At 44.2% G+C, this 72,089-nt stretch overlaps 2 long non-coding RNA genes across 2 annotated transcripts; one reads left to right on the top strand and one right to left on the bottom strand.

Moving 5' to 3' along the window:
- Positions 1–29,831: 29,831 nt before the first annotated feature.
- On the bottom strand, positions 29,832–32,309 carry LOC136351337 (uncharacterized). Its single transcript, XR_010734348.1, has 3 exons — positions 31,718–32,309; positions 31,309–31,388; positions 29,832–30,175 (listed from the first exon to the last, which is right to left on the bottom strand). It is a non-coding gene; the product is annotated as an uncharacterized lncRNA (long non-coding RNA).
- Positions 32,310–42,155: 9,846 nt separating this feature from the next.
- LOC136351628 (uncharacterized) lies at positions 42,156–45,319 on the top strand. The gene is made up of 2 exons (XR_010734776.1): positions 42,156–42,316; positions 44,830–45,319. It is a non-coding gene; the product is annotated as an uncharacterized lncRNA (long non-coding RNA).
- Positions 45,320–72,089: the final 26,770 nt, after the last annotated feature.

Here is a 72,089-nt window from a genome sequence, read left to right as displayed (position 1 = left end):
ATTCACATTTACAAATGGATAGAAGTTGGATGTATGGAGTTGACTGATGTATTAATGATTATATAAGTGGCGTTGCAGATTTCATTGAGAAAGAGTGATAAATACAATAGGTATATGTGTTTAGTGTTTATTCTTCAACCTATGTGCTTGTTAAGATGTTGCATTATAAATCGTATGAAATCATGAATTTTAATTGTTGATTCAAGCTTAATTGTAAAATCTTTGGTTCATGGTTATACTTTTATGTATGCTTGTTATGTTATAGATGGATTCGTCTTCTTTTTATTGCAACACATGACTTAATATGCTATATGTATGCTAAGCTCTTGAATATTAATGAACATAATTCTTATGCTTGATGAAATCATTGTCAAAAGGGGGAGAAGTAATGTGAGAATTTTTGGGAGGGAATTTCTTTCTTTTAAAAAGGGGGAGAAGTTTTCTTTTGGATTTTTGAGCACGATGTGTACGTTTGTACGAAGTGTTTTTTTTTACCACTTTTGTTTTTATTTTTCCAAACACCAAAACATTTTTAAAGAGTTTGCCAATGTGTTCATCAAGGGGGAGATTGTGAAATCATTGTCATGATTAATATTTGTGATGAACAATTTGCTATGCAAATGATTTAATCAAAGAATTGGTTTGAGAGTATGTGTGAATGTTGGTGTGAGTGCGTGTGACTAATGTGGGTCAGGTTGTGATATCTGTGCCCAGGAACGGTTGTTTTGTCTGATTGTATACAGGTGACTTGAGGTCAGCCTTAGTCAATGGTGAGGACCGGGACTATACTCAGGGAGGAGCAGAGGTCTAGTGCGGTCGGGATACCATGTGAGAAGGTGACTAGAGTCAGAATTCTTAGAGGTCAACTTCGGTCAACGGTGGGGATCGGGACTAAACTCGGGGAGGAGTTGAGGTCCAGACGGTCAAGGATACCGGGTGACGAAGTTGAATACGAGATGACACACGGTGGATGGATACTGTGTGGGTGAGATCTTCGCAACGGGCTTCACGAGGTGTGCGTGCAAGCATCGGTGTTCACGAATGAGATTGGAAGAATTTGGAGTTGAGTATATGGCGCTACAGTACGGCGAGGTACTGTAGCAATATATATGGGTGTGGTATATATGCAGGTACAGTGCTGTGCATGTGTGGCTGCAGCTCGTGTATATGCATGTGTACAGCATGTGGTGGCTCGGCTTGGTGAACAGGCCATTGGCCCACGTGCGAACGGTTCAGCAGGATGAACAGGCCTGTTGGATCAATGACGTGTGCATGAGGATACCGAACGGGAGTAGGAGACCGAGTGCACACTGACAACAGCGGAAAGGAATCCGTTTCGATGTGGTTTTTCTGCAGCCGGTACTGCTGATTTGGAATATGAGGGTTTGAATCCTATCGTGAATAGGAGTTCTACACCTACTTTGAGTAGGGGGATTTTGTGGTATAAATAGAGAGGGAGCGTGAGATTTCCCGGTATCGCTTTTGAGAGCAATTGAGTTGAGTTTTGAGTTAGGATTTCAAGTTTAGTCAAAATTTTTGTAAGGAGTACTGTTGGTGCACTTTGTAAACACAGAGAGAAGTAATAAAGTCGTCATCCACTTTAAGAGTTCTTTGATTTATGTTTCACCGGGTTTCGGCGATCCAACCGGTGACTTACCGGCGGCATCCACTTGGTCAGACCGGCAGATCAATCTCGGTCAGACCGATCTCCGTTGAATTCAAGGGTAACTTTTATTTCCGCTAAAAGTTTTAGGTTTTTACCCCCCCTTTGGTTGGCTTAGTTATTGCTATTCGATCCTACAAGTGGTATCAGAGCCTTGTTTTCTTCTTTGTATTTTTATCGATCTAGAGTTTTTGCCATGGCTACTCCTGTTAGGTTTTCAACTAAGCCTCATGTTTTCGATGGAACGGATTTTTCTCATTGGTGTAGTAGGATGCAATCTTATATTATGGCTGAAGATTATGATATTTGGAGAAAAGTTTCTCATCCTTATGTTATTCCTGAAGCTATTAATACAGCTGCTGAAAAAACTGCTTTTGAACAAAATTGCAAAGCTCGCAACATTCTTTTGAGCGGTATTTCTCGTTCGGATTATGATCGTGTTGCACATCTTCAAACTGCTCATGAAATTTGGAATGCTTTGAGTAACTTTCATCAAGGAACAAATAACATAAAAGAACTTCGTCGTGATATTTTCAAAAAGGAGTATATTAAATTTGAGATGAAACCTGGAGAAGCTTTGGATGACTATCTTTCTAGGTTTAATAAAATTTTGAGTGATCTTAGATCTGTTGATTCTTCTTATGATGCTAATTATCCACAATCTGAGATTTCTCGTCACTTTTTGAATGGTCTTAATATGTCTATTTGGAAGATGAAAGTTACATCTATTCAGGAGTTTGTTGACATGTCTACTTTGACTTTGGATTCACTTTACACAAAATTGAAAACACATGAGATGAATGTTCTTTCTCGAAAAGTTGATTCTAAGTCGACTGCTTTGGTTTCTTCTACTTCCTCTTTGGATGTTGATGCTTCTTCATCTAAACCTTCTTTTCTTGCTGTTTTTAATGCCACATCCGATGATCAACTCGAACAAATCGAGGAGGAGGATTTGGCTTTGTTTGCTAACCATATTGCTCGAGCTATGAATAATGCTAGGAACAGGAAAAGAGGTGGTCCAAATCGGTGCTTTGAATGTGGTTCAATTGATCATCTCCGTTCGCATTGTCCTAATCTTAGGAGAGGCAAAAGAGAAGACAAAGATGTTGAGAGGACAAGCAACAACAAGCCCAACAACAACAAGCCGCAAGGTTCATCTCAAGCGAGGAAGTTCAAGGAGAATCTTAGAAGAGCTTTTGATCAAGTCTATGCTGCTTTTGAGCCATCAAGTGATGTAGATGGTGAGAGTGGAGATGATGGTAAGGGAAAGAACATCTCCGGTGTTTGCTTCATGGCGCGTGGTGAATCGGATATTGAGTATGAAGATCATGAGGTAAGTGCTTTTGAAGAAGCTATTAATATTTTGAGTGCAAAAAATATGAAGTGTGAGAAGATGTATAGAAAACAGGAATTTATCATTGAATCTCTTAAATCTGAAATTGATAGATTAAAATCTCTTATTCCTAATGATGATGATTGCTCAAATTGTGAGGTTTTAATGAATGAGATTTCAAAAATTAGAGATATTAATGCTGCACATGATTTGAAAAATAGATCTTCTCTTGCTTGTAGTTTTGCTTTGCATACACGCACTTTGGATGAGTTGTTTTTAACTAAAAAGTTGTTGCAAAAATATCAAATTGCTTTTCATGCTAGTTTGATGTTTAACATGATTTCTGCTAAAAAGTTTAAACAACCTCATGATGTTTTGGATTGCTTAACATGTAATTTGAATAGGATGAAACTAAAAGATGCTTTAGGTCGTGTTGAGTACATGGAAGATGTTGTGAAAAACAATGAAGTGCTTTCTTGTCACGCCCTGAAGTTCCCCTCCCTTGCTCTAAATTCATAAAATAAATCGTCCGAAGAAATTGCCCCAAGTGTCGTAAAAGCAAATGTGTCATGGTAGATTGTGAAAATTGTGCTAATTTGGAAAAAGAGGTTTCTTATTTGAAAAATTCTTTGCAAAGATTTTCTGATGGTAAAAAGAACCTCAACATGATTTTGAATCAATCTAAGGTTAGTACACATAACCGTGGTTTAGGTTTTAATCCTTATGCTCATAATTCTAGACATCCTCCTGTTGTGTTAGGTGTTGGTGCTAGAAGTGGTGAGATTTTGGTTAAACCTGATACTAATAAAATTGTGTTTAAATCTGCTGGTATCATGTCTACTATGAATGCATCTTCTTCAAAATCCAATGTTGTGCATGCAAAACCTCCTGTTGCTGCTTGTGTTGCTAAGTCTTCTAATTCTAATAATGTGTCTAATCATTGTGAAAAATATACTTATTCTTTTTGTGGTAAAGATGGACATATTGTTGGTTTTTGTTTCAGATTAGCTCATAAACAGAAAAAGAAGAGAGAGATTGCTTTTGCAAAATCAAAGTGGCAAAAATCTGGTTTTCCCTCGAGGAAACCGGTCAGACCGCAGTGGGTCCCGCGGTCGGACCGGCGACCGGTCAGACCGGCTTCTGTGCCTGGGTCAGACTGGCCTCGGAGGAATTTTTCTGAAAATTCTAAAATTGATTTTGCACGTGGATATATGCCTATTGGATCTTCTGGTCGTGTGTCTCAGTACTGGATTCCTAAATTTTTATTATCATCTAACCCCAGTACTGAGGCTTCGACTACTTCTGCTTGTGTGTAGGTTTTGGTGGCAAGGAAGGAGAACGTGTGGATCGTGGATTCCGGATGTTCGCGGCACATGACCGGTGATAAAAATTGGTTCTCCTCCCTCAAAAAGGCATCCAAGACTGAATCGATTATCTTTGGTGATGCTTCTACAAGTGCCGTTCTCGCTACAGGTTTGGTAAAGGTAAATGAAAAATTTGAATTGAAGAATGTAGCTTTGGTTGAGAACTTAAAGTACAATTTGTTTTCTGTTTCACAAATTGTTGATGAAGAGTTTGAGGTTCACTTTAAGAAAACTGGAAGTAAAGTTTTTGATTCTCGTGGTGATTCTGTGCTGAATATTTCTCGCTATGGAAGAGTGTTTAAAGCTGATTTTGAAAATCCTGTTTCACCTGTGATAACATGTTTGGTTGCTAAGTTTGATAAAGATGTGATGTTTTGGCATCGTAGACTTGGACATGTTGGTTTTGATCATCTCACTAGGTTAAGTGGTTTGGATCTTGTTCGTGGTTTGCCTAAACTTAAGAAAGATCTTGATTTGGTTTGTACACCGTGTCGTCATGCTAAGATGGTTTCTACTTCACATGCTCCTATTGTTTCTATGATGACGGATGCACCGGGACAACTATTACATAAGGACACCATTGGTCCGGCTAGAGTGCAATCTGTTGGAGGAAAGTGGTATGTGTTTGTTATTGTTGATGATTTCTCTATATATTCTTGCGTTTTCTTTATGGCAACTAAGGATGAAGCTTTTCAACACTTTCGTGGTTTGTTTCTTCGACTGAATCTTGAATTTCCTGGTTCTTTGAAAAGAATTCGAAGTGATAATGGTGGTGAGTTTAAAAATGCTTCTTTTGAACAATTTTGCAATGAAAGAGGTCTTGAACATGAATTTTCTTCTCCTCGTGTTCCTCAACAAAACGGTGTTGTTGAAAGGAAAAACCGTGTTTTGGCTGAGATGACTAGAACGATGTTGGATGAATATAAAACTCCTAGAAAATTTTGGGCTGAGGCTATTAACACTGCTTTCTATATTTCAAATCGAGTTTTCTTGCGTTCTAAACTTGGAAAAACGTCTTATGAACTTCGATTTGGTCATCAACCCAAAGTTTCACATTTGCGTGTTTTTGGTTGCAAATGCTTTGTCTTGAAATCTGGAAATTTGGACAAGTTTGAGGCACGTTCTACTGATGGATTGTTTCTTGGTTACCCCGCACATACTCGTGGCTATCGTGTACTTATTTTAGGGACTAACAATATTGTTGAGACTTGCGAAGTTTCTTTTGATGAGGCTAGTCCAGGAACTAGACCAGAAATTGCAGGTACACTGTCACAGGTTCAGGGGGAGGATGGTCGTATTTTTGAAGACGAGAGCGACTACGACGACGACGACGAGGTCAGCTCGGCCTGTTAGACCGGGCGCCAGGCTGGTCAGACCGCCGGCACACCTCCGGTCAGACCGGCGTAGGATGTGTGGTCAGACCGGCCAGGGTCGTCGGCTGAGGGTTCTGTTGATGCTGATCGAGATGGTCCTCCAGAAATTACTACTTCGACCAGTACTGATACAGAACATGGATCAACTTCAGAAGTCACCGCTCCTTTGCACATTCAACGACGACATCCGCCGGAACAAATTATTGGTAATATAGGTGAGCGGACTACAAGGTCTAAGGTAACGACTCATGATGTTTGTACAAATTCTGCATTTGTTGCTTCTTTTGAACCCAAAGATGTGTCACATGCATTAACTGATGAATCGTGGATTAACGCCATGCATGAAGAACTTGAAAATTTTGAGAGAAACAAAGTTTGGACTTTAGTTGAACCACCTTCTGGACATAATATTATTGGAACCAAGTGGGTTTTCAAAAATAAACAAAATGAGGATGGTTTGATTGTGAGAAACAAAGCTAGACTTATTGCTCAAGGTTTTACCCAGGTGGAGGGTTTGGATTTTGATGAAACTTTTGCTCCTGTTGCTAGAATTGAGGCAATTAGACTTTTGTTGGCTTTTGCTGCTTCAAAAGGTTTTAAATTGTATCAAATGGATGTTAAAAGTGCTTTTCTAAATGGTTTTATACAGGAGGAAGTTTATGTCAAACAACCACCAGGTTTTGAAAATCCTTATTTTCCCAACCATGTTTTTAAATTGTCTAAAGCTTTGTATGGTTTGAAACAAGCTCCTAGGGCATGGTATGATAGACTTAAGAACTTTTTGCTTGCAAAAGGTTTTACAATGGGAAAGGTTGACAAAACGCTTTTTGTTCTTAAGCATGGTGATAATCAACTGTTCGTTCAGATTTATGTGGATGATATCATCTTTGGTTGTTCAACTCACGCTTTGGTTGTAGATTTTGCTGAGACTATGAGCAGGGAATTTGAGATGAGCATGATGGGTGAGTTATCGTACTTTTTGGGATTGCAAATTAAGCAAACACCTCAAGGTACTTTTGTGCATCAAACGAAGTATACGAAGGATCTTTTGAGACGGTTCAAGATGGAGAATAGCAAGCCAATTTCAACACCAATTGGTTCTACAGCTGCGTTGGATCCTGATGAAGATGGTGAAGCTGTTGATCAAAAGGAGTATAGAAGTATGATTGGATTTTTGTTGTATCTAACTGCTTCTAGGCCAGACATACAATTTGCTGTGTGTTTGTGTGCGTGCTTTCAAGCTTCTCCTCGTGCTTCACATCGTCAAGCGGTCAAGCGAATAATGAGGTATTTGAATCATACACTTGAGTTTGGAATTTGGTATTCTACTTCATCTTCTATATGCTTAAGTGGATATTTCGATGCTGATTTTGGTGGTTGTAGAATTGATAGGAAAAGTACTAGTGGAACATGTCATTTTCCTGGTACATCATTGATTGCATGGTCTTCTAGGAAACAATCTAGTGTTGCTCAATCAACTGCTGAATCTGAATATGTTGCTGCTGCTATTTGTTGTTCACAGATTCTTTGACTTTTATCTGCTTTGAAAGATTATGGTCTTACTTTTGAGAAAGTACCTCTCTTTTGTGACAACACAATGCTATTAACATTGCTATGAATCCTGTTCAACACTCACGCACAAAGTACATTGATATTCGCTTTCACTTTCTGAGGGATCATGTTGAAAAGGGAGATGTTGAATTGCAGTTTTTGGACACAAAGTTGCAAATTGCTGATATTTTCACTAAACCTTTGGATTCTAATCGCTTTACTTTTCTTTGTGGTGAATTGGGCATAATTCATCCTTTTGGCATGGTTTGAGGGGGAGTTTGTACCTCATGGTTTTATCAAGCAATAATATGACAATGAGAAAAATTGATAAAAGAGAGCTTTGATTATGCATATGGTATTTTCTTGTGCATGCTAGCAATACTTTGAAGGTTTATTTATCTCTAGCATAGCTTGTATGTATTCTAGTCTTTTCATGAGATTTAGATTTTGCTTTTAAGGGAGATGATGCATGACACTTAAATTCTACTTGAATTAAGTAAATATGCAACGTTAATGCTAGCATATGGTTTGATTTCTAAATGCTCTATATATATATTGAATTGTTATTCCTCAAATAACTTTAATTGCTCATTGTGAAAAAGAGAATAAAAATATGAAAAAAATGAATACCGAATCCTTGGAAACAGTCTTGACGACAAGGACGTATTCGATGTGAGCAAAATAATGGGTGCCGAATCCCTGGAAATAGTCTTGACGACAGAGACGTACCCGGAATAAAAAAGGAGAAAAATGAGCAAAAAGGCTCAAGAAAAGAAAAAGTAAAAATTCTCTTTGTTATTTTGTGCTAAAGGTTATTTGAAAAAGAGTGATAAATACAATAGGTATCTGTGTTTAGTGTTTATTCTTCAACCTATGTGCTTGTTAAGATGTTGCATTATAAATCGTATGAAATCATGAATTTTGATTGTTGATTCGAGCTTAATTATAAAATCTTTGGTTCATGGTTATACTTTTATGTATGCTTGTTATGTTATAGATGGATTCATCTTCTTTTTATTGCAACACATGACTTGATATGCTATATGTATGCTAAGCTCTTGAATATTAATGAAAATAATTCTTATGCTTGATGAAATCATTGTTAAAAGGGGGAGAAGTAATGTGAGAATTTTTGGATTTTTGGGAGAATCAATTGTTGGGGGAATCAAGATGAATTTTTGGGCGGGAATTTCTTTCTTTTAAAAAGGGGGAGAAGTTTTCTTTTGGATTTTTGAGCACGATGTGTACGTTTGTACGAAGTGTGTTTTTTTTTACCACTTTTGTTTTTATTTTTTCAACATCCAAAGAGGAAGTAGAAGAAACCAAAGCAGTCGACTTAGAATCAACTTTTCGAGAAAGAATATTCATCTCATGTGTTTTCAATTTTGTGTAAAGTGAATCTAAAGTCAAAGTAGACATGTCAACAGACTCCTGAATAGATGTAACTTTCATCTCCCAAATAGACATATTAAGACCATTCAAAAAGTGACGAGAAATCTCAGATTGTGGATAATTAGCATCATAAGAAGAATCAACAGATCTAAGATCACTCAAAATTTTATTAAACCTAGAAAGATAGTCATCCAAAGCTTCTCCAGGTTTCATCTCAAATTTAATATACTCCTTTTTGAAAATATCACGATGAAGTTCTTTTATGTTATTTGTTCCTTGATGAAAGTTACTCAAAGCATTCTAAATTTCATGAGCAGTTCGAAGATGTGCAACACGATCATAATCCGAACGAGAAATACCACTCAAAAGAATGTTGCGAGCTTTGCAATTTTGTTCAAAAGCAGTTTTTTCAGCAGCAGTATTAATAGCTTCAGGAATCACATAAGGATGAGAAACTTTTCTCCAAATATCATAATCTTCAGCCATAATGTAAGATTGCATCCTACTACACCAATGAGAAAAATCTGTTCCATCGAAAACATGAGGCTTAGTTGAAAACCTAACAGGAGTAGCCATGGCAAAAACTCTAGATTGATAAAAATCCAAAGAAGAAAACAAGACTCTGATACCACTTGTAGGATCGAATAGCATTAACTAAGCCAACCAGAAGGGGGGTGAATGGTTGGTTTACCCAAAAGTCTAAAACTTTTAGCGGAAATAAAAGTTACCCTTGAATTTGACGGAGATCGGTCTGACCGAGATTGATCTGCCGGTCTGACCGAGTGGATGCCGCCGGTAAGTCACCGGTTGGATCGCCGAAACCCGGTGAAACACAAATCGAAGAACTCTTAAAGTGGATGACGACTTTATTACTTCTCTCTGTGTTTACAAAGTGCACCAACAGTACTCCTTACAAAAATTTTGACTAAACTTAAAATCCTAACTCAAAACTCAACTCAATTGCTCTCAAAAGCGATACCGGGAAATCTCACGCTCCCTCTCTATTTATATCACAAAATCCCCCTACTCAAAGTAGGTGTAGAACTCCTATTCACAGTAGGATTCAAACCCTCATATTCCAAATCAGCAGTACCGGCTGCAGAAAAACCACATCGAAACGGATTCCTTTTCGCTGTTGTCAGTGTGCACTCGGTCTCCTACTCCCGTTCGGTATCCTCATGCACACGTCATTGATCCAACAGGCCATCGCAACCTGTTCATCCTGCTGGACCGTTCGCACGTGGGCCAACGGCCTGTTCACCAAGCCGAGCCACCACATGCTGTACACATGCATATACACGAGCTGCAGCCACACATGCACAGCACTGTACCTGCATATATACCACACCCATAGATATTGCTACAGTACGTCGCCGTACTGTAGCGCCATATACTCAACTCCAAATTCTTCCAATCTCATTCGCGAACACCGATGCTTGCACCCACACCTCGTGAAGCTCGTTGCGAAGATCTCACCCACACAGTATCCATTCACCGTGTGTCATCTCGTATTCAACTTCGTCACCCGGTATCCTTGACCGTCTGGACCACAACTCCTCCCCGAGTTTAGTCCTGATCCCCACCGTTGACCGAAGTTGACCTCCAAGAATTCTGACTCTAGTCACCTTCTCACATGGTATCCCGACCGCACTAGACCTCTGCTCCTCCCTGAGCATAGTCCCGGTCCTCACCATTGACCAAGGCTGACCTCAAGTCACCTGTATACAATCAGACAAAACAACCGTTCCTGGGCACAGATATCACAACCTGACCCACATTAGTCACACGCACTCACACCAACATTCACATATACTCTCAAACCAATTCTTTGATTAAATCATTTGCATAGCCAATTGTTCATCACAAATATTAATCATGACACCACAATAAGCGCCGTGGAGGAGAAAAAAAGAAGGAACAAATGATTATATGACTTGTCCACGTGTTGATTGCAAAAATGAGAAAATGTTTTCCAGAAGAGTACAAATACACTCTCATCTGATATGTCGAGGATTCATGAAGTGTTACACATGTCGGACCAGATGGTGAGAGCAAGAGCCGCTCAATATTGCAAATGAAGAGAGCGGTGGACCGAATGAGGAACAATATGAAGATGACATCTTTGTTCCTTCTCCATTAGGCGGCGAAATGGTTGATGTAAGCAATGATACTCTGAAAGCAATGCTGCATGATGTTTAGGAGCAAGCTTACATTGAGAGAGATTATGTGAAGCTCACCAGGTTGGTGAGTGATTTGGAGACTCCTTTGTATGTCAGATGCAAGGCAAAACACAAGAACTTATCTGTTACCTTAGATCTTATGAAGCTATAGGCAAGTAGTGGATAGACATATAAGAGTTTCACAAAACTGTTGGATCTACTGGGACTTGCTTTCAAAGGAGAACATATTGCCCAAGACGAAATGTGAAGCAAAACAGGTTTTGTGCCCTTTAGGGTTGGAGGTTCTTTTCACGCATGTCCAAATGACTACATATTGTACTACAAGAAATACGCTGACTACAAGAATATGGCCGGGAGAATCAATCTACATACCCAATTATTTTCTGCACCATTATCGACTACCTAACACTTGGTAGCCTTTCGGGATAAACTGTAAAAGGAATGAAGGTTTGGTCGGACTGTAAGGAAAATACATATAAGTGGCTAAAGAACTCACAAAAGATGGTTTATATGTGTCATAGGAGATTGCTCCCCCTTGATGACCTATATAGAATATTGAAGAAAAGTTTCAATAGTAAGAGAGATCTTCTCCCTGCTCCAGCAAATTTAACTAGAGAGGGGGTGAATGACATGGTGAAGGACATATGCAATGAGTTTGGAAAGAGAACATGTGAAATCATTGTCATGATTAAGATTTGTGATGAACAATTGGTTTTGTAAATGATTTAATCAATGAAAAGATGTGTGGATGTTGGTGTGAGTGCGTGTAAATAATGTAGGTCAAGTTGTGATATCTGTGCCCAGAAACGATTGTTTTGTCTGATTGTGTGCATGTGACTTGAGGTCAGCCTTGGTCAATGGTGAGGACCGGAACTATGCTCAGAGAGGAGCAGAGGTCTAGTGCGGTCGGGATACCATGTGAGAAGGTGACTAGAGTTAGGATTCTTGGAGATCAACTTCGGTCAACGGTGAGATCGGGACTAGACTCAGGGAGGAGTTGAGGTCCAGACGATTAAGGATACCAGGTGACGAAGTTGGATACGAGATGGCATACGGTGGATGGACACCGTGTGGGAGAGATCTTCGTAACGGGCTTCACAAGGTGTGTGTGCAAGTGCCGGTGTTCGCGAAAGAGATTGGGGTGAGAAATTGACGAAGGGTATATGGTATATGTGTGCCAACTATGTTGTGGCTGGCAGGGGCGGAGGCAGGCCTAGGGTAGCTAGGGCTTGGGCCCTAGGCCTGCCTCCAAAATCATGGACAAATTATGTTAAATCACCATGTAAATTTAGGAAAAAATAAATAACTCACTAGTTAAACCCTACTTTAGCCCTACTCTTTAGTAACTTCTGGCTCCGCCACTGGTGGCTGGCATGCATGTATGTGTGGTGCATGCGTGTATGCATGTGTGCAGGACTCGGGCAGCAGCAAGGCTGTTGGCCTGTTTGGTATTGATGCAGAACGGCTCGGTGTCAGGTCGGCTGGGAGAGGCAGTCGGAGCTGGAGACGATTTGCTTGCGTCGGATGGAGTCTGCTGAGATTAGGATTCCAGTTTAGTTGGCTTTGAAAATTGTAATTGATTTGAAAATTATGGATAGAATCCTAGTGTGACTAGGAGAGTAGGAGTTATACTCCTACTTTGAGTAGGAGATTTTCGGTATAAATAGAGAGAGAGGCTATGCTTTGAGGGTAAGCCAGATTTAAGAGATTAGAGAGGGTTTCGTAAGAAACTTGTAAAGGGTGTTGTGGCTGCACCTTGTGAACGATATACTTAAGCAATAAAGATCATGTTCAATCATCAACGCATCGACGATCTATTCCGGTTTCATAAGTTTTATGATTATGTTTAGTTTTAGCTTTAACTTATGATTGTTCGTTTTACTATGATTTTGTTCAAGTTAATACATCCAAAACCTTTCTAATACTTCATAGATCGAATTTGCTTAAGTTTTAGGTTTAGTTCAGATTTGCTGAAATTCTGAGACAGCTGAATTTCAAGGGTGTTTTCTTTTAAACCGTTTATTATTTTGCAAATCCCTCCGGTGGAGTTGTTCCTTTTTTTTGTCTAGTTTATTTTGTCAAGTTTGCAACTCGATCCAATAGTTGGTTTAAGAGAAATCGTGTTTTTATAGAAGCTTTGTCAAGCTGTTTTTAGGGCTGACGGTCAGACTGCCGAGTGACCTGCAGTTAGACCGGCCAGGCTTCGGTCAGACCGACCCTAGTAGATCGGATAGACCGTCGGACGTCTGTTCTATTTGTTTTTTTGAGGTTCGGGTGCGTTTTGATCTATGAAGATTCGATTTTTTGATTTCCGCTGACGTAATGTACCATTCACCCCCTCTCTGGTAGGCTTGGTTACTTGTGTTCGATCCTACAAAACATACTAAGATAAAGGACAATAGTATGTCGAAGAAAAAAAATTCTATATTCTGGCGACTACTATACTGGTAGAATCTTGAGGTCCATCATGCATTCATCTGATGAATGTAGAGCAGAACATATGTGGGGGTTTGACCAGATTACTGCTAAATATTCCTAGGAAGACAATGGATGGATTGAATTTACATCAAGATTTACATGTGTTAACAGTGAAATTTGTTAAACACCAAAGTTATCATCAACCTAGAGTCAGTATCAGCTTCAGAGTCCTAAAATCGGCCGATGGGAATTATCAAGTCGCCAATTGTAGGATTCCTAGTAGATTCGGTTAAAGAAATTAATCTACTAAAGGAAGTTTATCCAAAAGTGACCGAGTTCAAGGAGGTTGCGGCATGGTAGTTTATCTATTAATTAGGAATAGTCTGTTAGTTCCCTTTTATTTTTAGGAAAGTGTGTTTAGTGTCCGATAAGGATTTGTTAACATCGGAATTTGGTATCATATTCGGAAAAGGAGGAAGAAGATCGAAGCAGATTTGGTGTGTAATCGAGTTGATCTGCAAGTCGGACTGCGCATCGGCTGGATGTCGTATCGGCTGAAAACAGAGTATGAGTTGATCAAGGTTGATAAGGCTGATGGCCGATACAACCGATATAACATGATTTGGGCTCGGCGTGGGCCTAGATTGGGATAACCGTCATTGCCAATTAGAGATAGAGCTCGATTAAGACAATTGTATCTATTAATTAGGATATTGAGTCGGTTTGTTTGAGATTTGGCAAGTGACCACCGTATATGGTCTTGTTTGTATCTTAACTTTAGAAAGGTTCGAGTCGTGTCCATAATGGACTAAGTTTGTACTCGGGGTATAAATATGAACCCCATAGCATTGTAATACGAGAGCAAATCCAACACAACTTCAGCACATTGCTACCCTTTTACTTTTCTCGTTTTCCGGTGAGTTCTTCGCAAGAGGTAACCCATCTCAATGGCCCGCGCTATTGGGGCTAACATGTTGCTTTAGACGTGTTAGGCTCGATATCGCGAGTCATTGCTATCATATGTCTTAGTTAATTTATTCTTAGCTTCTCAATTTAGCTTTATCGGCTGCTACTCGCTTTAGGGTTTATGCTGGTTTCGGTTAAATTGTCTTGCTAGATTAGATTAGCTAAGGCATCTACCATCCTAAAAAGTGTCTTATTGCTTGATTGTCTAGATATTATTTTTCTTTTCATACTTTGAGATGCATCATCCCTGGTCGTGCATAGAACCATGCAAACTAGCCTGCAATTAGGCATAATAAGGATAGTATCGTGGTTTCAGCCGATCTTACCTAATATGCATGTTTCACCCCCCATTTCATGTATATTCGCCAATTATATAGATAGATCGTTCTATCGAAGCATATCAAACTTTAGTCAGTATCGACTAGATCCCTATACCTTCATACTTGATTTCTGTTTGATATGTTTATATGGATTAATCTGTTTATATAAGTTTGTACTGGAGTATTAGCTAGTACATTATCTTCCTTACTCTAAATACGGTCATATCGGCTACTTTTATAATGTTGTCTTAAATCAATCTATTAAAACTCCATAGACAGTATTTGTTGGACCCCCGTTTTTATAACAGGAATCAATCATGTAAACAGTACCATTTCCCTGGATCAAGTAGTCTGGTACACACGAACTCATAGCTGAAATATCAAGTGCACATACACGAGAGTCTAGTACGAATTATTACATCATAAGCCCGCAGGCACAGTCTTAAATCATCGGACCGAGCGGTCCGGAATACATCCAAAAGCAGAAATAGATAAGGCAGCGGAATTCAGGCAGCGGCATGCCATTGCCACAGGCAACGACCGTACTAAGACCTACTGAGCGCCATCGTCTTCATCTCCCTCCTGGTAGTAGGCATAGGGATCCTCCGAGGCTTCATCTCCCGCTTCTGATTAATTTTATATTTGCAAGGGTGAGTACCAACCGTACTCAGCAAGCCACCACAGCAATGATGCACATGACAGAGGAATTCAAAGGATGGCTATGGTTCTTTTGCGCAAAGCAAGTTTTGTAATTCTTTTCACAAGCCTAAGACCTAGCATAGACTGATCAAGTTTTAATACCAGTGTTCATATTAAACAATGACGGTTCTGTCCACCATCCATTGTGATCCCAAGGATAGCTTCCCGCCATTGAGTCGTTATGGTTTTCTGAGGACGTCCACATTCCCGCCTCTCAGGAAGTGGCTCCATCAGCATAAAAATTATCATGCAATATCCCATCCCATACAAGTTAAAGAATTTAGAGTCTAGCCAAGTGTAATACATGTCCCGGTGCTCAATAACCACGAGCACGGCTATTCGAATAGATTTGGTTTACTCACACTGCAGTGGATGTACACTTTACCCGCACTCCACGACTGCCCAACACATGAGCCTCGTCCCAACACATGAGACGCGTCACGGCAAAGCTTTTCGATAACCTTGCATTGGCAGTATCCGCTCCATGAACTTAAATCCTCATGCATTCTAGGCGTCCATGTTTCTAGCAGTGAGAGGAGTTCTGGCGCTCCCGGGACAGAGAAGTCTCACACACATATTAAATTATGGTTCAAGTTAAGTTCTCTCTCTCACACACTCATGGCAGTCCTACCAATGGTGACACCGATGTAGGGCACGCCTCTCGGCCCTACCTCAATGGCTGTCCCACCGTAGCGCACCTGCCTCACTCAGGGGTGAACCATCTATGCAGGGATACTGCCTCTGCTCGGCTATCTAATCCGCTAGGTCTATACCCATTCGAGAAGTACGGTGGTACGGGGGTCGTTTCATGCTTAACTTCATGGCTCGGTCCTTAATTGACCGGGGACGGTACTAGCCTTTTCCAGATACCACCCAAATCCTCCGTCCGCCCCAGTCGAAAACAGTTGTTTAAATTTTATTTCTCCTCTCACAAATCATGTCATCAACATCATGGCAATGTGGCGCTCATGTCTCCACATGCCGCATCTCAATTACCTTCCCAAAGGTAATTGCCCAAGCATATAGCATTTGATAAATATGAGTATGCATGATTCTAGAATGGCATTTCTAAGCAAATGTCATAATTGACTAGGGACTCATACGTAATCATGGTTATAAGGATTTTAAGGGTAAACAATAATCAAGGCATGGCATAATCACAAGTAGGATGTTCATCATTGCATGCAATTTTATTTGTAAACAAAACAATTTCGCAATTAGGATCAACATGTTCAAGGAATAGTGATGACTTGCCTTGCTCAAAGTCTTGCGGGTCTTGGCCTTCGCTTGGATCCGCAACTCCCTCGGGCTCTATAGTTACGTGCGAAAATTGATTTGAATTCGGTTAGAATTCAAATAAAAATCCAAATAAATCCAAATGAAAGTCGAATGCGAAAGTCGATTCCTTTTTATTAACTTTACTATCTGCGAACTACGGCAAACCCAATTTCGATTTAAACTATTTTGCGGGTATAAATATTTTGTTGTCATAAGTTTTTAATTTACTCTTCCCGAGCATTATATCCATATAATAGGTTAGAAATTTCTATTACGAGCTAAATATCGGACGAAATCCTAGAAATATTATACAATTTAATTTAGTCTATGACTAAACGATTAAATATAATACACGGCTAAGATTCCTAGTAATTAAATCCGAATTTCTACCATGAACCGATGACTTATAGAGATTACCAAAAATAATCTATAATAATCTATAAGAATTCATCTAATTGTTTAGTTATTAATTATATCTAAATTACTACCAATTTTAATCTAATCTGATCAAGAAACATATTTTTTATAATTAACTCGGAATTTCGATCGAAATACTATTACGCTCGAGGAATTTCCAAAAATAATCTATGATTAACCCCGACCATTTTTATTTCCTAAATCCTCCTAATTTCTCCCCCAATTTCCCTTCTATTTTCTCCTTTTCTTCTTTTCTATTTTCCCTCTTTTTCTCTCCTCTCTTTCTTTTTCTCTCTTTTCTCTCCCTCTCTTTCTTTTTCTCTCCTTTTTTTCTCTCCTCTCTCCTTTTTTTCTCTGCCGGCCTCTCTTTTCCTCTCCCTCTCTCTCTCGGCTCTCTCCTACCCGAGCAGCAGCGGTGGACGCAAGGGGGAAGGAGGGCTGCTCACCGGCGGCGGCAGCGGCGACGACGGCGGCGGCGACGGTGGCGCACGGCGGCGCGGGAACGGCGGCGCGGCGGCACGGGAACGACAGCGCGGCAGCACGGGAACGGCGGCGCGGCGGCACGAGAGCGACGGCGCGGCGGCACGGGAACGGCGGCTCGGTGGCACGAGAGCGGCGGCGCAGTGGAGAGGGAAGAGGGGAGGAAGGGTGAGATGGGGTGGGGGAAAATGGAGAGAGGGGGGGTATTTGTAGAGAGGGGGGAAGGAAAGGGGGAGGGGCGGCGGCGTAATGGCGACGCGACGGCGGCGCTCGGGGTGGGACGACGGCGACACGCGGGCGGCGACGCTATGGCGGCGCGGGGCTCGGAGCGGCGATGCGACGGGCGGCGGTGCGGGGCTCGAGACGGGCGACGCGACGGGTGGCGTGGGAGCGGCGTGACAGGCGGGGCGACAACGGGACGGCGCGGCGCGGCGCGGGGCTTGGCGCGCGGCGACGGCGACACGACGGCGACGGGCGACGTGAGAGCGACGGGGCGGCGCGGGGCTCGAGGGCGACGGCGACGGCGCGGGCTCGAGGCGCGGGCGACGGCGCGCGGCGCGGGGCTCAAGGGCGACAGGACGCGACGGCGACGCGGTGCGGAAGCGGCAATGGGACGGCGGCGCACGGCGGCAAGCGACGATGGCGACGGCGCGCGGCGGCTCGGGGTGCGAGGCGGCGATGGGACACGCGAGCGGCTACAGGATGTCGACGGCGACGGCGACAGCGGCGACGTGACGGGTGGTGACGGCGTGCGGCGCAGCGGCGGCGGCAGAGGGGAGGCGGAGCGGCGCACGGCGCGCGGGGCGCGAGGCAGCGTGGCAGAGGAGGGGCTTGGGCTAGGGTAACCACGTCGAGCACCTAGAGTGCAATGAACAGTGCACTTTCCTATTTTTCTCATTTTAGTCTATTTCTTTTATAAATTTGATTCCACAATTCCTAATTTTTGCATAAATGAAGTTTACTCCATATTTGTGTTATCCTAACTTAAAAATTCACCCTAATTTAATATCACTCGTATTTTGTTTATACAATTTATTTGAATTTTTAATTAGGGTTAATTCTCATTCCATCGTACTAAAATTTAATTATTGCTAATATGGTTGCGATAATATTTTATTTATTTCCAATCCCACCTAATCTTTATTTTAATTTATATTTTAATTATTTATTTAGCCAACTTGATTTTTAGTGTTTATTCCTAGTTAGTTATTCATTATTCGCGATTAATAAATTCCGAGATCAAAATCCAATGAAACAGGCGAATAAAATCGGCATGATGCAATTTATTACTTAAAAAGTTTTTGAAAATCCGTATTTTTGGTGTTTTGATTTCGTTGGTCGAATTTTCAGGGTGTTACAGTATTACAGTCGATTGGGCCTATTTAGGGTTTATTATTCTTTGATATATCCAGTCCATAGCCGATTTGGTCTAACTCCATCGGTTGTGACCATCAACGATATACTATCGGCCGATCGGCTATCGGTTAACTGATTCTGCTTTTATTCAAACCTTACTGATTGCATGATCAAATCAGCTAGCACTCGCTTGACACACTCAAGGCTAGCCTTGGACCTACACTAGAGTTAAGCAGATCTCCCAGGCCGTCGTGTTTTCACATCAACAGGACTTTATGTTTTCCTTTTATCCTTAGGAAAGTTTCTTTCTTGTCTAACAAGGACTAGTATCTACCCATGGGTATAAATGTGTATACCCAGGGTCATTGTAATCTATCTCACGATCAATACATATTCGGCGCATCGCCACCCTTTTTACTTTTCTACTTTTTCGATGAGTTTATACTTGTCATGGCTGTTTGCATCAGCGGGGCTAGAGTTTCGACACTCTGATCTTGTCAATGTAAGCACTTCTCTATCATATATCTTAGTTAATCTAGTTTGGTAATTCAATCTACTTGTATCGGCTAAGATCCATTTTAGGGTTTATGCTGGTATCGACTAAATTGCTTTACCAGATTAGATTAGCTAAGGTATCTACCACCCTGAAAATCAGTCAAAGGCTTGATTATCTAGATATTATGTTTCATTTCATATTTTGCGATGCATCAGCCCTAGTCGTGCTTAGAACCATAACCTCTAGCCTGCTTTTTGATTGCCAATAAGGGTTTCATCGGGGTTTCAGCCGATGAGTTATCTAGACGTTGCATCGGCTTATAAGGATTACGTACAAGTTGTATTTAGCCAATCGCAACAAAGGTTTCACTGTTTATCTAATCTTATGGATTTAATGACATCGGACCATCAGCCGATGCTTTAACCTTCGGATTAATGCTTATTCTATCATATTGTTAGTCGATTGGTTTCTACTAGTTTTACTGTTGTTTTGTTATATTATCATTAGCCGATTGTCTTTATTTACATCAAGTGTCAGATTCTAGATCAACCATATAGCCGATAGCTCAAAATCCTATCGTTATCGGCTGGTATCTGCATCATCTGGAATTACTCCATCGGCTTGTCAGCCGATCGGCTCATTGATCTGCTATTTGTATATCTTGTCAGTTGCAGGATCAAACTGACTGGCACGCCCGCGTCTCATCAACCTTTGGACCTGCACTAGAGCTAAGCATATCTCTGTTGGTATTTATTAACAGCATTACAAGAAATATAATTCCTAGCAATGGCGCAGAAATACTCCTGGTATATTATGGTTACAGAGTTCATCCACAAGCGCATGGATATACCATTGTAGCATTTCATCTGAGAGTATTCCAAGGGTATCATATTTATTTAATCCCATGGGAAGATCATAGTAGAGAGAACCGTACTAATAATTTATATGTTACTTGTAATAATCATAGTGTAAGCAGGGGTTAATATAATCCAAAGGGTAGAGTGACACATAAGCATGGAGCTACTCATTCTCATACTAAATTATCTAAACTAAGTGGAAAGAAAATAGAAAATAATCTGTTCCTATACTTCTAGTATACATAGTATACATACATTTTAGTTATATGATTAACTAGCTAATACCCTCTATCCGATGCCCTCATGGTACTTCGAGAAGCCACCCCTGACTGCCGAGTCCCTTACGACAGCCCGTCATAATCATAAAACTGGGGCTAAATACGGAGTACCCTCCCCAGGAAATTAACTTAAAGACTATATACACGCGCGGAGGAATACCCATACTGAGCTGTCACCATCAGCGGCCCACCTCTCATCCGCAGCATATAACCTCAAATAATGATATCCCGTAATCTAGACACCACGCCTAAACTACCAGATACTACTCTAATATCATCGTCATGACATAGAGTAATTGCATAAGCAAACATTATACCCGTACCTATGCATCTCCTAGATAAGCTAGTAGTATAATCAGTATAACATGAACATAGAGTAAAGTTGGTATTCATATACTCAGAAAGTATTTCAATATCAGAAATGTATAAAGAAGAGTATTCTAAGTAAAGTACAAAGTTTACAAAAGAGGAAAGGAGAGCTACTAGAGCCATACCCAAACTCTTCCGGACTCCGATTTCTATTCTTTTCCTACTCCACTAGCTTAAGACTACTAAACTAAACTTGAGAGAATATGAGAGAGCTTTGCTTGGAGTGTGTGTGAGAATGAATGAAGTGAAGCTCTTAAATAGGCAGGTATGACGGTTGTAACTGCTGCGAAATGTCTGAAGTACCCTGCAATCGTCATCAGGAGAGGATCTGGAGCGTCCCTGCCAAACCCCACATCCAATGATGGAGAGGTGGGCCGGCCCAATGTGCACCCCCGTTTTTATAACAGGAATCAATCGTGTAAACAGTACCATTTCCCTGGATCAAGTAGTCTGGTACACACGAATTCATAGCTAAAATACCAAGTGCACATACACGAGAGTCTAATACGAGTTATTACATCATAAGCCCGCAGGCATAGTCTTAAATCATCGGACCGAGCGGTCCGGAATACATCCAAAAGCAGAAATAGATAAAGCAGCGGCATGCCATTGCCACAGGCAACGACCGTACTAAGACCTACTGAGCGCCATCGTCTTCATCTCCCTCCTGGTAGTAGGCATAGGGATCCTCCGAGGCTTCATCTCCCGCTTCTGATTAATTTTATATTTGCAAGGGTGAGTACCAACCGTACTCAGCAAGTCACCACAGTAATGATGCATATGACAGAGGAATTCAAAGGATGGCTATGGTTCTTTTGCGCAAAGCAAGTTTTGTAATTCTTTTCACAAGCCTAAGACCTAGCATAGACTGTTAAAGTTTTAATACCAGTGTTCATATTAAACAATGACGGTTCTGTCCACCATCCATTGTGATCCCAAGGATAGCTTCCCGCCATTGAGTCGTTATGGTTTTCTGAGGACGTCCACCTTCCCTCCTCTCAGGAAGTGACTCCATCAGCATAAAAATCATCATGCAATATCCCATCCCACACAGGTTAAGAATTTAGAGTCTAGCCAAGTGTAATACATGTCCCGGTGCTCAATAACCGCGAGCATGGCTATTCGAATAGATTTGGTTTACTCACACTGCAGTGGATGTACACTTTACCCGCACTCCGCGACTGCCCAACATATGAGCCTCGTCCCAACACATGAGACGCGTCACGGCAAAGCTTTTCGATAACCTCGCATTGGCAGTACCCGCTCCATGAACTTCAATCCTCATGCACTCTAGGCGTCCATGGCTCGGTCCTTAATTGACCGGGGACGGTACTAGCCTTTTCCAGATACCACCCAAATCCTCCGTCCTCCCCAGTCGAAAATAGTTGTTTAGTTTTATTTCTCCTTTCACAAATCATGTCATCAATATCATGGCAATGTGGTGCTCATGTCTCCACATGCCGCATCTCAATTACCTTCCCAAAGGTTATTGCCCAAGCATATAGCATTTGATAAATGAGTATGCATGATTCTAAAATAGCATTTCTAAGCATTTGTCATAGTTGACTAGGGACTCATACGTAAACATGGTTACGAAGGAATAAGGGGTAAACAATAATCAAGGCATGGCATAATCGCAAGTGGGATGTTCATCATTGCATGCAATTTTATTTGTAAACAAAATAATTTCGCAATTGGGATCAACATGTTCAAGGAATAGTGATGACTTGCCTTGCTCAAAGTCTTGCGGGTCTTGGCCTTCACTTGGATCCGCAACTCCCTCGGGCTCTATAGTTACGTGCGAAAATTGATTTGAATTCGGTTAGAATTCAAATAAAAATCCAAATAAATCCAAATGGAAGTCGAACGCGAAAGTCGATTCTTTTATATTAACTTTACTATTCGCGAACTAGGGCAAACCCAATTTCGATTTATATATCCTCAACTATTTTGCGGGTATAAATATTTTGTTATCATAAATTTTTAATTTAATCTACCCGAGCATTATATCCATATAATAGGTTGGAAATTTCTATCGCAAGCTAAATATCGAACGGAATCCTAAAATTATCTTATAATATTATATGATTTAATTTTAGTCTAGGACTAAATGACTAAATATAATATACGTCTAAAATTCCTAGTGATTAAATCCGAATTTCTACCGTGAATCGATTACTTATAGAGATTACCCAACATAATCTATAATAGTCTATAAGAATTCATCTAATCATTTAGTTCTTAATTACATTTAAACTACTACCGCGAATTGATTTCTTGTAGAAATTACCAAGAATAATCCATAATTTATATTAAATTTCGCAATTCTACGACTATAACTAATCTATAACTAAATTCTAATTATTTTAAATTTTCTAAACTTCCCTAATCTCCCTCTAATTTCCTATTTATTTCCCTTTTCTTTTTCTTTCCTTCTTTTTCTTTTTCCTTCCTTTCTTTTTCTTTTCTTTTTTTCCTTCTCTCTCTCCTTTCTTTTCTTTTTCCTTCTCTCTCTCCCTCGGCTTCTCCCTTCCTCTCTCTCTCGGCTCTCTCTCTCCCTACCCGAGGCGGTGGTGGCGACAACACGCACGGAGGGGGGGTGGCGGCTTACCGACGGCGGCGGCGGCGACGGCGGCGCAAGGCGACGGCGGCGGAAGGGGGCGACGCACGGCGCGGCGGCTCCGGGGCGACGGCGCGGCGCACGAAGGCGGCGACGCGGCGGCACGATGGCGGCGGTGCGTGGAGAAGGAGGAGAGGGAGGGGAAATGGAGGGGATGGGTGTGGGATGGAGAAGGGAAGGGCCGGGTTTTATAAGGGCACGGGGAAGGGGCGGGCGGCCTAATGGCGACGCGATGGGCGGCGCGGCTGGCGGTGATGGCGACGGGCGAGCGGCGCGGCGCTGGGCTCGGCGTGGCTCGGCACGGGGCTCGGCGCGACGACGACGGCGACGCGACGGGCGAGCGGCGTGGCAGTAGCGTGGGGCGCGAGGCGGCGACGCGATGGGCGAGCGGCACGCGGGGCGAGCGACGCTACGGCGGGACGGGGCTTGAGGTGACGGTGGCTCGCGCGGCGCGGCAGCGGGGCTCGGCGCGACGACGATGGCGACGCGACGGGCGACAACGCAACGGTAGCGCGGCGCGACGGCGACGGGGCGAGACGACGGGCGAGCGGCGATGGGACGGGCGGCTCGGGGCGCGAGGCAGCGCGGGGCTCGGCGCACGGTGATGGCGACGGGCAACGCAACGGCGATGGTTGACGCGACGGCGACGGCGGAGCGGCGGAGATGACGACGGTGCGGCGCGGCTCGGGGCGCAAGGCGGCGCGGCACGTGGCAGCGGCGCGGGGCGCGAGGCAGCGGGCGTGCGGCGCGAGGCGACGGGACGGCGCGCGGCGCGGCAGCGGCACGGCTCGAGGCGGCGATGGAACGCGCACGCGGCGACGGGATGGCGACGGCGACGGCGCGGCTGTGGTGGCGCGCGGCGCGAGGCGGCGATGGGACGCACGCGTGGCGGGAGGCGGGACGCGACGGTGACGGCGCGGCCGCGGCGATGAGATGGCGACGGCGACAGGCGGCGATGGCAACGGCGCGCGGTGGCTGGTGACGATGGTGACGACGCGCGGCGGCTGGCGACGATCGCGACAGAGAGAGGGGGAAAGAGGAGGAGCTGGGTTAGGGGACCACGTCGAACACCTTAGGTGCAATGAACAGTGCCGTTTTCTAATTAACCCGATTTTGGCCCATTTATTATTTAAATTTGATTCTTTAATTCCCAAATTTTGCATAAATGAAGTATACTCAATATTTGTGCCATTCCAATCCATGGATTCATTCTAGATTAATTTATTCCTTGTTTTATATATTATTATTGTAATTTACTTGAACTTAATTAGAGTTAATTCTCATTCCATTGCTTTTAAATTTGATGGATATAAATATGGTCGTAATAATATTTTACTCATTTCTATCCTCACCAAATCTTATTTTAAGTTGCACTTTAATTATTTACTTTGTCCATTTACTTTTTAGGGTTTATTCCTAACCAATTATCCATTATTCACGATTTATAAACTCCGAACCCAAACTCCAATAAAATAATTGAATAAAATCGGCATGATGCAATTTATTTAAAAAGTTTTTTGAAAATCCGTATTTTTAGAGTTTAGATTTTTTTTTTGTCGTCGAATTTTCAGGGTGTTACACCCAACTAGCCCATAATTTGGCTGGTAGCCTTCTGGACTTCTCCTCTCCGCAGACTTCTGAACTTTGGCCCAATTAGTCGTGTCATTTTCTGAGTTCACGGCCCGTTCATTGATAAGTCTGATTCTCGACATTGTCCGATTGATCGATCGTCTGATTTGATGTCGATTCTTCTCTACTTTATGGTTATTGTCTGCAAAAGGTTAGTAATCCTAATACTAGTGGAATATTATTATTCTAATATGAATATGCATTGCAAGCATAACTAGTTCTCCTCTATTTTGGTAATATTGATGGTCGAAACTGATCGCTAACGACCGCCAACAATCTCCCAGGCCGTTGTGTCCGTCGACTTAGTTCACGCAAACAGTTCTGGCACTATCAGCTAAGCGCGGATTTCTCATCAACAACATGACATGAATATTCGAAATAAACTCACGCCAATAACTAATTCCAACACAGGCAGAGTGTACCTCTCTCTAACATGCCACACTTTGTCAATGGATGAGAAGATTTGGATGTAATCTTGCTTCAAAGATATTAAAATGGCTTCGAGTTATTCATCAAGGATGTTTATTTCCATTGATGATCTAAAACTAGTTGGAATGAAGTTCCATGATTGCCATGTACTAATTACATAGGTCCTATCAATTGCTATTAGAAGTATTTTGCCAATCAAGATCCATCACACGATTATGCGTTCTTGTGCCTTCTTCAATGCCATTGGTAAAAAAGTTGTTAATATAGAAAAATTAATGTCCTGCACTCAAATATTATCAAACTATCTATCTTCTTGAGATGCATTTTTCCCGCCGTTCTTTGATATCATGGTTTATTTTCATGTCCATCTTGTGGAGAAAAATAAAGTATGTGGGCTAGCTTTCCTTAGGGAGATGTACCCATTAGAAAGATACATGGGAATTTTGAACTCCTATGTTCGGAATAGATCCAAACGGGAAGGGAGCATTATTGAGGGTCACACGGGTCACACAACTAAGGAGTTTATTGACATCTATATCGATTACATGTCTGAGACCAATCCAATCAGAGTTTGTTGATCTCATCATGTAGTAGGCTATCCGGTATTGCCACATTAGGCAGAAAAAGAACTGTATCAGATCAAGACGAGTATGGCCAGGCCCATTTTACTATCCTCTATCATATGACAGAAGTTGCGCCATACTTTGAAGATAATTTAGCGAGGGTTGGACATGAAAACAAGAGTCAACAGGATATCTAGATCAACAAAGAGCATATCTGTTGTTTTAATGAATGGTCTAAGCATCGTATAAGTACATAGACTAATAGCACTTGCAAACACTTACATGGTTAGCGCCTTAGTGGCAGGACCGCTATGGGATATTGACACTTCACATGGATATGCTATCAATGGATACATATTTTACACCATCAAGCAAGATGTCAAGAGCATAGTACGGAACAACGGGTCCGTATAGAGGCATTTCAGGACCAACTTGGCATCAACTCATACTACAGCCACATAAAGCAGATCTAGGAGCTGAACTATGTTAAGTTCAAAGTGTCGTTTCTTTGCTGATGGGTCAATCTATGCGGAGTTAAGGTTGATAAGAAAGGTTTAAAAAATGATGATCTAAGCAAGGTCAGATACATGGATGAACCATTTGTTCTTGCAAAACAAGTTGTGCAAATATTCTAAATTAAAGACCCGGTAAACAAAACATTGCAAATCATTAGGGAGGGAAAAAGAAGATATGCTGGGGTTGACAACATCGTTGATGAGGATGGTTACAACTAGATGAGCACACGGAAGAGGAGGTGGCAGGTGGCATATGTATGGTTGGATCACCATGAATGCTTATTTATGTAATTGAAGGCTTGTAATATTTTGAATCGCTAAATACCGCTATACCATAATCTTTATGCATCACGATGCCATAATTAATAGTAGTACCATGTCACTCGAGCTTCAAAAGTCATGAAGCATATGGGAGAGTCCAGCTAGTCGCGGTCGATGAAGTAGGTCATCTCATATTCTCCATTGCCTATATATAATAACATAATAAATAGAATGCCATGAAATAACAAAAAAAGTCCACAATAGACAAGGTCAACAGGTTGGCATAAAAAAAAATACAATCCAATATAGTCAAAGCTAGCGATGTTAGCTGTGAAGGGCCGTAAGGCAGAGCCCGTCAAATATCACTCACCTTTGACATGCTCTCTTTGGAGCCTGTCTAGAATGAGCATCCTTTGACGGGCTCTACTCTTTAGCCCAACACGGATGATTGCATCAATGGCAGGATCTAACTAGAGCCGGTTACTGACGACTGCATACGTAACAGGCCCTTGTTAAAGCCCGTCACTGATGATGGCTGACCATATTTTGACCAGATCTAGAGTTAGTTCCACATACTTCACACGCTTCACATTTCACATTACAGCCCGTAGCTGTTGCACCACCGCCACTGTGGAGTCGGAGTGCTGCCGCGCCAACAACAATGACAATCCCAAGTACCGCCCAGGTGACCTGAGTAGCCTCACTGGCACATTCCTCCAGTGACGCCTTGTGTGCTTCCCCAAGCCACCACTGTTGGCTTGCCTCAAACTCCTGGAGCAGCTGGCCTCGCCTCCACCTTCCCAAGTCACCTTCACTAGTGCTGTTAGCCTCACCACCACCTCCTAGAGCAGCGTCCACAATGACCCCGCGCATGCTGCCCCGAGTCACCTCCACCAGCACCATGAAACTCATCTCCACCTTCCCAAGTTGCATCGGCACTATCTTCTCACCTCCATCGTCCCAAGACGCCTCCACCGATCTCACGCGTGCTGCCCCAAGCCGCCTCTACCTGCACCGTCGACCTTGTCTCCACCTCCTCGAGGCACCACCGACTCCTAGTCTAGCATTTGATATGAATGTGAACTGGGAATGTGAAGTTTGGATGTGAAATTTGTGGGAATTTGAATCTATGACTTAGGGAATGTATAATTTGAAGGATTCTTTGATGAATTTAGAGATTTATTCCCACGAGGGGCTGGTCTCCAGCGGGGACCCGCCCCTACGGGGGCAACGGCGGGTGGAGTTTTTGCCTTGCGGGGCATCAGGGCCAAGGCCCCACAATTGGGCAGGTGAGGGGATGAGGGAAGCATTCCATCCGCGGGGCCACAAAGGAGGTATATTAGACCTCAAAATATAGCCCATTGTATGCCCACGAAGGCCAACTTGATATAAAACCTAACCCTAATTTATTCCCTCAGTCTCTCTCAGCCGGCCCTCCACTCCTCTGCGCATCTGCCACCATCCTTTAGCGCGGCCGTCTCTAGTGCGCCCCTCAACGGCCGGTGCTCCCCTTCTGGCGGCCGACGCTCTGTTAAATATGTGATCCAAATTTAGGGACCACAATATATTCGGATTAGTTTCGTAATAGAACTTGACTTGGTTGCGACAATCCAATGTATCTTCTGCGTTTGTATCCAACTCCTCTATAGTAATCATTGCCGGTCGGCGCCCATGGTTTTTTCCGCAAGGGTTTTCCACGTAAAATTCGTGTCTTCGTTGTGCATCTATTTTCATAACAAGTGGTATCAGAGCATTGGATTCGATCTATCGTTGCTTCGTTGTTGGGTTCGTGGCCATTCATCAGATCGATCTATTGTCCCGGTTACCGGCGTGTTTCTCCGATCGAAGAAATCGATCTCAGCGGCGATGGCGGCGGCATGCGTCGTCTCACCGATTTAAAGCGGAGTCATCCGTCAACTCTGAGTCCGATCACGGGAGGAGCAGCCGGCGTCCACCTACCAATCTACCAGCCCACGTCGGAGAAAAGAAAAGCAGGAGAAAAGCAACTTTCTCAAGGTGATATCTCAATCTGGAATCAACCTTGGTGTTCTATTTGGAAATCCCTTCCTAATCATATTACTGATTCTGCAATGACTCTTCATTTACCTACAAAAGTTTCTCATCTCTGGAATGATAGAAAAGAATGGGATATTTCCAAAGTGTCTCGGATCTTTGATCCTCAAGTTTCAAATGAAATTTTAAAAACTCCAATTGTGCATTCTAATGCTGATGACAAACTTTACTGGATTCATAACTCAAAAGGTATTTGTACTTCTCAAAGTGCTTATAAAGTCTTATCAACCAACTCTATGTTACCTGCTGCTAATATTTCAAATTTGCAATTAAACCTTTTAAAGAAAACTTGGAAATGCAAATTTATTCCTCCAAAAGTTAAAACCTTTATTTGGAGACTTCTCAGAAATGCTCTTGCAACTGCAAAAAATTTAAACTTTAGAATTCCTACTATTTCAGACTCCTGCTTTCGTTGTAGTTTGTCTGAATCTTGTGCTCATCTGTTTTTTCATTGTGCTTCTGCAAATCTGGTTTGGAAACTGTCTGAATTTCATCTAGATACAACCATCATTGCATCCATGCAAAACATTAGTGATATCTTAGCTTATGTTTTAGCTACAAACAACTCTGAATTAAGCCTTCAAAAAGCTTCTATTCTTCTTTGGATGATTTGGAAATCTAGAAATGACTTCTACTTTAAAAAGAAAACCTGGGAACCCATTCAGGTTAATTTTGCAGCTCAAATCATGTCTTCAAACTTTATTTCCTGCCTTGATATTATTGATGAAGATCATGAATCTCAAAATCATGATGTTAACAACTGGACTTCTCTCAATTCTGCCTCAGTAATTCACTGTTATACTGATGCCTCCTGGCAGGATGGTAATATTGGTATTGGAATCTTCATCCATAACTCTGATACTCATAAAGCCCTTTTTATTCAAGCTACTTCTAATTTCTTCTCCTCTCCTTTACAAGCTGAGCTTGCAGCAATCATGAATGCCATCTTGATTTGTCAAATTTTAAATATTATTGATGTTACTCTTCTTTCAGACAATCAGGAATTAGTTAGCCTTTTGCAGGTTCAAGACTATTATTCTCAGGAACGCCCGGAAATTCACTAATAATTTCCGAACTAATTTGTGCATAAAATCCTCGTCTAGAAATCAGCCGAGGTACACAAACTGACAATTTAATATACAAATCCATCATAATAATAACGTTACATACTTACAAAAGAAAAGAAAAACAGCAGCGGAATTAACGGTCTAGCGATGGCTTCAGCTCCACTCCCACAAGCAACTCAACTGGGGTATAAGCCAAACGTCTTCTCCTTCTGGATCCTTTTTCTTCAACTGAGGTTGATTGATTATTGCAAGAATGAGCATATGACATACTCAACAAGCCACACAGCAAATATGCAAGTGCACAAGGATACCAAAGGATGGCATAATATAGTCTCATTTGCGAAAGCAGCATTTAGCAAAGAGTTAAGAGTAGTAAAACAGTAGAGTAATTAATCAGAAATTTTAATCAACACTGAACAGCACACCCATGCTGCACAGGCCCAACCATCCTGAACAACCATACCCGGCTGTATAGATCTAACTCCAAACCAGGAGCTAAACAAATTATTACCAGTTATAGCATCAATAATTATTGTGAGAGGCGTGAGACTAATCACGAAAAACATTGCTCAACTTGCCCATAACCGCGGGCACGGCTATTCGAATAGTTTTACTCTGGCCAGAGGTGTACCACTGTGCCCACAAGACACAGCCTCAACATCATGTCTACCATGCGTCGCGATACTGGAAAGTACCCGAATAGAGGCTGTGACAATACCCTCTGCACAACACAACTCACCACAGTGCACCATTCCTGGATCATAATCACCCCCTTATAAAATAAGGCATGGACTCCCCAGCGACCCCCGTGGGCTTATCTCCGCCACTTCTCAGTCTGGTGCTCCGCAATAAGCCATGCTATACAAAAGGTAAAGCCGTTGCCCACGCTGGCTTGTGGTTGGCACGGTTAATGTTTCACAACAGTAGCTCGCGAACCGGTCCTTAATTGCCATGAGCACGACCTTCAAAACCATATGCTCACAACCTTAATTGTCATATTTTAATTACCAATTAATTATCATAACACGATTAACCATCGTGAGCTACCATTAAATATAACCATAAATAATAATGTAGTATATATGATTTATCCCATTAGTGAGCTAATGTTTCTAAGCATGGCTAAGCAATTATATATATAACATTTAGCTGAACCAAACCAATACATAAGGTTCAAGCTAATCAATTTATTACCCAAGGTATCAAGGAATAGGGCATTCAATGCAGATTGGCCATAACAAAGGAGTAGGTTCACACCACCCGGTGACATTCGAAAATAAATGCGCAGTTGAAATAAATAGAGAATTTAAATATAGGATCAACATACTCAAAGGATTATGTTTAGGATCTGTGTAACTTGCCTTGCAATAATCGGTCTTCAATTAATCTTCTGAACACTCCCGACGCACTCACGAACCTTCGCAACGACGGAAACGACAAGCTAACACGCAAAACGAAGAAAAAAACTAATAAAAACCAAATAAACAGTAAAAAACAAGCATAAACAGTACATATAAAGTAAACAAACATGTAGATCATGATTTTAGATGAATTTAGCAACTTGAACCACTCAAAACCGAGTTACGATGATTTAGTTATGAATTTTCCGAAGATTTAATCTATTAAAAAAAACTGAAAAAGAGGAGATGATGACGTCATCGACGGCAGCCACGGCACGGGTGGCGACCTCGCCGGAGCTAGGGTGGTCGGCCGGACTTTTGGAGGACACCTACGCGTAGAGGACAACATTGCGAACTCAAAGGTGCTCACCGATACGACAAACGACGACGGACGACGGCCGGCGGCGAGGTGGACGGCGGCGGCGGCTTCGGTCGGCGGTGGCGCCGGATCTGCGGTGGTCGGCGGCTTCGGTCAGGCGGCCGGGCTTCTCCACCCTCCCGCGCACCTAACGGTGGTGACGGCGACCGGCAGCGACGACGGAGGCGGCGGCGCGACGCGGATGGAGCTCGGCCGGCGACGATGGCAGGGTGGAGCACGTGGCGGCGGCGCTACGAGGCACGGGAGATCACGGGAGAGGGGGCAGACGAAAGAGGAGGACTAGGGGGTCCTATTTATAGCCTTGGATTGAATAGATCGGACTCCTCCCGCAAGAAATCGCTCCGGGAAATCAAAAACTCGGTTTTGGAGATAAATTCAAAACGAGTTCGATTCGGATAAAATACTCAACGATTTGCTCCGATTTTTGGGGGTAAGGATAGAGGAAGATGAGAGGATAAAAACCCCTCAAAAAAACGGAAGAAAAGGGGAGAGATTGGGGCGGATTCGGCGCGGCAAGGCGGCTCGGCATGGCAGCCGACTCGGCTCGGCTGGCGGCTGGAGCTCGAAGACGCACTGTAGCGACAGGGAGGTAAAGTAGACTTCTTGCCGGGCTTTTCTTTTCTCAGCCTGATTAGAAGAGGGTGCAAAATCGGACTTTGGCTGAGAGAAGAAGAGAGGATGCAGGCTCGGGTTGGGCCGGCGGAAGAGAGAGGAAGGAAAGGAATGGGCCGATTCAGCCTAAGACAAGGGAGGAGAATTTTATTACTTTTCCAATTAAAATAATCACTTAAATGATTTTGAATTGTTAAAAATACTTCCAATGCTCAAATAATTTCAAGAAAAATCCTTAAAATACTTGGACACTCAAAGTACTTAAAAAATTATAATTAGACCATTTAATGATTAATTTAATATGTGGGTAATTACTGAAATATTCTTTGTATGATTAAAATTAGGAATTGAGCTCCGAAAAAATCCGAGAAAATTCCAGAGAGTATAATTAACCATGAAGAATTTAATAAAAATTAAATCCATCCATGCTTTATATTTAGAAAATTTTATTTCCTACATTTAACTTCACTTGTAAATTAATGAACATTTAATATAAATTCTAATAATAATTTATTAAATACTTTATAAATCCTGAAACAAAATTCAGGATGTGACAATGGCTGACTTTCTAGCAGAAAAAGCAAGGAATAAATCTAGACAAAATCTGAATCAAATAGTTTGTCAAAATATTTCTCACTTATGTTCCCATTCTGACAGTCCGACTAAGACAGCTTTGGAATCTTCTCCTTTTATGGAGAATGTATCTTTGGTTGATGTATTATTCTTCTAAGTTCAATAAAGATCTAAATTATCAAAAAAAAAAAGGAAGAGAAAAGCAAGTCATCTAATCGCGCACGGTTCCGAGGAAAATCAAGTCAGGAAGCGGAAGCCACCGTTCCTGCCCTGTTCATGTGAATTTTCCAGGAGGATTTATCCGGAGATAAAGATACTTCGTTTTATACACCTAGAGTATTTCGTATTTCTACTAGGGTTCCACAATTTATACCAGCAGATTCAGGGTTTTATTCCCAAGGTGTGTTTGAAATTTAAACTACCGCTCCTGGATTGAGATGCAATAGTCTCATTATGGCAAGTGAAGATGCAAGTTGGCGTATATATAGAGGAGGAGAAGCATCGTGCACCAGTCTATCAGTTGTGCATACATGTTTCAGGAGACACAAGCGAAGTCGTTGAGAGGGAGCCAGAAGGTTCCTGTCCAGAGCACATGGAGGTGGTCAAATTTCTGATGGAATTGCTACGTAAGTTTGCACAACGTCCCAAAAGGTTATTAAGGAGATATAATTATTTCGTTTTGAGCACAAGAGTTTCGTGTTTCTGCTAGAATTCCAAAAATTAATGCCAGCAGATTCAGGATATTATTCCCATGGCGAGTTTGAAGTTTGTGCATCAGTTTCGTGTCTCTGCTGGGTTCCACAATGTCATACCAGCAGATTCAGGATTTATTCCCAATGGTGAGTTTGAAGTATGATCTACCTCTTCTGGATTAAGGGTGTTATGGATTATAGTCCAAGTGACTATTTGGCGTGCATTGATTTTATCATCACGGGGTTGTTTAGAGATTGAAGATTTTTATGCTACAAGGGAAATTTGTCTCAAGGTGGAGATTATTAAATATGTGATCCGAATTTAAGGCCTACAATATATTCGGATTAGTTTCCTAATAGAACTTGACTATTATGATTAGTTTCCTAGTATGACTTCCAAGTCTTTCCCCACTAGAACTCCTAGTTTTCTCCTATATATATTCCTTGTAAGCCGCACGGAGAGGGTGCGACAATCCAATGTATCCCCTGCGTTTGTATCCAACTCCTCTATAGTAATCATCGCCGGACGGTGCCCATGGTTTTTTTCCGCAAGGTTTTTCCACGTAAAATTTGTGTCGTTGTGCATCTATTTTCATAATACGCTCCCCTCCCCTCCTCTCTCCCTCTTGCGGCAGCCTCTTCCCTCGCCTCTCTCTCCGGTCGCACGTGCCGCTTTCCCTCCGGTCTCCACATGATGACATGGTGGCGTGGGACGGTCAGCGCTCTCCTCCCTTCTCCTCTCCCTCTCGCCCTTTCCCCTCCCCTCTCCCTCCAGTCTCCACGCAGCGGCACGCGAGGCAGCGTGTGTGGTGGCCGGCGCTCCGCTCCCCTCTCCTTCTCTCCCTCTCCCCTCCCCTCCCCTACCCTTTCTCTCCGGTCTCGATGCGATGGCGTGCGGGGCGGCGGGCGGCGAGCCAGTAAGCGGAAGGGCGTAGACAACCCACTGCGGGGCCCCGGAGGGGCCGGGTCTGGGGGTTGATTTGGCTCCGCAACTTAAAAGAGACATCTTTATTAATTATATCACGATAATGTTTACATTGTTACAAAGATACATTAGGCCTGATAACGAAAGAAAAAAATAACAGGAGACTAACTGGCCTATTGCTCCATCTTTACATGCGCTCAACTGGGATATAAGCGAGAACTCCACCTAAGATTTCTCCAAAGCTTCGCTGACTGGAGCGGGAAAAGATTGAGCAAAAATGAGTACTCTAGCCGTTGAAGACCAACATGTTTTTTTTAGCAATTTTACGGTCCTTGAGGAGGTACCATGAGGTACCATTTTTTCTATTGTAAATTTGGTATCTCTTGGTACCTAGGTACTATGAGGTATTAAATTTTGCACCAAATTTTTCATTAGATAGAGCTTCTCCATGGTCTAATTTCAAATGTTATAGGCAATACGAGTGACGATACACTAGAGCTCACAACCATGCCTAATGATCACCAGCTTGCACTAGATCGAGTGTTCCGAGTGTAAAGATATTTACAGTTACACAAGATGTGATGTACGAGCTTGGTAATTAAGCTGACAATTATAACTGAAAAGCAAACAACGTCTACATAAAAGGAAGGAACAGAGAAAGGAGAAAATTTCTCTAAGAAACTCTAGAAAAGGAGGAGGCTGGCCTTTCTTTATGCCACTGAAATTCCTAGCTTTTACTGCATGCATGCATAGCGCCACATATAACCTCTGAATGCTCCATGGATCGATGGGAGTTAAATTTGTTGTTGCCCAGCTCCACAATCGACCATATTTATATATACGGCGGCCAGAGTCCAGAGTCCAGATTGTGAGAAGATACACAGTACATATAGCTCATATGTATATCATCGCATCAATCAATCATGGCAACAGAAAAGCCTGACGACGCACCAGCGGACGATGCAGAGCCTGGCTCGGCACTCCTTGAGAGCTCTGCTGAACCTGCTTCTGCTTCTCCTCCTCACCGTCGTCGTCCTTGCTGCCTCCATGTATATACCACTGCAGCTTCCTTGGCAACTAATTGATCTGAACGTACACAGCATCTGCTTTATCTATGGCTACGATCGAGCTAGCTAACTAAGCTGCTCTCTCTATATATACAGGCGTGCAGGCATGCAAGGATCAGTGGATGACAGATGCGAGCTCTCAGATGCATCCTGCATGAGATTAGCCGATGGCGATCGATCACATGCATGCACGAACAGAAGCAGCCAACGGTGCAGACGGTTGAGGAGACAGAGGCCGGTCTGGCACTTGATACGCGATCTCGCTGCTGACACCGATTATCGCAAAACGATGATTCTGCCGCGCCGTACGTCGTCGTCGATCGGCCGCTTAATTTGAAGCTGCTCTCTACCTATGTAGCCAGATACATTTCACATCTCTGAACCTCACAAGATTCATCGATCCGTGGTACGTACATACAGGAGCAGGACGTGTATCTGTATATCCCCGACAGGAACGGCGCCTGTGTTGTCGCATGGCAACAACCACCACTGCAAACGCTGTTTGGCTCGCCATAGACAGCTTCTCCTCAAGCTACAGGAGGGGTTTGCTAGTTAGTTAGGATGCTTCGCTCGCGTTGTGTGTGTGGAGTGTGAGATGCATTCGTCTTGTCGGTGGTTGCGCGGGAAAGGGGAGATCATGTACAGATTCTGGTGCTTTGGTATTTGGTTAGTTTGCATGATATCCTGCTGATCTCTTGTTGCTGGGGGCACTCCGGCGTACGGAATGCAGGTAGTGCGGCGCATCTGGACATGTCGTACGTAACGTATAGCGGCTGCCATGTGCGGTGAACTGATTTGGAGCTCGGGAGCGAGAGAGCACGTGGGTGGGAATGCGCATGCATGCTTTTGTCTGGTTGGGTGGCCTGATCGAGCCGCCTGTGTTTGCAGTACGGTTTCTGTTTATCCACTTTGGGAGCTGATTGGTTAAGAGTTATACTAGTATATATCTCTATCTCTATCTCTACTATTATAAAAATTGAAGATGCTTTTACCGGTGCTTTGATAAGTCATCCGTATATGAGTCGGTTTTTAAGTTCGTTTGCTTTCGGAAATACATATCCGTATTTGATTCAGTTTTTAGGTTCATTCGCTTTTTGAAAATATAGAATAAGTTGTATAAGAAATCTCTTTAAAAAAACTCTCATACTAACTTAGGCGATCGGAATCCTAAATTCCTAATTGAAGCTCATGATTTTCTAAAAAAGTATATATCCAAACAAATTCCCACAGTGAATTTCATTTTAGCTAAACCATATAACAATAACAAGATTAAAGTATCTTTCACCCGCTGCAACGCATGGGCATTTTTCTAGTAGTACCAGTTAGGAACCCCCATAGGTGTCGGTTTCCCAACCAACACCATGGAGGCGGCACTCATGACTTCGGTCATCGGTGCCTGTTTTAGAACCGACATCTATATGGATAAAGTTGTCGTTTTTTTATGTTTTAGAATCGGCACCCTTTAAGGTTTCACGATTCGAGCCGATGCATCGAGCCGAGTAGCTCCCTTTCACCCCAACCAATTCACATGAACAAGAACACACCCGATTCACATGAACAAGAACAAGAACAAGAACACAATCTCAATTCCTTCAACTCGATTCTTTTGCATCAACAAGAACAATAACACATGAGAAAAAAGAAGAACATCTACCCGATTCTTCTACCGCCGCCTCCTCCACCCGAGGCCGCCGCCACCGCCTTTCCTCCCACCACCGCCCTCCCGCCACTGCCACACCTTGCGCCGGGCTGATGCCTCCCCTCCCGACCGGATCTGGTGTAGGGGAGACGTGGCCCCCGCCTCCCCTCCCGCCACCGCTTGCCTCTGCCGCCGCCGCCGCCTTTCCTCCCGCCACTGCCCCCCTCTGCCGCTAGCCGGATCTGGCAGAGGGCCCCGGCGCCTCCACCACCGCACCTCGAGCCACCACCGCCTCCACTGTTGGGCCACGGCCGACGCGTGCGAGAGATGTGGAGGAGGAGGAGAAGAGGAGAAGAAAGAGAAGGGAGAGAGAGCGTCGGTGCGAGAGAGAGAGAGGGAGAGCGAGCATCGGTGGGATGGATGGATAAGAACGGCTTTAAAAACCATGCGAGAGAGAGAGAGTGCGGCTCGGCTTGGTTTTACGGGGTGTCGGTTTTTAAAAATATCGGCACCTATAATATATTATAAGTGCCGGTTTTAAAAAAAAGGCACCTATTCTTTTTACTACAAAGATGCCGGTTCTTGGGTGGGCCCCACGCCAACTAAAAGATGCCGGATTTAAATTAAAACCGGCATATATCTCTGACGGGGGTAAAAGTGCCCTTTTTTAAAAAATCCGGCACCTATTAGGAGACAAAGACGCCGGTTCTTGGAATTTTGGCGAGCTGACGGGCGCGTGGGTGGGAAAGCCACTATAGGTGCCAGTTTTACCACTTTCGGCACCTATAGTGCCGGCATTTATTTGATGTTTTGTAGTAGTGTAATTAGTTAAGAGTTAAATTATATATGCATTTGCACATGCTATTTTTTCTGCTCGATTCATATACGTTTATTTTGTTTTCATATACTCCCTCTATTTTATATTATAAGTCATTTGACACTTCTCTTTGTTACTCAGTTATTTAGGTTAGACTAATTAAGTTTATAGAAAAAATAGCAACATCTGAAAATCAAATTAGTTTCATTAAATTTAACATCGTATATTTTGATAATTTGTTTGTTTTCTTGAAAATGTTAGTACATTTTTCTACAAATTTGATCAAACTTAAAGAAGTTTGACAAAGAAAAAGGTCAAATGAAATTTGCAAAAAGTCATATGAAATGGAGGGAGTAGTCAACAACAAAATAAGTTGATTTTACTAATACTTTTAAAAACATGGTTGAGGAAATTTGCAAAAACTACAAAATTTATGATCAAATTATCAACCTGCTTTAGCATTAGTGTGCAATTTCGACTAGCGCAACTGTGGATGTAATCAGCAGAAACTACAAAATCTGCTACCATGCCTCGATGGTGCTGACACCATGTGAGTCCATATCACCATGCATGTGTCAAACACGTACTACCTCCGTCCCATATTACTTCGCCTTGAGTTTTTGTTTGTAATATTTGATCATTCGTCTTATTCAAAAGAAAATTGAAATTATTATTTATTTTATTTGTGGCTTGCTTTATTATCAAAAGTACTTTCAATATAAGACGTGGTCAAAGTTGGCACGGTCTCCAAAGTAATCTTTAGCTTATAATTTCTCATATACTATAAGGTTTGTGGTAACAAAATTATAATCATATGAAGTAAATTTAAATCTCAATCTAATGATATATTTTTTAACAAATAAAATTCATTTCATATTATACTAAATATCGGTCAAATGTTTCAAATGTTGAATCTTGAAATACATGTGTGTCTTATATTATGGGATGGTGGGAGTATGACTTATCCTTTTTTATATTTGCACTAATTTTTCAAATAAAATGAATGGTCAAATGTTACAAGGAAAAAATCAAAGCGGCATCTATTATGAGATGGAGGTACTAGCACTCAGCTAGGACAAGACAATGCTACACATCAAAAATCCACGTTGATCAAAAGTACCATACAGACATATGTCACATCATCTGCCAGCTCAGCATGAGCGGGTGGGGAGCCTGGGGACGGTAATGGGTAAGGCCAACGTGTTGTTTGACAACCTTAGTTTGCCCTTAAGGATTTTTCGGTCAAATATGAATAAAATTCAGCCAACCTTATTTTAGACCCATCCCTCAAATTTTATATATAGGCGTCCTGTTGTACCAACCCTATATGCATCTTATCTAAGGTTTATAGGCCAGAAAGTTAAGTCCTCAAGTTTCATCTATCGCAATATCTCACCCTAGCTGTCATGGGTATGACATGTGGGCCCATGGTGTTAGAAAGATTGGTGCGGTAACAAACTTGCAATTTTGCAATAGTTACATTTGCTCACTGCCAGCCATCTTAACCTGTCCTCCCGCTGAGGTGGCCACATGCAAAATATGTGATAGCGTAGAGCAGTAGTCTTGCACGATCAAATGAAGTTTGGACCTGCTATAATACATTGAACCAAGATTATGGACCTAAATATGTGTTTCACAATGCCAGGGACCCAAGTGATACCACCATGCAACTTTAAGGAACAACAGTATATTTTACTTCTATTGCAATTACTCAAAATTGCCCGCTAATGTTGCACCAAGTTGATAGTTTCACCACTAAGTTTGCAGTTTCTGAAATTTCCTCAACATAGTACTATTAGTGCTTGCAAAATTATATGTAGAACAACTTTTACATTTCTTTTCTCAGTTTCATTTTTAAACTGAAGAATTCTGCAATCTATAATTAAAAAAATTATTATATGGTTGTAACTTGTCGCTGAATCCTAAATTAGTTTTCAAACATCTAATTCATAATTTCCAAATTAGAATGTAATGGTGCAGTTTTGTGGAAATTTATAACCTTTATACCTGGAGTTAGGTGGTTCTGGGTATCTTAAAATATAACAACTGAGATTTGATGAAATTCACTTATAAAGTCGTTGTATTGAAGTAATTGAGGTTTCGAGTGTCAATTACATTTCTTTATGATCTATGCTTTTGAAATTAGTTCGAAATTTATGAGTACCAAGTTATACCTGCTTTGGCGTCTCAATTTAGGTATTTTTCTTAATTCAAAGATTTAGAAAGAGATACAGATAAAATAACATTTATAAACACATATAGAAATATCGAGTAGATGTATATATTTAATGCAAGATTATTCTCGGAGGGTACAATTAGTATACATGTAGATACTGATAGATTTATATACACTTATTGAGGCAGAAATACATACACAGTTAAAATATAGATACTGATATAAAAAACATACATAAGATATATATATACAAATATCAATGTAGATGTAGATATATTAATGTGAGATTCTTCTTCGAGAGCACAATAGCATAGATGTAGATATAGGTAGATTTCGATACACTTATTGATACAGAAATATATAAAGGATATTTATTGATATAGATATATATAGTACATTTATTGATATAGATAGAGATACAAACATATCTATGAATACATAAATATAAATATGTACAGACACATATACATCAATGCATGAGATACAGATATAGATATAAAAACATATGTAAGATATGGATACAAATATCAATGTAGATGTAGATATATTAACGTGAGGTTTGTCTTGTAGAGCACAATCAGCATAGATATAGATATAGGTAGATTTAGATACACTTATTGATCCAAAAATATATAAAGGGCATTTATTGATATAGATATAGATAGATTTAGATATATCAAAATATTTATTGGTACTGATAGAGATACAAATATAGATATGAATACATAAATATAAACATATCTATCCATCAATGTGTGAGACATACATACATACATATATAGAGTGACGGATCAATAAATGGACCAAGACCATTAGAGTTTTAGCCCAACAAAAGTTTATATGGTCAAACCACAAAGTGCTCCATGGGCCTTTCATCTTAGATCCAGGATGATGGATTAGGGTCTGGATCCGCCCCTTATAGATCTAGACCAAGATGTTGATATATGTATTATGATGAGAGTTTTCTTGAAGTGTTAAATTAATGTAGATGTACATATATTTGTTGATATCATACAAACTAGATATGTATAGATATATAAATATGTATATAAAAAGAAAAAAGATAAAATGCTGCGGTGGTTATGATACATAATTAGTTGTAGCTTGCCTTGCCATGCCATGACCTCGTACCTAATCTTGGTCAACACTGATTTTTGCTCTTCTATGCTCCTTGTTATAAAAGTTAGTCGATATAGCGGAACGACGATTAACCTTCCTGATCGCTTCAGTCATTGATTACCCAAGACACGCCAGATGACAACACAGGAACACACGATATTTGTTAACGAGGTTCAGCCGAAGCCTACATCCCTGGGGCTTTGATTATAGGCGCTCCTCCCCAACCAGTATAGCACCTAGCCGCTACGAGTCCATGGCCTCGCCGCCATCATCTCCCTGCGTGTCTACGCTATATTGTAGTTGCCATGGTTACATTGTGATGCCCCCTCTCTATTTAAGAGAGATGCCAGGATATAGAGTTCGACTCTAACTCAACCCCCTAACACCTATTACAACTCCAAATCCAACTGTAACCAAATAGGACTAGTATATTCGACACCTATTCTAAACCTCCAAGCCTCGGAATTGCCCGTTTCTCCAATGCAATGCTTAGAAGGATGCGCATCAGTTTTCTATCGTCACATCACGCATGTGAGAGGACGTTTAATAGTTGATACTTAAAGTTTCTTGAATAATAAAACAAGTTACTACAAAATAAATAACAATTATAACTATAACAGATAGTCAAGTATCATTTCAAAAGTTAATGATGCTATCTTTTTAAAAAAGAAGTATGTACTTTTTGTTAGGAAACCACCGGCCCATGAAGGCCCGGCCCGGTTACCCACTAATTGGGCCCATCACTAATATGGAAAGTGGGCAAGGCATTGCCCTATAAATAGAGGGTTGGAGGAGAGGTTTTGTACACTTGAGAATGCAATGGATGAATGAGAAAGGATGCCACACCCTCATATCTTGTGTCTCCACTTTTGTAGAATTATGGGACCCTCTTGGACTACTTCGTATAGCAGGAGGGTTACGTAATACGTTATCAGCACGACGTTCTACCGGAGATCAAGAAAGAAGAAGGGTAAGAAACTCGCAAATCCGTTTTGCATCTCGCCGATCTAATCGCGAAAATGAAATCCTCTCCCCATGCTCGTTTCGTTTTTGCCGCTCTCGGTGAAATCCGCTACGGCAGACATGGAGTCGCCGGCGAAAGCCGATTAGCAGATTACAGTAGAGCAAGAAGCTCTATGGTACCGTTAATCTAATCGCGACATGTGCATTGACTCGATGAGTTTGATCCAGCATTTCAATCTCTCGCCAGTGCCTCCAAGCTACTCTCATGAATGAGTACGAATGAGCGCATTAGAAGATTATGGACCCTATCTCTCGTAGAGCAAGTACTATGAGCAAGAGTGGGTATATTTCGACTATAGTTCACTGAGTAAATGACCCAGAGAGTACGGTAATACGGTGCACTGAATTTGCACCACATACTGCAGAAACTCTTGATGTTCTACCCGAACGCAACGAAAGTTGCACGCAAACATTACTAGTGTACATACAAAGAAGTATGCCTAACTAGTCAATAATAGATTTGCGTAACGTTCAGGATAGTATTCACTAGAAGAACATTGTCTTCCCAAACCAACTAGCACAATTAATAATGAAATCAACACGAGCAGCTAGCCCAGGGCACTTACCTCAATGAAAGAAGAGGACAAGTGGAAGTAGAACACATGTCAAGGTGAACAATCTAGATCTTTGAACATGAAAAGAAAAGGACAATCCTAATAGCACACTCATCATGAATTAAGGGGGAGAACTCCTTGCCTATTTGCATGGCTATGGACGTAGAATCTCCTATGCTAGATCGGATCAGCCCTAAAATTTATGTCGGAATAGTAAATCATTGCCATAGAGAATTTTTGAATAGAGCATTGCATCGAAAAATGGTCCTTGCCCAAGTAGAGCACACATTTTCCTTGCAATAGAGAATTATTTTTAGTATAAAATAGCATATTTAAGGCATTAACTATTTTGTTGCTCTTTTCTAGCTCATAGTCATAATGCTTTGAATTGTGTGTAGCGCCAAAACATAAGAGAAAAAGAATGAATTCTGGTCCGCATAACCACAAATAACACTTTAAGAGAAAGAGGTCTTTCTAGACCCATAAAACTGGAAATATTATGACTGTTGCTAGCAGCAACAATTAAATTTGTCGGCCTAGAATGCGCCACAGTCATATTACCTATGGAACAATTGTGCACTTTATATAAGCATATATTGTCCGTCAACCCCGTTGAACTCTCTAAAAAGTGTGATGATTTGGGCTACACCATTTTAGCAATGGATATTCAGCCATTTTCGGTCTTAGAATTATAGGCATAAATATTACAACTCGTATGGTCATAGCACATATATGCATAATTTCATAAATCATGAAGATTTGTGTGCCAGTATGCACCGATAGGAGATCAATGCATAAACCGCATATAGTTCTAGCATCCCTGAACTGGATTGCGAAGAATATATGTGGTTCCTATTTGGTACTGTATGGATAAATGTGCTTCCAAAGCACCAAACATCCAGTGTCTCTTAGACACTATGTCTTTGCCAAGACTGATCCAGCAAGATCATGTGAACTCCAATAGAACTCACTAAATCATCTTCAGAAGTCCATGAGGACAATGCTAGTATTGCATTTGATGATTGGTGAATTGGCCGCACAAAGTACCAAATATCCGCAAAAGCGGACTAAATATAAGCTATGAATTGCAATATTTGCTATATCATTGTTGTAATACCCGTAGTAGAAAAGGACATGTAGTCCTGAAAGCAGTGGACTCTGGAAGCAAATTCAGACCATCGGCATGAACATCCATCTTGCAACTAGTGCTGTTGCATCTGTTTGGTTTATGTGCATATCCCACTATCATAATGCGTTGCAAAAGGCTTTCTTTGAAAGTCGGAAACATTTTACAGAGATAGTTATGAAACCTAAATTCCTTGTCAAATAAGAATTATTTCCAGTCATTTAGGGGGAGAGAATGAACCCTTAGATAGGAAATGTCAGCAAATCTGATAGTCTGGGACTAATGCATGTTACACCACACTAGTGAAAGCAGTTTGCATAAAGAATTAAAACTACCAAATCACTTTGTAAATACTTTTGTGATTTCGAAGAGTTTGACTAAGTTGCATGAACAAAATGCACTGAAAGAGGGTGATACCGAAGAAAGTAAAGGTACCCCTCGTCTTGTCTAGAGGCCTCGAACAAAAAGAATTGGACAAGAAACTCCGGCTCCTCATGCCCCTAAAGTAACCGGAGACGTCTGGTGAAAACAGGGGAAGAGGGACTATCATACTTAAAGTCACGAAAAGTACCCCACTGAATAGAAGGGGAGCCAGTTGAGATCTGGCAAGTGGTACGGAACCTCAGAATGGGCGTACCGCACCTTCCCATCAAGGAAGAAAACCAGCTGTTGGAGTACACACTAACTATGTACATGAATTGCATAGAAGCGACGAACTAAGTCTTGTGGAAGTCTTGCAGATTCATCCGCTAACTCATTATTGACTTCTTCACTGAATAGGTGTGTCTGAGAAATCGGAATAATGAGACTAAGAGAAATGCAAAATTCAGGGGGAGAATTTCGCCGACTCATTCCAGAATCTTGATATAGAAAATCAAGTACCCAAAATCAATCTAGAAAGATTGAACGAAGAATTGGGTGGATTGTACTCTTTTTCCCTTGGATAAGTTTTCCCAGCAGTTTCTTATCAAGGTTTTTAACGAGGCAATTCGTGCGACATTGCAAGCGTATGCTATGTACTCTTTCTCCAAATTTTTCCCACTAGGTTTTTGTGGAGTTTTGATGAGGCATAGGTATCACGCAGTGAGAGCCCAAGGGGGAGTGTTAGGAAACCACCAGCCCATGAAGGCCCGGCCCGGTTACTCACTAATTGGGCCCATCACTCATATGGAAAGTGGGCAAGGCATTGCCCTATAAATAGAGGGTTGGAGGAAAGGTTTTGTACACTTGAGAATGCAATAGATGAATGAGAAAGGATGCCATACCCTCATATCTTGTGTCTCCGCTTTTATAGAATTACGGGACCCTCTTGGACTACTTCGTGTAGCAGGAGGGTTGCGTAATACTTTTATGTTTAATGCTTTAAGTAAAGCATCCACCTAATTAAACTTTAATTAGGTGGGTACTTTACTTATATAAACATATTAAGTACTCTATATTAAAAAATAATTTTATCGAGGCTGAAAACGGTAACACTAGAAGGGATACCCTCATCTCAATCGGGCGGTAAGCCCCATCTCAATCGGGCACAGCGTCCGTCACAGGCTAGAAGTCACTGATGTGAAGAGTTATCTCAATCGGGCAAACGGCCGTCACGAATGAATATATCTCAATCGGGCCCTAAGTAAAGCCCGTCACCGATAACTTTGACCCAGACGACCAGTCAAACTATAGACCGTCACAGATGACCTATCTCTATCGAGCCACAACTAGGGCCCGTCACAGATGACTACTAACCTTTATCGGGCCTAAGCTAGAGCCCGTCACATATGATACTCATCTCAATCGGGCCTAAACTATAGCCCGTCACAGATGACTGATGACCTCAATCGGGCCTAAAATAGAGCCCGTCACAGATGACTACTCATCTCAATCAGGCCTAAACTAGAGCCCGTCACAGATGACTACTGACCTCAATCGGGCCTAAACTAGAGCTCGTCATAGATGACCTCATCTCAATCGGGCATTTAGTTATGGCCCGTCACATATGACTATAATCCACAAAAAAAATAAATTTTGTTTTTTGGCTAGCCTCAGGCCTTTGCTAGCCATGCCCGCTATAAAAATGACAGAAACAAACACAGATATCCAATATCCCCAGCTCCCTAGCATCACCCATTCATATACATATGCATTCACATACACAAACATCAACATATTTCACACAACCACACATTCATAGCCATCTCATATTTCACATCCATTCACATATTTCACATCCATTCAAATATTTATCATATTTCACCTGCAAAACCGAGTTAATTGGATCAAATATTTATTTAGCAAGTCTTAACATAAACATATGAAATATATACATCATCACAGTTGCATAATAAGTGTTCATCATTGCCTAAACATAAAAGTTCAACATTGTTCATCATTTTAGTTTAAGCCTAAACATTCCTTTGGGGTTAATTATTTCGCGGAGGATGAAGCTGGCTATCTCCTCACGAACCTCCTCAAAGCTGGTAGGCAGAGACTTGGTTATTGTGCCCTACATTGTCATAATTCCAGATTAGTTGATCGATCATATATAAGTACTAAAATGTAATTAGTCTATCACAATTGAGACCACCGACCTCAAACTCAGCCAAAGTCTTCACCTTTTCTCTATACAGAAGGCGCATGTTGTGGCACACATGGAATCCGCACTGGTCACCTATTTGTTGCTTCACCGGGAAGTCTTTTTTGTGGATGAGGGTGTCATGTCCTGTCTTCCTGAGGCCTCCTCTTTGCACGTATTGGGCCCACGCTTCATCTATCGCTAGTTGAATTGGGGTCCAATCATATGCGTTCTTATCAATTCTGGAGTTCAATTAGTGACATGTACTCCACTTAGGTGTTATGACCAGAAGGATCCAATGGGCACTGCGGCATTAATATAGTGAAAGTTAATTAAGTACTCAAGGAATGTGTCATGCTGTTGTGTATATTTAGTTCACACACTTACTATTGATTATAGGCGCACATAATGTACTCCTTGTCTCGGCGGGACCACAAGGTGTCGTAGATGTAGTTGACCATTCCTTGACGGTCATTCTGGAGATTTGTGACAGTGACCACTTGTGGATCAAGGAAGGCAACTTCCGGTGCATGCTTCTGACACCATTGCCAACTTAACCTACACACAGGATAAACGATCTTGTAAGCAAGTTAAACCGATTGTTATTACCAGATTGAGTTGGGCGACAATACTTACAAGGAGTAGCACTTAAGGAGGCTTGTGTCCACCGCTCGGAGCCTGTAGAGGTCGAAAAGATCCTTGAAGTCGACTACGATATAATTTGTTGAACCAAGGAATGGCTTTCCATCGTGCTCTCCAAGGATATCAGTAGCTTTACTTGGCTTCCTGGCGTTAGATTTCTCCATGTAGTATAAGTGAAGGTCCTTGCAAGCGGTGCCCATTGCGGCAAGCACGTCATCTCCAACCAATGGCATGCCTAGTTGGAACTCCTATGGAGCGACGTATTTCTTCTTGACCTCTTTGCCCTTAGTCTCTTCCTGGCCCTTGCCCAGATCTAGCTTCCTTGGAGCTAGAAGCGAGGCCTGCACCTTTCCTCCCCTTCCTCTCCCATTTGCTTCGGGTTTATCGAGAGTAATTCTCTGAGGGGAAGAGTGTGCCTTCCTGCTCTTCTTCATCGGTGGGGGTTCATGAATCGCCTTGCTGTCGGCCTCCATTCGGTCCTCCCCAAAATCCGTGTCGTACTGCAACTGCACATCGTAAGATTGTGCATGACGATCTTGAGCAGGAGGGGCTGAAGGAGTAGAGGCGGGTCTCTTTGGTGGACGACCGCCTGCTGCAGTGGTTGGCCTCGTTGTAACCCTGATCTCAATGAGGTCCTTGGGCCATTGGATGAAGGTACCACGGGCATTTCCTAGTGAGAGGACCTCGTCGTTCGGTGGATACTTCAGAGGGAACAGCTCGTATTCGGGCTTCACCGAGTCGACTTGAACATTTGCACAGTCGGCCCTGAGTTGCGCTCCATGCACTCTTGTCTCTAGGGTTGACTTGTACGCAAGTCCCTCGGCTGCTGGAACCGTGAAGGTCGGCATCACCCTAACTGTGAGGGTGCAAATCGTTGGTTCCTGTGATAGATTAATCATTTTTTTAGAATATTATATATCATATGGATTCGTTAAGTCTTTCATGTATTGAGTAAGTTCACGGTTACTGTTATGTGGTCGACGGCGCTGTCGACCGATGTTGAATTTTCCGCCAACTCAGTTGATGCGCAACTGCTGCGTTTTTGGGTGGGACTTCCTAACTCTTCGTGCGCAGCAGCAGCGGCGGCCTGGGGGTTCTGTTGCTCTTCTCGGATCTCTTGCCTAATCTTGGCCCTCATCGACTCGAGCTTTTCGTCGAATTCAGATGTCAGCTCAGCTCTTATCGACGCCCGGATTTTGGCTCCAAGGCGTGCATCTTTCTCCGCCTTGTTGGAAGTCCGCTTCTTGTACTGCCACTTGTAGTCTGGAAATCCATTCTTCCAGGGAACAGAAGACCCAACGCCCCGTGTCCGTCCACGGTGTTCCTTGTTGCCCAACGCTTTCGTGAGGAGGTCGTCCTCGCGTCTTTGAGAGCAGGCCTCTTGCGAGGCTTGTTGCTCGGCAACCAACTCCTTCTGCATTACAATTTAGTGGGGTTAAATAAACTGCACGATGGGAAACAATGCGAACATCTAGTTTGACTAGACACTTACTATAGCTTCGTATACTCGTTGATCTTCTGCATTTGGCATGAAGATTGTGCCATCATCATTCTTCTGGTACCTGGCCCTGGCCCAGTTCCTAGCCCAAGGGTGTGGGATATCGCCAAACACGAGCGGTGTGCACGATTCCTCCGCTTCTTCATCCTCACGCTGCCATTCCTCTTCCTTACCGGCATATCCGGCGGTGCCAAGCCGGTGAGGATGCTGGTTCCTGGTCTGGAGCAAGCGATATGCCTCGCTTCTAGCTTTGGACTCGGGGGTCGACTTCTTCGCATGGAATTCCTCCCAGACCTGTGCCGTGATCCAAGAAAATTTCTCTCTTTTCTACATGCATGAGATCAATGCAACGACGGACATCAAGATCTTTCCAATAAGGTAGCCGCCAAAATATGGATTTTTTCTTCCACATACCCTTCTCCTTTGTCTTGCTACGTTTTCTTTTCTTCCCAAACTCATTGCTTATGTCCTTGACCATATTGTGGACCTCATCTCCGGACAAATCTTTGGGAGCAGGCTGAAGTTCTCTCTTACCATTAAAAATTTTCTTCTTTCTTCTAAATGCATGACGTAGCGGGAGCCACCTCCGGTGACCCATGTATACCATCTTTCGTGATTTCTTCAGCTACCGGCTTCGTGTATGTTCCTTACAATCGGAGCATGCCTTCTTTCCTTTTATAGTTTGTCCGGAAAGATTACCGAGAGCAGGGTAGTCATTAATGGTGCAGAACAATAGAACTCTTAGCTTGAAGTTCTCCTGACCATATGCATCCCAAGTTTCCACACCTTCTTTCCAAAGAATCTCCAGATCGTCGATAACAGGCTCCAGGAATACATCGATATCATTGTCGGGTTGCCTTGGACCTTGGATTAACAAGCACAACATAATATATTTCCGTTTAAAGCATAACCATGGCGGGAGGTTATAGTTCGCAATAAGAACTAGCCAAGTGCTGTGAGTACTACTCATGTCACCGAAAGGATTCATGCCATCCGTACACAGATATATCCTCATGTTTCTAGGGTCGGCAGCAAAGTCTTTGTGTTTTCGATCGATATTCCTCCATTCAATCGAATCTGCTGGGTGTCTAAGCATACCGTCATTCCTTCTCTCCGTGGCGTGCCAACATACTAACTTCGTGTCACGCCCGGAATTTCTATCCAAAATTCCAAACGCTTACATGTGTGTGAACCCTCGTCCAGGAATCAGCCGAGGCACACAATAACAAATTGATAATAGAGTACAAATATTACTCTAATTAATAAGCGAATAAAATGTCATTACAGAGGTAGATAGTTCCTCTCAATCAATAAAGATCTAAGCAGCGGAAAATAAATAAACGGCGCAGACGGCTCCACTCCACAGGCAGCTTGACCAAGGCTACACCTAATCCTCCACACCATCAGCCTCATTGTAGAACTCTTCCTCTGATGAATGATTGCAAGGTGAGTATATGACATACTCAGCAAGCCACGCAGCAAATATGTAAGTGCACAGGATAACAAAGGATGGCATAATAGGGTTGCATTTGCAAAAGCAGCATTTAGCAAACATTTGAGAATTTAATAAAACAGTTAAGTAATTAAACAATATTAATCCAACGCTATACAACATACCCTGTTGTATAGGCCCAACCATTCTGAACAACCATCCCAGCTGCACAGTTCTATCTCCAAACCAGGAATGTACCATTCCAAACCAGGAGCTAATCAAATTATTACCAGTTTAAGCATCTTTTACAATGATGAGAGGTGTGAGACTAATCACGAAAGACATTGTTAGACCCGCCCATAACCGCGGGCACAGCTATTCGAATAGTTTTACTCTGATCAGAGGTGTACCACTGTACCCACAAGACACAACCCCACATCATGTCACCATGTGCCTCAATACCACCACGGTATCTCGGAAAGGAGTTGTGACAATACCCCTCGCATAACACAATCCACTGCAGCGCACCTTCCTGGATCATAATCACCCCCTTATAAACAAGGCATGGACTCCCCAGCGACCCCCGTGGGCTTATCTCCGCCACTTCTCAGTCTGGTGCCCCGCAATGAACCATGCTATACAAAAGATAAAGCCGTTGCCCATGCTGGCTTGTGGTTGGCACGGTTAATGTTTCACAACCGAAACTCGTGAACCGGTCCTTAATTGTCATGAGCACGACCAACAAAACCATGTGCTCACAACCCACCATTACCAGGTTTTAGTTGGCACATTAATTAATTAACTAATCACGATTGACCATCGTGAACTATCATGAAACGATCATTAAATAATAGTGAGTCATTAGTTATCCCGAATATGTACTAATGTTTCTAAGCAGGGCTAAGCAATTATATCTAATATCTAGTTGAACCAATATAAATAAAGCTCAACTAGTCAAATTGTAATAACCCAAGGTATCAAGGAATAAGGTAATCAAATACAAAAGGGCCATAACAAAGAATAGGTCAATTCCACCCAATGACATTCGAAAATAGATGCAATAGTTGAATAGAAACAATAGCTTTAAATAGGATCAACATGCTCAAAGGGTTGTTTGGGATCTGTGTGACTTGCCTTGCTGGCCTTGGAACTCTTCAAACTCTTCTTCTGCGAAAACGGACTCTCCGGAAACGACGGAATCTAAGCAGAAAAGAGCAAAATCACCAAAACAGCACATAAACAAGCATGAACAGTACATGTGGATATTTTTAATGTGTAGATCTCAATTTTAGAAAAATTTAGAGACTTGAACCAACTAAATCGGAGCTAAGATGAATTAGTTATGAATTTTTAAAGATTAAATCGGATTAAAACACTTATATCGGTTAAAATTGAATTATGACGCAATAATGAATTATTTTTGAAAAGGAAAAGAGAATTATTGCGTCAGCGGGCTAGGGTTTGGTGGACCGGGCGCACGGGCGACGGTTCACGCGAACGGACGGCCGAGATCGATCCATCCAAAACGGACGGCCGAGATCGATCGGTCCACGACAGGCTCACGGCGGACGACCCCGATGACGTCAGCGGTGACGTCACCGACAGCGGCGGCGGCTCGGCGGAGGAGACGGCTCGAACGGCGCACACTTGCCGGCGAACGGCGGCACCAGGACGCAAACGGAGGGCACCAAGACGTAGAGGACAACACGGCGAACTCACCGGTGACCTAAACGGCGGCGGAAGACCAACAGACGGCGACGGCGACGAGGAGGAAGCGGCGGGAACCTTCGGGTCGACGACGGCGAAGCTGCTCCGGTGATCTCCGGCGACGGCGAAGGGTCGGACGAGGACGGCGACGACTTGGCGAGCACGACGGTGGTCTTCCCGAGCGACGGCGACGGCTGAAACGACGGCGGCGCACGGCTGGAGCGGCGGCGGCGACGGCGAAGCTAGGGCACACGGCGCTAGAGCGATTCCGACGACTAGAGGCGAAGGCAAGGGTGGCGACGGGTAGAGGAGACACCGGGGGTCCTTTTAAAGGGGCTCGGAGGCGGCGGCGAAGGCCCACGGCGACGGCAACGGTGAAGGAAAGCTCGGGAAGAACAAATCCGAGACGAACTCGAATCCAACTCTTTCCAAAACGATTTAGCCAAAGATTCCAAAGGAGAAAAGGTAGAGGAGATCCCGAGGATCATTTCCCCTCTTTCAATTCGGCCGGAGAAGGAAAGGAACGGCCGGATTTGGAAAGGAAACGGCGGCGGCGCGAAACTAGGGTTTCGACGGCGGCGGCCGAAGGTAGACGACGACTGACAGGTGGGCCCCACCTGTCAGCGAGCGAGGGCGCGCGCGCGGGCGGCGGACTGGGCCGGCTTGGGCCGAGGAGAGAGAAGAGAGGTTTTGGGCCGACTTTCGGCCCAAAGCCAAAAGAAGACTTTTTAAAACCTTTTTCAATTTAAATTATTTCTTAAATGCAATTCCATTTATTAAAAATACTTCCTTAGCTCAAATAAATCCCAGAAAAATCTAGGAATTATAGAATTAAGCAAAGTATTTAATGAAATTTTATCTGGCCCCATTTTATATTGGAATTTTTTAATTAAAACAAGATCTTCTCTTCAAGACTTTTAAAATTATTTCTAGAAATTCCATTTAAACAACAATTTATAAATTTTAAAATTTTCAGGGTGTGACAAACCTACCCTCCTTAAACAGAATCTCGTCCTCGAGATTCGGAAGAACTGGCGAACAGGTGCGGATGAGCTGACTTCAATTCATCTTCTCGTTCCCAAGTTGATTCTTCTTCCGAGTGATTACTCCATTGAACTTTGCAGAAACGGATAACTCGATTCCTGGTTCTTCTCTCATTTGTTTCCAGGATACGGATTGGTTTCTCAACATAAGTCAAATCCTCTTGGACTTCTATCTGCTCAATATTAGCTTCTTCGGTAGGTACCCTTAAACATTTTTTCAATTGTGACACTGTCACGACCGGAAATAACCCAACGGGCATTCCTTACGTGCGTGCATTAATCCTTGTCCCAGGAGGCAAGGTACACCAAAAGTTGATACAAATCAGAGTTTAACAAGCGGAAGCGTAAATAGTTAACTTATTACATGGGCAGCGAAGGCCCTGCACACACAGAGACAAACGAAAAACAGCGGAAGACTAGGGCGACGACCACAGGCGCTTGACGGCAGGCACGAGCTAGACACCAAAGCCTTCATCTTCAAGGAGCTCCTCTTCTGGGCTTGGGAAAAATTGAGCAAGACTGAGTACAACCACCGTACTCAACAAGACACACCCACAAATGCAGAATAAATGCAAGGGAGTACAAGGGAATTATAATATAAAGGGGTTAGGGTTGCAGTAAACAGCATTTAAAGACATTTAGTTGCTCAGGGCTAGTTTGTAAACGCGATACTAGACCTATACAATATTATTAATCAAGGCCGTGAACCCACACGAACCTGCCTTAACCCAAGGCCTATGATGATTCAGACCGAACTGGCAACCCGACCCTGGGTCCCAGCTCGTCCCAAGCCAACCCAGGCCAACCATTCCATATTTTAGTTGTTAAGCAAGTTTTAAGAATTAAAACACTAACTTGGGTACATTGCTCGGCTTGCCCATAACCGAGGGCTCGGCTATTCGAATAGATTATACTCTGATCAGAGGTGTACATCTTTACCCACAAGACACATCTTCCTCACGTGTAACCACGTGCCACATACCACCACGGTATACGGACGGAAGACGTGACATAGTTTCCAACCCATCCTAGCCTTAGACAAGAGTACCGACCCAATCTCGCCTACGGCCGGAACCCCCGGGACAGGCAGGCAAGACTGAGCCCCTAGCAGCAGGGCACCAACCCTCTGCCATATGACATCTCGACTACCGGGCCTCAGCTCGTGTAGCCTTCATTTGCCCTGGAGAATGTCCATCGACCCCCGACTTCATCCATCTCCAATCCGTGTACTTTTGTTTATGACTAGACTGAGCCACAAACTAAGCCTTACCCACTAGACATGTGGAAGTACGGTAGTGCTTTGCAACAGAGGCCCGAAGACCGGTCCTTAAATGGCCGAGGTGCTACCATCAAAACCATGCACCCCGAGCCCAGCCTAAAACCATTTTAGGGGTTTTTGAATAGAGGGGGCGGTGTGAAGCCAATTCCACAATAATCCAACAATTCCATAGTGTCCAGGTGATATGAATGTTTCCCAAGTCTAAAGTTATAAAACCACCTAATGTTACCTAATTAAATTGCGAAGCATCTACCTAAATTTAAACTAGGGATACCACGAGTAGAGTGTCCACTAGTTGAGGTTTTGTTTAATCTAGGGTGAACAAGGTAATAATAATAACAATAACAATAATAATATGGTCATAACAAAGGTAAATAGGCATGGCTAAATAAAACAGTGATAACGCGGGAATTTAAATAAAGCGATAATGCAATAATTTAAATCAACATAATTTTACAAACTGGGATTCAATATGCTCAAGGATGATATGACTTGCCTTGCTCGCTTTCCCAACCGACGGCTTCGACTTCCACGAAGAGCGGATCTTCCGAAGCTGCAGCGTCTACACGACCAACGGAAAAGAAAAGGCTTTTACTTTAATAAATTCCACATAACAGCAGAAACAAAGCACAAAAATGGGTTCTTGACTTCTTAAGGAAAAATTAGAGACTTGAACGGCCCAATTCCGAGTTCAAATGGCCAAGATATGGCCATTTGAAGTTTATATGCTCTTTAAATGGATATTTACGAATTTCTTCATTTAAATTTTAATTAAAAACCCGTTTATTGCGTCAGCCGAGGGAGAGGGCGCGCGGACCGGGTCCACGGGAGTGGGGCCCACGCGTCAGCCTCTCGGTCCACGGTGGACCGGGAGCACGCGGCTGGCGGCGGCCGGCGCCGTGGGTCCCACGCGTCAGCCGCACCCGCGGGCGCGGGCGGCTGACGGCCGGGCCCACTTGGCAGCCGCGAGGGCACGCCCGAAGGCGGCCTCGCCGGCACGGCCGACGGGAGGGGGACGCGCCCGCGCCCCGATGGTCACCGCCGGCGACCACCGGCGCGGCGGAGCGGCACCCGAGAGAGAGGAGGGAAGGGGGAAGCGAATGGAACGGTCTTCGGCTCACCCCGGTCGACGGCGACGACGGGAACGGCGGCCGAAGCGGAAGAAGGCGGCGGCGCGGTTCGGGACGGCGAGGACGACGGTGCTCCGGCGGTCGGCGAGCGAAACGGAGGCGCGGACGAGGTCGACGGGAACGCGGCGAAGCCGATGGAGGTGACGCCGAGTGGGGAGGAAGTCCGGAGCGACGGCGGCGGCGAACCGGAGCACGGCGGCGACGGCGGAGAGAAGGTGCGACGGTGCGGGCTCGATTCCGACGGGGAGAGCGAGCGGCGAGCGGCGGAAACGGAGGAGGAGAGCACGGGAGACGTTTAAATAGCACCGGGAGGAGGAGAGCGTGGCCGGAGAGGGAGGAAACGGGCGCGGAGATCTCGGCCGCCATTGATTGCGCCGGCGAGGTTTGCGGGATGGAAATCGGACGAATCCGAGGGAGAGAGAGAGGGGAAAGTGGGGGAATTGGGAGAGGGAATCGCGGGGAATGATTCCCCCCTCATTATGGCGCGCGGGGACGGCGGGATGCGGCGGAATCCGCGGCGGCGGCGGCGCTAGGGCACGGGCGAGCGGCGGCTGCGGCGGGAGGAAGGCGATGACAGGTGGGCCCCACCCGTCAGCGAGAGTGGCGGGCGGGCCCGCCTGTCAGCGGCGCGCGCGCGGGGGGGGAGGAGCCGATGGGCCGGAGGGAGAGGAGAGAGAGAGGGAGGGAAGTGGGCCGAGCCGGCCCAATTAAGGAAGGGGGGGAAAGAAGACTTCTTTTAGGGTTTTTCTTTTTATAAACCTTTTCAACTTTGTTCATTTCTTTTCAATTATTACTTGTGCTCTGAAAATTCCACTAAAATTTATTTACGCATTTTAGGCTTTTAGGAAATATACAAAAATCCTCCAAGCCTTATTTGACTTTTATCTTTGCACATTTTAATTGTTGGAGGCTTTCACATGAATTTTAATTATTCTTTGCGCAATTTCGAGGATGTATTTTAGAGTCGATTTGGGACGCGACAAACCTACCTCCTTAAACGGAATCTCGACCCCGAGATTCGGAAGAACTGGCGAAGAGATCGGGATGTGCTGCCTTCAACTCGTCTTCACGCTCCCAGGTAGCTTCTTCTTCGGCGTGGTTGCTCCACTGGACCTTGCAAAAACGGATTACCCGGTTCCTGGTCCTGCGCTCCATGGTGTCCAGGATTTTCACTGGCCTCTCCACGTAGGTCAAATCTTCGCGAACTTCAATTTGCTCTGAGTCGGCCTGCTCGGATGGCACTCGGAGACACTTCTTGAGTTGCGACACATGGAACACATCATGCACGTTGCCCAAGGAGGCGGGCAGCTCCAATTGGTAAGCGACTTCTCCGCGTCGAGCAACGATACGGAAAGGACCCACATACCGAGGTGCGAGTTTCCCTTTCGTCTGAAACCTGTGTACACCTCGCAATGGCGTGACCCGAAGATACACAAAGTCATCCACTGCGAATTCCAGATCACGGCGACGGTTATCTGCATAACTTTTCTGCCGGGACTGTGCCACCTTTAGATTATCCCGAATGATTCTGACTTTAGCTTCGGCTTCTCTCAGGATATCGGTCCTGAACACTTGGCTTTCTCCAACTTGGTCCCACAGGAGCGGTGTCCGGCATTTGCGCCCGTACAACGCTTCATAAGGTGCCATTTGTATGCTGGCTTGATAGCTGTTATTGTAAGAGAACTCAGCATAGGGGAGACTCTTATCCCAGGTCTTCCCGAAATCTAGTACACATGCGCGGAGCATATCTTCTAGGATTTGATTTAGACGCTCGGTCTGTCTATCTGTCTGTGGGTGATAGGCGGTGCTGAAATTCAATCGAGTACCCAGCTCTTCTTGGAGCTTCTTCCAAAAGTGAGAGGTGAATTGGCTTCCCCTATCAGATACGATTTTCTTGGGAACGCCATGGAGACTCACGATCCTAGCGAAGTAGAGCTCCGCTAGTTTGTTCCCTCCATAGGTGGTCTTCACAGGAATAAATCGAGCTACCTTGGTTAATCGATCCACAACTACCCATATAGAATCATATCCACCTTGGGTCTTTGGAAGTCCGGTGATGAAATCCATCCCAATTTCATCCCATTTCCATTCAGGTACTTGGAGAGGTTGGAGAAGTCCGGCCGGTCGTTGGTGTTCTGCCTTGACACGCTGGCACACATCACATAGGGCCACATACTCTGCAATTTCCCGCTTCATGCAAACCCACCAGTATTTCTCCTTCAAGTCTAAGTACATCTTCGTACTGCCAGGGTGGATGGAATAAGGACTTTCGTGAGCTTCCTGAAGTATCAGCTGTTTAAGTTCTCTGTTATCTGGAACGCATACCCGCTTTCCGCTCCATAGGGTTCCGTGTTCATCCTCTGTGAAACCAGCGGCTTTACCCTGTTTCATATTCTTGAGGAGTCCATGCATGTCCGGATCATTCTTCTGAGCCTCGCGGATTTGATCGAGCAAGGTGGGCTTGGCTTCTAACGCGGCCAAAAATCCACGACCAACTATGCTTAGGTTCAGGGCTTCCATCTGTTGATTAAGTTCGGGTGGAATGCCACGGACGTTAAGAGTGTTGCAATGGCCCTTTCGACTTAGAGCGTCGGCAACCACGTTGGCCTTACCAGGATGATAGTGAATTCCCACATCATAGTCCTTGATGAGTTCTAACCATCTTCTTTGCCGAAGATTCAGGTCCGACTGAGTGAAGATGTATTTCAGACTCTTATGGTCGATATAGATTTCACAGCGATTCCCAATGAGATAGTGCCGCCAGATTTTTAGAGCATGAACCACTGCGGCTAACTCCAAATCATGTGTAGGGTAGTTGCCTTCATGAGGACGTAGCTGGCGTGAGGCATAGGCTACCACATGACCGTCCTGCATGAGCACGCACCCCAATCCTTGGCGCGAAGCATCACAATACACCATGAAGTCCTTGCGAGTATCCGGCAGGATTAACACTGGCGAGGAAACCAGCTTTTCCTTGAGAGTTTGAAACGCCTTCTCGCATTGCGGGCTCCACACAAATTTCTCTTCTTTCTTCAACAACTGTGTCATGGGACGAGCGATTTTGGAGAAGTTCTCGATGAATCTCCGGTAGTACCTTGCCAAACCTAAGAAGCTGCGAATTTGAGTGACTGTCTTGGGTTGCTTCCAATCGGTGACGGCGGTCACTGTTTCGGGGTCCACAGCAACTCCTTTAGCAGATATCACGTGCCCCAAGAATTTGACTTCGGACAACCAGAACTCACACTTGCTAAGCTTGGCATACAATTGATGTTCCCGCAACTTTCCCAACACCAGACGGAGATGGTGCTGATGGTCTTCCTCGGATTGTGAGTATATCAGAATGTCATCAATGAAAACCACAACAAACTTATCCAAGTATTCCATGAACACTTTGTTCATCAAGTTCATGAAGAAGGCAGGTGCATTGGTCAAACCGAACGACATCACCGTGAATTCATACAGCCCGTATCGCGTGGTGAATGCGGTCTTCGGAATATCTTCTTCACGAATACGTAATTGGTGATATCCGGAACGAAGATCAATCTTGGAGAATACAGTGGCACCTTTAAGCTGATCGAACAGATCATCTATCCGGGGAAGAGGGTACTTGTTTTTGATGGTGACTTCATTGAGAGCTCTGTAGTCAACGCACATCCTCTTCGTCTTGTCTTTCTTCTCTACAAAAATCACCGGAGCACCCCATGGGGAAGTACTCGGACGTATGTACCCCTTTTCTTTCAACTCTTCCAACTGTTTCTTTACTTCGGCTAGTTCATTTGCTGCCATACGGTAGGGTCGCTTGTGCAGAGGAGTGGTTCCTGGAGCAAGATCTATTCGGAACTCAATCTCTCGCTTGGGTGGCATACCGGGCAGTTCTTCCGGAAACACGTCTCCGAACTCTCTGACGATGGGGATTTCTGACAGTTCTATCTGATGAAGTTCTGAACTTCTGACAGAGGTTGGGGGTGCAAAGAAAACAACCGGTTGTTCTGGCCCTCGGTACAGAGTAACAGTGCGTCTCGCGCAATCCACTACTCCTTGGAATTGAGCCAACCAATTCATCCCAAGAATCACATCCAAATTCTTGGTGTCTAGCAGAATCAGATCCGAGGGAAAAGGAATCCCCTGAATTTCTATAGGGACGGCAGGGCTATAATACTTTGCTGTCATAACCCCTCCAGGGGTGGTGATGAGCAGAGGGTTTCTAAGCCTTTCTACCCCCAACTGATTTCTCCCCACGAATGGCACAGATATAAACGAGTGGGAAGCTCCAGAGTCGAACAAAATTGTAGCAGGGATGGAATGAACGAGGAACGTACCAACGATGACGTCTGGAGTTGTCAGCACGTCCTCGGCCGTCACGTGATTCACACGACCCCGAATGACATCCTTCCCGCCGTTGTTGGAGCGGGGAGGCGCTTGGCCTTGCTGACGCCTTGGCTTTGGGCATTTATCCGCAAAGTGCCCGGGCTCGAAGCAGTTGAAGCACAGACGCTGCTGACCTTGAGCGTCCCTGCGGCCTTGAACGGGCTGCACAGCTGGCGTAGGAGGACGGGGCGCACGAGTCCCTTGCTGATTCTGCTGCTGCTGCGGCTGTGGGACGCGCACCACGAATTGAGGTCGGGGCGCTGGGCGAGGTTGCTGCTGCTGTTGTTGCTGTTGCGAGGAGGATCCCCCTGGATAGGGATTGGTGTAGCGGACCCTCTGGTTAGCACCCTGTTGATTGCGGAAATTCGCCAAGCGGCGCTTGTGCGATTCCAGCTACTTGTGCTTGGCTTCCAAGCGGATGCTCTTGTCCACCAGTCGTTGAAAATCCGGATAGTCCCCAGAGACTAGACGGACGGACAGCTCGGGGTCCATTCCTGCCAGGAACTTCTCCTGCTTCTCCTCATCTTCCCGCACATCCTCTGGGGCGTAACGGGCCAGGTTGTTGAACTCATGCAAATACTCCATCACGGAGCGGTTGCCTTGCTTCAACTCTCGGAATTCCTTTTTCTTAAGGGCCACGACTCCGGCGGGCACATGGGTTCTTCGGAAGGCGGCGGTAAAGCGAGCCCAAGTAATAGGTTGCCCCTCTGGCTGCGTAGCCTGGAAATGGTCCCACCATAGAGATGCGGGTCCCTGCAGCTGATGGGCGGCGAAGACGACTTTCTCCTCATCGCTGCACTGCACCGTGTCTAGCTTTTTCCCCACGGCATGCAACCAATCCAAAGCATCCACGGGGTTGTTGGAGCTGGAGAAGGTAGGTGGGCGGATGCGGAGGAACTCGGCGAGTTTAGAGTGTTGGGGAGGTGGTGGTGGAGCATTCTGTTGTGGCGGGTTTTGGAGGTGGTGGAGGAAAGCGGTCATCATGTTGGCTTGCTGGGCGAGGATTTGGGTGAGAATGGCGTTGGTGTCTGGTGGTGGTGGTGGAGGCGGAGGAGGAGGTGGAGGTGGGTTGCCCTGGTGGTTGTGGTTGCTGCCTTCGGGTTGGTTGCCATCACCGGTGACAGCATTTCTCCTGGTCGTCACCATCTGAAAACCCCACACAGAACCAGCAAACAGAGAGAGAGCTAACAATTAAAACTAACCACCCACGACTACCATTATTCTTAAATTTATCACTGCTATTAAATTGGTTCATTAATGTTCAAGTTGCTTAGGCAAATAAAATAAGACAGGCTCCGACATAGTTATGCCACACACCAGCATAACCATGCCCCACACAACTCAAGAAGACAAACGAGGAAAAACACACGCGCAAGCCTACTAACTGCTCGTCTACTGCTGCGACGGGCCAGGACGGAAGGTGAGCAACAGCGCACCCTCCGAGCTACCAACGCCGGAGGCTTCCCCCTCCTGGGGAACCACGGGCGCAGGCTCGGCACGAGGGGTCTCGACGAAGCAAGTCCACGCCAGGGACTGACGGACAAGCTCAGGCCTGGAGGTGCTCTTGCGGGCGGTGATCTTCTGGCTGCGGCAGACGCGGCGACGCTTGGGGCGGCAGATCTCTCCCTGGGCAATCTTGAGCTGGTGCAGCTGCGCCTCCACCGCGTCGAGGTCCTTCTTGAGCTGCAGGTTCTCCTAACGCAGCTCCAGGATCTTCAAGTTGTTCTCGACCATCCCACGACGTACCATCTGATGGAAGTCGATACGAGCCGCGTCGTACGCCTCCACCATGCGTGCCAGGTGCACGATGGTAGCGTCATCCTCCGGGCTAGCATCCCGGAAGGTGGCGAAGTCGCGGGCTCCTCCGCGACGAGGGTGGTAGTGGTAGGGCGAGTGCTGCAACTCGTCCGGGTAGCGCTGGTGAAGAGTGCCGATGGCGAGGAGAGCGGCGTTCTGGCAAGCGGCGGGGAAGGAGTCCCCACCCGCGGTGACTGCCAGCGAAGTCCGCTCGGGGGAGCCAGAGAGGATCACTGCGGTGACCTCCCACCCAGCGCGGGGCTCCGCGTCCTCACCCTCCTGCTCTGGGAGCGGCCTGGCCTGGTAGTCCACTCCATGTGGATACCCCAAGACCACGCACATGCCTCGCAGCTCCAAGACGAAGCCAGTCATGTCCAAACCACGACGGGTGACGCTGCCGGCCATCTACAAACAAAAACAAAAAGAAAAGCAACATTTTAAAGGTCAGATTTTGATGATAAGTGAAGCAGCAAGACAGAGAGAGACTAGACAGTTTTCACAAATAACAAAGAATTTTTATTTTTGAAAATATTGCTAAGGCTTGGGATCTACGGCTCGTCCTAGGGTCAAGGGAGGCTCTGATACCAACTTGTCACGACCGGAAATAACCCAACGGGCATTCCTTACGTGCGTGCATTAATCCTTGTCCCAGGAGGCAAGGTACACCAAAAGTTGATACAAATCAGAGTTTAACAAGCGGAAGCGTAAATAGTTAACTTATTACATGGGCAGCGAAGGCCCAGCACACACAGAGACAAACGAAAAACAGCGGAAGACTAGGGCGACGACCACAGGCGCTTGACGGCAGGCACGAGCTAGACACCAAAGCCTTCATCTTCAAGGAGCTCCTCTTCTGGGCTTGGGAAAAATTGAGCAAGACTGAGTACAACCACCGTACTCAACAAGACACACCCACAAATGCAGAATAAATGCAAGGGAGTACAAGGGAATTATAATATAAAGGGGTTAGGGTTGCAGTAAACAGCATTTAAAGACATTTAGTTGCTCAGGGCTAGTTTGTAAACGCGATACTAGACCTATACAATATTATTAATCAAGGCCGTGAACCCACACGAACCTGCCTTAACCCAAGGCCTATGATGATTCAGACCGAACTGGCAACCCGACCCTGGGTCCCAGCTCGTCCCAAGCCAACCCAGGCCAACCATTCCATATTTTAGTTGTTAAGCAAGTTTTAAGAATTAAAACACTAACTTGGGTACATTGCTCGGCTTGCCCATAACCGAGGGCTCGGCTATTCGAATAGATTATACTCTGATCAAAGGTGTACATCTTTACCCACAAGACACATCTTCCTCACGTGTAACCACGTGCCACATACCACCACGGTATACGGACGGAAGACGTGACATAGTTTCCAACCCATCCTAGCCTTAGACAAGAGTACCGACCCAATCTCGCCTACGGCCGGAACCCCCGGGACAGGCAGGCAAGACTGAGCCCCTAGCAGCAGGGCACCAACCCTCTGCCATATGACATCTCGACTACCGGGCCTCAGCTCGTGTAGCCTTCATTTGCCCTGGAGAATGTCCATCGACCCCCGACTTCATCCATCTCCAATCCGTGTACTTTTGTTTATGACTAGACTGAGCCACAAACTAAGCCTTACCCACTAGACATGTGGAAGTACGGTAGTGCTTTGCAACAGAGGCCCGAAGACCGGTCCTTAAATGGCCGAGGTGCTACCATCAAAACCATGCACCCCGAGCCCAGCCTAAAACCATTTTAGGGGTTTTTGAATAGAGGGGGCGGTGTGAAGCCAATTCCACAATAATCCAACAATTCCATAGTGTCCAGGTGATATGAATGTTTCCCAAGTCTAAAGTTATAAAACCACCTAATGTTACCTAATTAAATTGCGAAGCATCTACCTAAATTTAAACTAGGGATACCACGAGTAGAGTGTCCACTAGTTGAGGTTTTGTTTAATCTAGGGTGAACAAGGTAATAATAATAACAATAACAATAATAATATGGTCATAACAAAGGTAAATAGGCATGGCTAAATAAAACAGTGATAACGCGGGAATTTAAATAAAGCGATAATGCAATAATTTAAATCAACATAATTTTACAAACTGGGATTCAATATGCTCAAGGATGATATGACTTGCCTTGCTCGCTTTCCCAACCGACGGCTTCGACTTCCACGAAGAGCGGATCTTCCGAAGCTGCAGCGTCTACACGACCAACGGAAAAGAAAAGGCTTTTACTCTAATAAATTCCACATAACAGCAGAAACAAAGCACAAAAATGGGTTCTTGACTTCTTAAGGAAAAATTAGAGACTTGAACGGCCCAATTCCGAGTTCAAATGGCCAAGATATGGCCATTTGAAGTTTATATGCTCTTTAAATGGATATTTACGAATTTCTTCATTTAAATTTTAATTAAAAACCCATTTATTGCGTCAGCCGAGGGAGAGGGCGCGCGGACCGGGTCCACGGGAGTGGGGCCCACGCGTCAGCCTCTCGGTCCACGGTGGACCGGGAGCACGCGGCTGGCGGCGGCCGGCGCCGTGGGTCCCACGCGTCAGCCGCACCCGCGGGCGCGGGCGGCTGACGGCCGGGCCCACTTGGCAGCCGCGAGGGCACGCCCGAAGGCGGCCTCGCCGGCACGGCCGACGGGAGGGGGACGCGCCCGCGCCGCGATGGTCACCGCCGGCGACCACCGGCGCGGCGGAGCGGCACCCGAGAGAGAGGAGGGAAGGGGGAAGCGAATGGAACGGTCTTCGGCTCACCCCGGTCGACGGCGACGACGGGAACGGCGGCCGAAGCGGAAGAAGGCGGCGGCGCGGTTCGGGACGGCGAGGACGACGGTGCTCCGGCGGTCGGCGAGCGAAACGGAGGCGCGGACGAGGTCGACGGGAACGCGGCGAAGCCGATGGAGGTGACGCCGAGTGGGGAGGAAGTCCGGAGCGACGGCGGCGGCGAACCGGAGCACGGCGGCGACGGCGGAGAGAAGGTGCGACGGTGCGGGCTCGATTCCGACGGGGAGAGCGAGCGGCGAGCGGCGGAAACGGAGGAGGAGAGCACGGGAGACGTTTAAATAGCACCGGGAGGAGGAGAGCGTGGCCGGAGAGGGAGGAAACGGGCGCGGAGATCTCGGCCGCCATTGATTGCGCCGGCGAGGTTTGCGGGATGGAAATCGGACGAATCCGAGGGAGAGAGAGAGGGGAAAGTGGGGGAATCGGGAGAGGGAATCGCGGGGAATGATTCCCCCCTCATTATGGCGCGCGGGGACGGCGGGGTGCGGCGGAATCCGCGGCGGCGGCGGCGCTAGGGCACGGGCGAGCGGCGGCTGCGGCGGGAGAAAGGCGATGACAAGTGGGCCCCACCCGTCAGCGAGAGTGGCGGGCGGGCCCGCCTGTCAGCGGCGCGCGCGCGGGGGGGGAGGAGCCGATGGGCCGGAGGGAGAGGAGAGAGAGAGGGAGGGAAGTGGGCCGAGCCGGCCCAAGAAAGGAAGGGGGGAAAGAAGACTTCTTTTAGGGTTTTTCTTTTTATAAACCTTTTCAACTTTGTTCATTTCTTTTCAATTATTATTTGTGCTCTGAAAATTCCACTAAAATTTATTTACGCATTTTAGGCTTTTAGGAAATATACAAAAATCCTCCAAGCCTTATTTGACTTTTATCTTTGCACATTTTAATTGTTGGAGGCTTTCACATGAATTTTAATTATTCTTTGCGCAATTTCGAGGATATATTTTAGAGTCGATTTGGGACGCGACAGACACATGGAACACATTATGGACTCCTGCCAAAGATTGAGGTAATTCTAACTGATAAGCAACCTCTCCTCTTCTACTGACAATCTTATAAGGTCCCACAAAACGCGGTGCCAATTTTCCCTTGGTGTGAAAACGATGAACTCCTCGAAGAGGCGTGACACGAAGATACACATAGTCTCCTTCTTCAAAACTCAAATCTCTACGGCGATTGTCGGCATAACTCTTATGACGAGACTGAGCCACTCGCAATCTTTCTTGAATGATTTTCACCTTTTCTTCTGCTTCCCTTAGGATATCCGTCCCGAAAACCTGACGTTCTCCCGTTTGATCCCACAAAAGCGGAGTGCGGCACTTCCGACCATACAGTGCTTCGTAAGGAGCCATCTGTAAACTAGCTTGATAACTGTTGTTGTATGAAAATTCTGCATAAGGTAGATTCTTATCCCAACTTCCACCGAAATCTAAAGCACAAGCTCTCAACATGTCTTCCAAAATCTGATTCACCCTTTCGGTTTGTCCGTCTGTCTGCGGATGATAAGCAGTGCTAAAGTTCAGCTTAGAACCCATCTCTTCCTGAAGTTTCTTCCAAAATTTTGAAGTAAACTGACTGCCTCGATCAGACACTATCTTCTTAGGGACGCCATGCAAACACACAATCCTTGCCATATACAATTCCGCCAAGCGACTTCCGGAATAGGTTGTCTTTACCGGAATAAAATGAGCCACTTTGGTAAGTCTGTCGACTATCACCCAAATAGAATCATGGCCTGATGACGTTCTGGGTAAACCAGTAATAAAATCCATACCTATTTCTTCCCATTTCCATTCAGGAATCTTCAAAGGCTGCAACAAACCGACGGGTTTCTGATGTTCTGCCTTGACTCGCTGACAAACATCACATACTGCTACATATTCTGCGATTTCACGCTTCATACTTGCCCACCAAAATCTTTCCTTGAGATCCTGGTACATCTTAGTACTACCAGGGTGAATGGAGTATAAAGTATCATGAGCTTCTTTCAGAACTGCATCTTTTAGATCTTTGTTGTCGGGGACACAGATTCTCTCACCCAACCATACAGTTCCTTGCTCATCCTCCAAGAAACCGATAGCTTTTCCTCTTCTCATATTCTTCTTGATTTCTTGAATATCAGGATCATTAATTTGGGCTTCTCTAACTTGATCAATTAGAGTGGGCTTCGCTTCTAAGGCTGCAACGAAACCTCTACTGACAATTCCCAAATTTAATCTTTCAAATTCCTTGCATAATTCCAATGGCAACTGTCGTCCTTCTGTAGCATTGCAATAGCCTTTTCTGCTAAGAGCGTCTGCTACAACATTAGCCTTTCCCGGATGATAATGAATTCTCATGTCATAATCCTTAATTAATTCCAACCATCTCCGTTGTCTCATGTTCAGATCTGGCTGAGTAAAGATATCCTTTAAACTCTTGTGATCGGTGTACACTTCTGTACGAGTACCGAAAAGATAATGACGCCAAATCTTCAATGCATGAACGACTGCAGCTAACTCAATATCATGAGTAGGGTAGTTCTTCTCATGCGGACGTAACTGTCGAGAGGCATAGGCAACCACCTTCCCATCTTGCATCAGAACACAACCTAACCCAAGTTTGGACGCATCGCAATACACTTGAAAACCCTTCTTTGGATCAGGCAAAATCAAAATAGGAGCTGATATTAAGCGACTTTTCAACTCTTGAAAACTCCGCTCACATTCTTCCGACCACTTGTACTTCACATCTTTCTGAAGCAGTCGTGTCATGGGCTTAGCAATCTTGGAAAAATTCTCTATAAACCTCCGATAATATCCTGCGAGGCCTAGGAAACTGCGAATCTCTGAAACTGTCTTTGGTTGCTTCCAATTGGTTACGGATTCCACGTTACTAGGATCGACGGCAACTCCTCCGCTTGAGATGACATGACCAAGGAATTTCACTTCAGACAACCAAAATTCACACTTGCTAAACTTAGCATACAGTTGATGTTCTCGTAGCTTCTCCAATGCAAGGCGAAGATGTTCCTCATGCTCTTCTTTGGTTCGAGAGTAGATAAGAATATCATCAATAAAGACCACCACGAACTTGTCTAGGTATTCCATAAACACCTTATTCATCAAGTTCATGAAGAAAGCAGGGGCATTGGTAAGTCCAAAAGACATAACAGTACATTCGAACAACCCATACCTAGTGGTAAAAGCTGTCTTAGGTATATCTTCCTCTTTGATTCTCAACTGATGATACCCTGATCGAAGATCTATCTTGGAGAAAACAGTGGCACCTTTAAGCTGATCAAACAAATCATCAATCCTGGGTAGTGGATACTTATTCTTGATAGTCACATCGTTTAGTGCACGATAGTCCACACACATTCTCTGAGTATGGTCTTTCTTTTCCACAAAAATAACCGGAGCTCCCCATGGTGATGAACTCGGTCTGATGTATCCTTTCTGTAGCAAATCATCTACTTGCCTCTTAACTTCTGCCAACTCATTGGCTGCCATTCGATAAGGTCTCTTATGGATCGGAGTTGTTCCAGGTACCAAATCTATTCTGAACTCTATATCCCTTTTAGGCGGCATACCAGGTAAATCATCTGGGAACACATCAGGATACTCCCGGACTATAGGAATCTCTTCCAAAGTTATCTGGTTCAGTCTTGACCTTAAAGACTCAGATGACAATGCATGAACAGTTACAACTCGACCATCATAGCTGGTGAGAGTTACTTTTTTGTTGGCACAGTCTATCACACCTTTATGTCTGGCTAACTAGTCCATCCCTAGGATGACATCAAGGTCTTTGGATTCTAACAAGATAAGATTGGCCAGAAATGGTACTCCTTGAATTTCTATTCTGACAGAGGGGCTACGTTGCAAAGAGAGTGCTTGATTACTTGGGGTACTAACCATCAAAGGACGTCTAAGATCTTCTACTTCCATCCCATGATTTCCCGCAAAACTCATAGATAGGAATGAATGTGTAGCACCAGAATCGAAAAGTACTGTTGCAGGAACTGAGTTAACAAGGAACGTACCCAAAATCACATCTGGAGCATCTTGAGCTTCTGCAGCAGCGACATGATTTACACGAGCCTTGGATGCTGGTACAGCAGAGTTATTCTGGGCAGGGACAACCTTCACGCGTCGGGGCTTCGGACACTTGTCAGCATAATGTCCTGGATCTCCACAGTTGAAACACACCACGGGCTTGCTGCCTTGCTCCCTCTTGGCAGGTTGTTGCTGTGCTGGAGCTGCAACAGGACGTGGAGCTTGATTACGGATGTTGTTGCCAGCATTGTTGTTGAAGAACTGACGCTGCGGACGAACAATAGACGAAGAACCTCCCTGTGGCATGGGCTGGGGTCCTAAAGTAAGACGCGGCTTCTGATTATTTCCCTGTTGTGTCTTGAATTGAGCAATCCGACGTTTCTTCTGCTCCATGCGATTGTACTTGTCCTCCTGACGAATAGCCTTATCCACTAATTTCTGGAAATCAGGATAATCTCCAACCATGAGTGGGTAAGAAAGCTCATCATTAAGTCCTCCCAAAAACTTCTCCTGGCGCTCTTCATCATTGCGCACATCTTCCGGAGCATAACGAGCAAGACAATTGAACTCGTGCAGATACTCCGTAACAGAGCGAGATCCCTGGGTAAGCGACCTGAACTCCTTCTTCTTGAGAGACACTACTCCTGATGGTATATGCGTCTTCCGGAAAGCAGCGGTGAATTCAAGCCAAGTGACAGGTTCAGCAGTAGTCCTGTTAAGGCGGAAGTGATCCCACCATTCAGAGGCAGGGCCATGCAACTGATGTGATGCAAATGAGACCTTCTCCTGATCAGTACACTGAAGCAAATCCAACTTCTTCTCTATGGCATGCAGCCAATCACTAGCTTCAACAGGATTAGTGGTACTAGAGAAAACAGGCGGCCTCACACGAAGAAATTCTGCTAAATTGTTCTGTGGAGGTGCATGATTATTTCCTTGGTTTTGCTGATTCTGAAATTGCTGCATCATCATGTTCATAAGCTGTGTCTGTTGAGCAAGAACTTGAGCAAGAGTGGGATTCTCTCCATTGTTGTTGTTATTGGGGTTGTTGGGACCATTCCCATTGCTGCGAGTGTTCACCATCTGGCATGGGCAGGGCACAAGAAGAGAAACCGGGGAAACTACTTAGGACAGAGAATTACTTTAACTTTTATTGATCTTAACTGAGTTTCATTATTACAAACTAAAGACTCTCACACCACTAAACTCACCAACTTCCTAACACTCAAAAGCAATCAAACGCATGCACTTACATCCCACCACTGATGTAAATCACATGCGAGCCACACACAAGCAAACTTTAAGCAAGCAAACTAATACAACGATCTAAGACAACGACTTAACAAGTCACTCTAGTTCTTCCAAGCATCGGAGGTCGATTGAAGGCTCGTCTTTATCATCCTGAGTTGCTACCCACTCAATCTTGGAATTGTTGCGCTTGGACTCTTCTTCCTCATCACTACTTATGATGATGACCGGAGGATCCGCTTGAGCTGGGGCAACTTCTTTCTCCACCACACGAACCTTTGGCGCCAGTTGATAGCGAGGGACAAATAGAGCTCTCTTCCTTGCGGTAAGACGAATCCTGGCCTTCTGCGGCGGTGCTTCTCCCTTCAATGCGGCTAATTCCTTCTCCAAACGATCCACCTTGTCTTCTAACTTGCAAATCTTACCACGATTCCGGTCTTCACGATCTTGAGCGGCTAACACAGTCTCCGCACGACTTTCATCCATAGCCCACAATAACTCAACCAAATGCTTCGTGGTAGCATCATTCTCAATTCCTTCAGTCTCAAGGTAACTGCCACGGTCACTTCCCTGTGGTTGGCGAGGATGGTAGCGATACTCAGTGTCGGCCAATTGATCACTGTAGCGATCACGGAGCTCTCCTATGGCGATCCTTGCCACCTCCTGACATGCATGGATGTAGTTTCTTCCTCCAGCTTCAAACATCACTGAGGGGATATCTTCACTATTACTGTTCAAGGTGACTTTGACTCGGCACTTCTCTTCATGACGATCATGAGGAATCTGGGCATAAAAAGGGGCAGTCCCAAATCCAATGACAAAGGACATCGTACGCAACTCCTGGACAAAACCCTCAACCCCAAACAGGTACTCAGGCTTGTAACGCGGCATCTAAAGACAAGTGAAAGGAGGGAGTTAAGACCTTTATCCAATTAATAGCATAAGTTTTTGGATTAATTTGAATAAAGTTAGAAAATCAGAGTAAAAAGGTAAGTAAATAAAGTAAACCAAGCTTGCGAGATAAGTTAAAACAGTTGGAAACGAGGTCACAAATTTTGTAATTTTGAATAACTGGTTTCAAAAGAAATGAAAGAAAATTATAAAATCAACATGCTAAATTTATTTTATTGCAGCAAGATTAAATAAAACAGTATTGTAAAACTTTTGCTGGTAAATGAGCCATTAGTACAGTAATAGATGTACAGTACTAATAACACTGGAATAAATTTTGAATGAGAACCATTAAAAGAGATTATGAAATGCATGTGCCATTAGTTTGGTTTAATTAAAAGAGAAAGGGAGGAGAACAGTTCTACTTTTCCAATATTTTTAGAGGGCTTCTATGGATAACCATTTGGCATAACCTAGGGTCAAAGAGGCTCTGATACCAACTTGTCACGCCCGGAATTTCTATCCAAAATTCCAAACGCTTACATGTGTGTGAACCCTCGTCCAGGAATCAGCCGAGGCACACAATAACAAATTGATAATAGAGTACAAATATTACTCTAATTAATAAGCGAATAAAATGTCATTACAGAGGTAGATAGTTCCTCTCAATCAATAAAGATCTAAGCAGCGGAAAATAAATAAACGGCGCAGACGGCTCCACTCCACAGGCAGCTTGACCAAGGCTACACCTAATCCTCCACACCATCAGCCTCATTGTAGAACTCTTCCTCTGATGAATGATTGCAAGGTGAGTATATGACATACTCAGCAAGCCACGCAGCAAATATGCAAGTGCACAGGATAACAAAGGATGGCATAATAGGGTTGCATTTGCAAAAGCAGCATTTAGCAAACATTTGAGAATTTAATAAAACAGTTAAGTAATTAAACAATATTAATCCAACGCTATACAACATACCCTGTTGTATAGGCCCAACCATTCTGAACAACCATCCCAGCTGCACAGTTCTATCTCCAAACCAGGAATGTACCATTCCAAACCAGGAGCTAATCAAATTATTACCAGTTTAAGCATCTTTTACAATGATGAGAGGTGTGAGACTAATCACGAAAGACATTGTTAGACCCGCCCATAACCGCGGGCACGGCTATTCGAATAGTTTTACTCTGATCAGAGGTGTACCACTGTACCCACAAGACACAACCCCACATCATGTCACCATGTGCCTCAATACCACCACGGTATCTCGGAAAGGAGTTGTGACAATACCCCTCGCATAACACAATCCACTGCAGCGCACCTTCCTGGATCATAATCACCCCCTTATAAACAAGGCATGGACTCCCCAGCGACCCCCGTGGGCTTATCTCCGCCACTTCTCAGTCTGGTGCCCCGCAATGAACCATGCTATACAAAAGATAAAGCCGTTGCCCATGCTGGCTTGTGGTTGACACGGTTAATGTTTCACAACCGAAACTCGTGAACCGGTCCTTAATTGTCATGAGCACGACCAACAAAACCATGTGCTCACAACCCACCATTACCAGGTTTTAGTTGGCACATTAATTAATTAACTAATCACGATTGACCATCGTGAACTAT

The sequence above is a fragment of the Oryza sativa genome, chromosome 8, assembly GCF_034140825.1.
Source record: "Oryza sativa Japonica Group chromosome 8, ASM3414082v1".
Taxonomy (NCBI): Eukaryota; Viridiplantae; Streptophyta; class Magnoliopsida; order Poales; family Poaceae; genus Oryza; species Oryza sativa.
The sequence above is the reverse complement of the archived record's forward strand: the minus strand, read 5'-3'. Positions and strand labels throughout refer to the sequence as shown.